The sequence below is a fragment of the Vicugna pacos genome, chromosome 4 (assembly GCF_048564905.1).
Source record: "Vicugna pacos chromosome 4, VicPac4, whole genome shotgun sequence".
NCBI classification, from domain to species: Eukaryota; Metazoa; Chordata; class Mammalia; order Artiodactyla; family Camelidae; genus Vicugna; species Vicugna pacos.
The window spans coordinates 49,177,109-49,240,989 of record NC_132990.1 but is presented as its reverse complement, the minus strand read 5'-3'; the positions used below and the strand labels follow the sequence as shown (position 1 = coordinate 49,240,989).

The following is a 63,881-nucleotide window of genomic DNA, read 5'->3' as shown; positions in this document are numbered from 1 at the left end:
CCTTCCTGATACAGGGACATATTGTATGGCCTTGCTACTCAAAGTTGTGTGATCCTTGGGCCAAGAGCATCAACATCACCTGGGAACTCGTTAACATGCAGAATCTCCAGCCCTGTTTAATCTTCTGAATCAGAATCTGCACTTTAACAAGATTCTTGGCTTTCCCTTTTTATTTTATTTTATTTTAATTTATTTTTTAACTTTTTTTTGAGTTATAGTCAGTTTACAATGTCAATTTCCAGTGTAGAGCACAATTTTTCATTTATACATGAACATACATACATTCATTGTCACATTCTTTTTGGCTGTGAGCTACCACAAGATCTTGTATATATTTCCCTCTGCTATCCAGTATAATCTTGTTTATCTATTCTATTGGCTTTCCCTTTTAATGTACATCTTTATCAAAGTCTGAAAACCCTCAGAGTTGGCCGCTTTATAGCTGGATGGAAGAGTAAAGGATATGACATGCGGGCTGAGAGCAAAACCTCCCAGAATTACCACAGGCAAGAATTCAAAGTGACAGAGATTCTATCAGGAGAAGGAAAGTATTAATGGCAAGGTGATTGGGGAGGGGGAATGTAGTATACCCTATAAATTATTTAATAATGATTCTAAGCACACAAACACCATATACATAGACACACATGTATGTATAACTGAAATGGAGTAAGATGGAGAGGGCCCTACCCAGGCTGTGACCGAAATGCCAAAAGCTATAGTGACCTCTTGTAAATTAGAGTCAGGGATAATCACAGGCAGGATTTACCATAAAATATTTGCTATAAATTTAGTTTGGAAATTCAGAGACTTCTGGAATTCTCTCTCAGCACTATTTTTCGGAGAAAGAAAACTTGATTTTTTTTAAAGTAAGGAATGGGAGGGTTGGGGGGGCGAGGGGGCAGACAGAGTCCTCCTTTCCTGGGGTAATATCTCCATCTGCTGGCGTTTCAGGATATCACTAGCAGAGATCTAAACGGCAGGGCAGATCCCAGCGTGTTTGCGTGTTTGTTGTACTCACATCGAGCTCTCAAAACTGTTTCTTCTGCCTGTCTTTCTTTTTTTATCCCTTTCTCTCTTTTCTGGTTTGTCTCACTCTCCTTCCCTTCCTCTTCCTTCATATCCCTGACGCAGACTTTGCTTGCTTACCTATAGACATGAATGACTCATTCTTTACAAGGCCGAATCTGCCTTTTTAGCTTCCCCTGCAGTTCCAGTTCTGCTGTCCAGGGCCACAGAGAGCAAGACCAACTCCTCTGCTGAGCCCTTCAAAAACCTGACTATTCTAATCATGCTTTCCTTTTATCTGAACCTATTCTTCTCAGCAACTCCTTCCAGCCCTTCAGCTATTTCCCACATCAAAATTTCTAGGTCTGTCCTTATCTTGGTCACCTCTGCCAGACGCACACCAATATATCTTTATGCTTCTCACACTGTGCGGCCCCACACAGATCAATACATTAGCTCTAGGCTGGGCAACACAGAAGAAAGAGGATCCATCACCTCCTTCGTGCTACTTGCCATACCTCTTCTAATGAAACCAATATGTGCTTTTATTCTAAGCATCTATACTGTTCAGTTACCTTATTTAGGATTAACAATAAATAAAAATGTTTAGTGGGGGACGGTGTAACTCAAGTGGTAGAGCACATACTTAGTATGCAGGAGGTCCTGGGTTCAATTCCCAGAAACTCCTCTAAAAATAAATAATAAACCTAATTACTACACCCCCAAAAATAAACAAAAATTTTTGACTTTGCTTCTGCTAAGTCACATCACCTCTGCAATTTTTTAAAAACAGATTCAGACCTTAAATGAAGGCCTGTTAAATTTAATTGCATTAAATTCAGACTTTTCAGGTACGTTAATTTTCCCTAATAACATTTCTTAGATTTTTAAAAAATATATCAAACCAAACATATTTGATGTCCAATATTGGGAAAAACAAAGAAAAATATAAAGAATGCAATTATAGTAACACATAATCCCTGCCCCACCGAAAAGCAAACATTGTTAACATTTTTATTTTTTCTATATTTTCTGTGTATATTTATATAACTGGTGTAATTAATATTGTATTCAATTTTGTATCCTCCTTTTAAAAAATTCAACATAATCTTGTAAGCATTTTCCCAAATCTCACATGACAGTACATTGAATGTTACCACAGAGTTTGTATATCCAATTCTCTCGCTGAATACTTAGGCTATTCCCAATGTTTTCACTGTTATGTGCAACATTTCAGCAAGCTTTTAAAGCATAAAACTGCTTTTTTGGATGGATTCCTTTGGATAGAGTCCTAGGACTTGAATAAATGAATCAAAGAGCATGAACGTTTAAAAAAAGATTAATACACGCTATAAAATTTTTCTCCAAAATATTTTCAGATCTTTTAAAAATCCTAGTTCTGTCTCCTAACACTATCCAAGGCACTTGGGAATATTTAAGAATGAAAATACATTATCCTTGCCCTCAGGAATTAACTTCCTAAGAGGCACACAAAAATGGAAAAAGGCACACTCAAGGGTGGATACTAATAAAGTCTCTAGAACTTCCCTTGTCAGCTCTGTCAGTTTTATTGCCTTTGTTCTGAAGCTTTGTTACTAGGATCATACTCATTCAGGCTTGTCACCTTTCCTTGATGAATTAACCCTTCTATCACTAGAATTGTCCTCTATCTCTCATAATATATACCTTGCCCTGAAGTCCACTTTAGCTGATATTAACATAGTCACTATGACTTTCTTCTGATTTGCATGATATATCTTTTTCTTTCATTTTATTCAACCTATTTATGTCTTCATATCTAAAACAGTTTTATTATGGACAGCCTGTTCCATGTTTTATTCTTCTTTTATAGTTTAGTTTTTGAAATATGTTAATATTTAATTCATTTAATAATACATTTGTGATAAGAAGTCAGGTAGGTATTCAATGTATTTTTTTCCCCCAAAGACTTCCCAGTTTCACCTCTTAAAAATGAAACTATGTTCCTTCCACGGATTTGAAATGCCAACTTTTTCATACTTTAAATTCTCTTATATATTTAGGTCTATTCTGGACCCTCTATTTTGAACCATTGATTTATCTATTCATGTTTCAGTAGCAAATAGTTTTTTTTATTGTAAAATACACATATAAAATTTACCATTTTAACTATTTTAAGTGTACAGTTTAGTGGTATTAAATACATTCAAAGCATTAAGCAACCCATCACCACCATCCATCTCCAAAGCTCTTTTCATCTTGTAAAACTGACAGTCTGTATCTATTAAACAATAACTCCACTCCCACCTCAGCAATCCCCAGCTATCGCCATTCTATTTTCTGTTTCTATGATTCTGACTACTCTAAGCACCTCAGATGAGCGGAATCATACAGTATTTGTCTTCTTGTGGCTGGCTTATTTCAACTGGCATGTCCTCAAGTTTCATCCGTGTTGTAGCATGTGTCAGAATTACCTTGCTTTTTAAGGCTGAATAAAATTTCATTGTATGTATACAACCACATTTTGCTTATCCATTTTTCCATTGATAGACACTTGGGTTGTTCCCATGTTTAGCTATTAAGAACAATGTCATGGGTGTACAAATATCTCTTTAAGACACTGCTTTCAATTATTGTGGGTATATATGCAGAAGTGGACTTGCTGGATCATATGGTAATTCCACTTTCAATTTTTTGAGAAAAATGCCTTACTGTTTTCCATAGAGGCTGTAGCATATTATATTCCTACCAACAGTGCACAAGGGTTCCAATTTCTCCACATTCTTGCCAACACTTTTAATTTTTAATTTTTTTGATAGTAGCCATCATAATAGGTGTGAGGTGGTATCTTATACTTTTAACTTGCATTTTCCTAATGATCAGAGATGTCGAACATCTTTTCATATGCTTATTGGCCATTAGTGTATCTTCTTTGGAGAAATGTCCATTCAAGTCCTTTGCCCATTTTTGAGGGTTTTTTTTCTTTTTGAGTTTTAGTTCTCTATATATTTTGGATATTAATCTTTTATATTAGGATTGCAATCCTTTATTCAGATATATGATTTGCAAATATTTCCTCCCATTCTGTGGGTTGCCTTTTCACTCTGTAGCTATTGTCTTTTGATGCACAATTATAATTTTCATAAAGTCTAATTTGTCTGTTTTTTCTTTTGTTGTCTGTGTCTTTTGTGTCATAGCCAAGAAATTATTGCCAAATCCAATGTCATGAAGCTTTTGTCTTATGTTTTATTCTAAGAGTTTTTATAGCTTTAGGTCTCACATTCAGGTCTTTGATCCATTTTGAGTTAATTTTTTGTATGTGGTGTTAAGGGTCCAATTTCATTATTTTGCTTGTGGATATCCAGTTTCCTCAGCACCATTTGAAAAGACTGTTCTTTCCCCATTGAATGGTCTTGGTATCCTTGTCAAAGATCATTTGACCATAATTAAATGCAAGAGTTTATTTCTGGGCTCTCTGTTTCATTCCACTGGTCTGCATGTTTGTCTTTGTGCAACTACCACAGTTTTAATTACTGTGGCTTTATAGAAAGTTTTGAAATCAGGAAATTTGAGTCCTCCAGCTTTGTTGTTCTTTTTCAGGGTAGTTTTGTCTATTTGGGATCCCTTGAGATTCCATATGAATTTTAGGATGGGTTTTTCTGTTTTGGCAAAACACCACTGGGATTCTTTACAGTGATTTCACTGAATCTGTAGTTTGCTTTGGGTAGTATTGATGTGTTAATAGTATTAACTTCAGTCTTCCAATCCATGAACATGGAATGTGTCTCCATTTATTCTTCTCTGATTTCTTTCAGTAATGTTTTGTAATTTTCTTTCTTTCTCTTTCCTCATTCTTAAAATGTTTCCTTAGCACCCTCTCCCAACTTCCCTTCATTGAAATAATTTTTGTGAACAGTTTGATAGTATTCTTTCAGACTTGGCCATACATTTACAAACTTTTATGTGTACATCCACATACAGATTTTTACTGGTTTTGTTTTGTATGTATATGGGACCATTAATGATAAAGGAGCAATAATACATATACACTGTATATCAATGTATTGTAATCCTCAATAGATGCACATTGTTTCTTTTTTCCTTCACTACTAAAGCTGTGATCAAGAGTCTCCTACTTATTTTTCCGCACTTCTTTATTTAAGTAGAATTTCTGTAAAGGAATTGCCAGCTGTAGGGGAATGAATGCATAATTTAAAATATGAAGATACGAAGTTACCTTCAGAGAGTGGCAATGATACTCCCAACAACAATATAGGATGGGGCTTTTTTCACACACTCTCTTAAGTCCTGCACATACAAATCTTTTTAATTTTTGCCTGTAAATCTGAGATAACATCGAGTTTACAGTATGTTTCTAAGAGTCACGTATGTTAAAGGACCCCTCACATTGCCTGGTTTATTGTCAGCATTACTTTTTTTTTTAATCGCCCAATCTAGCGGGCGTAATCTACATGTGTAAGGGCTATAAAATGTCAGGGAATCGTAACAGAATTTACCATCCGACTTAAAGAAAACCACCCCCAAAGGCAACATTTCCAACCTGGTCTGGAGGGATGGATCAGCTGTAATGATAACTGAGTGTTAAGTTCTGAAGTGGGGTGTTCCCTTCTTAAGATAGTCCCGCCCCCACTGCCACCCCCAAAAACCCGAGCGGCTTTTCCCAGCCTGCCTTTGTCTCCGGAGCCACGCCGAGCTCCCGGACAGCTCCCACCGGGCAAGGCCCCTTACGGGCTTCCTTCTCTCCTCTTCACCGGGGAAGGAGGGCTTCATCCCTGCCACAGGGCCCAGCGACCTCGGAGGCCCTCGGGCCGGTGTCCCTTGGGGCTTGGGCTCTCCATCGGAACTTGCACCTGGGAGTCCGGGAGCAGCCTGGAGCTGGCTCTTTTCTGACAGCGTCCCACCAAAGTCCGCGACTTTTCTTATTTCCAATTCTGTTCTGTGGAGGGTCAGTTCTGGAAACTACAGGCTTAGCTGACCTGCGGCACGGAATGCGGAGCAAAGTGCAAGCAGGGAGCCGGGAGCTGGAATGGGCAGCCGCTGGGCAGACTCCTCAGGCCCCAGCGTTTCGAGACGTCGCCACCGGGACTTGACGAGGGGCGGCGTCGGACCCAACCGCCGTCGGAGGGACAGCATTTTCGGCTCAGCGTCTTTAGCTTAGAATTTTGGCTTAATTCAATCTAAATGGCGTCTTGGAATTCATTTTATTTTTTCCAAAGCCTACGAGGTGGGAACTCAACCTCGAAATCAGAGTATGTGCGTGGGTCTCGCGAGGGGAATTCGCATCGAAGAGAGAACCCGGGGTTACCGACGGGCCGGGCGCCGCGAGTGTGGGCAATCCAGGTCCAGCCAGTGGGGAGACACACCACCTTGCGGGCTCACCTCGCAGTTCGCTCACACCTCAGGCAGTCGCGGTTGTGATTGGTGGCACTAGGCGGAAAAGCCGCTGGCCTCAATCACAACCCGTCTGGATTGGCTTCCGCGCACAGTCGCTTTTCTATAGTCCAAACCCAGTGCCGCTTAGTGATAAATCCCGCCTTAAAAGTCGTTTGATAACAGTTTTACGTGTTGTAAGGCAAACCATGATTGGTCGCAGCGCTCACGGATTCGGTCCGTAGTAAACACAGCGAAGCTCCCGGGCAGCGGATTGGTCGGTGTTCCGAGGGCCGAGTAAATGCTCCGGATTCCGCACGCCAGCTGGCTGCCCTTCTGCCCCGGCCCCGCCCCCTCCACTTCTAATTGGTTGCAGCTCGGCCGGAGGGGAGGAGGAAAGCTGCGGAGTAGGCGACCTCGCGTTGCGTCACTTCCGTTTACTGCCGGCCGCCGCCGCGGTGTTCTCAGAGAGAGGCGGCGAACGCGCTGAAGGAGCGGGGGGACGAGAGGCCGGGTGGGCGGGAGGAGGAGGAAATCCCATCCCGGGGGGGCCAGCCTGGACGTTCTCGCCTCCTCCGACGCTGTCGGGTCGAATAGGAGAAGGGTCACCGCCTCCTCCAGCGAGAAGGGGGGCGGAGCCCGGCTCAGGTGAGGCGACCCTGTCAACGCGAGTGGTGGTGGCGCGCGCGGGCGCGCTCACGTGGAGACGGTTGCGCTCTGGGGGAGCTGGGTGGGCGGCGCGAGCAGGGTTTCGTCCAGGCTCCGGGTCGCGCGCAGACGCGTACCCGTGCCCCACCTCGCCTACCCTGCCAGTCTTTCTGAGGGGGTATTGTTACCCTTGGAGCGGAGAGGCCAGGCGGGTGGGAGGCGTGTTCTTCTGCGCAGGCGTCTCCGGTGTCCCGACGACAGGCTCTCTGTCTGCCGGGTGGAGCGGGGGCTCTTGCCTCCTCGGATGTGCGGCGGGCGGCGTTGGTTACTGGGATCAGATGGTAAAGGCCTGGGACCACAGCCTGGCGGAGTGAATAGAGGGTCTTCGGGATGAAGTCGGGTGGCTCCCTTGCCCCCATCCTGGGTCTCTTTGAGCGACGAGGTTTCATTTCACCGGAGCAAGGCCAAGGAGGTCTGGAATCGGGAACCGATGGCTGACCCTGGAGGGGTGGAGCCAGTGTTTTGGAATGCCAACTTATCAGAGGACTAAAGTGTTTGCAGGCTTTCATTGAATACCCACTGCTTCCACGCTTGTGCTAGAAGCTGTGGGGGATGCTGTGGTAAGAACAGCCTTCCCCCCTCCCCTTGTTTGGAGGACATACAGATTTGTATGTAAATGTTAACATTAGGTAGTGAATTAAGGTGGGGGTCGACGGTTGGTTTTTTACCTTCCAAAAAAGGCCATTTGTTGTTAAAGTCAATCTGTATTTCTGGCATAGTGGAGGGTACTGTGGAAGCTAGTTTCTGAAGAGGACACAAATCCTCGGTGCTTAATGTGGAGAAAAATTTTTAGGTAAAACTGCAGTAAAGTCTTGATTACGAAGCAGTATGCTCAGGTTCTGGTTAATTTGAATGAATGGAAGTAAGAAACCATTCACCTTCAAGAATTGAAGCAAAAATATTTCCAAAATATGTTCATGTACTTTTCAATTGTAGTAGGTAGATGATATTACATACATTGGATCTTTCTTTAGAGATTGAAGAGAATGCTGTGCCTGAGTCATCATTGGTTATCCTTGTCTGGGCTAGTGTGCCTTAGACGATTAAAAGAAGGTGGGCTTGGTGCCTCATAATTTTCTGGAGAAACTGCATTCGGTAAAGTGTTACGATTGAGGTGGTGAGGGTGGTTAAGGTGGTGAGGATGGTAAGCTAAAAGAGCAGAAGTGGGAGAAAGAGACTAGGTGGGGAGACGAGAGAGAGAATTTTAGAGAAAAGCCTCCAAACGAAGGGAAGGCCTTCCATTATTGCTTTAGTCCTCTCTGGAAATCCTAGGAAACTTGGGAAGACCGGCCCCACCACCACTGTCAGCTTGGTGATCTGCCAGGTAAGACTGGTTGAGGACCTGTTCTGGGCCCTTGCGTTTTGCTAAAAAATGAGCCAGGACCTTTCAAATAAGAGTCCTGAAGTCAACTTGTGTTCTTATTTGGCTTTTCTCTCCTAAGAGTTGTGTCAAAACATGGTATAGTGAGCGGAGGATACTGGCAAGCTATATTCTAGCTATTTGAGTTGTCCAGCAAAATTCTGAAAGTAAGATTTGGAAGAAGAACATCTCAGAGTGGGTGTTTACCTAAACTTAGTGTCATTGCTCTCAAAAGAGACTGTCAAAAGACTATCACAAGATGTTAAAGTCATTTAAAAAATCACTTGGATATGAAATGCATGTAAATATTTAGTATTTAAAGTACTTAGCATGAATTCTATTGAATTGGAGTTCTTTTTTTATTGAAGTATTGTTGGTATACAGTGTTGTGTTAGTTTCTGGTGTACAACATGGTGATTCAGTTATACATACATATATTGATATTGAATATAGTTCCTATGCTATACAGTAGAACCTTGTTATTTATCTATTTTATATACAGTAGTTAGTATCTCCAAATCCCAAACTGCTAATTTATCCCTCCCTCCCTCCTTTCCCCCCTGGTAGCCATAAGTTTATTTTCTATGTCTGTGAGTCTCTTTCTGTTTTGTAAATAAGTTCATTTGTGTCATTTTTTTTTAGATTCCACATATAAGTGATGTCATATGTTATTTGTCTTTGACTTACTTCACTTAGTATGATAATCTCTAGGGCCATCCATGCTGCTGTAAATGGCTCTATTTCATTCTTTTTTATGGCTGAGTAGTATTCTGCTGTGTATATATATACCACAACTTCTTTATCCAGTCATCTATCAGTGGGCATTTAGGTTGCTTCCATGTCTTGGCTATTGTAAATAGTACTGCTATGAACATTAGGGTGCATGTATCTTTTCAAGTTAGAGTTTTCTTTCAATATATACACAGGAGTGGGATTGCTGAATCATATGGTAACTCTAGTTTTTTAACTAAACTTTCGTGTACACTGAGATATGACAAAGCTTGCTGTTGTGCTGACACAGAATCTTGAGTCTGCCTCAGTTTCTCCTTGGAAAGGAAAAAAAAAACCCAAGGTATTGATTTCATGTTAGTCTTGAAGTTTTTTTTTAATGTAAACTTGTTGTCAGCAAATACTTTTCCCCTGTCAGTTATAAGCATGTGCATCCTTTTATATTGTACTTAACAGTTCTCAAATAAGAATGTTGTCTAGGAGAGCCAGATTGTGTTGGTGTAGCAGGTGGGATGGAGTGTAACACTACACGTACCTTTTGTCTAAGTATGACGTGAACTTCTCATATGCTAAATATCAGCTGTTTCTGAGTGAATTATTGCTCTTACAGTTGTTTTCATCATTTTCATCACTGAATAGTGGCTTTTAATCTCCAGATTCTAATTTGGGGGGGGTACCTTTCATTTGATTAATTATACATCTATTTACTAAAAGCTTTGATTTATCTTTCTGACAGCTCAAACAGATTAGGAATTGTGCTGGTGTACTGACATTTTACTGAAATATAGGTAGATGACTGTCTTAGTATCTAAGATTATTTTATCTGTAGCTAATTTTCCATGTGATATTCTGACTTATTTGAGTGGTATGTTTAAGGTTCCAGTATTTCCCTAAACCACATTTTAATCTTGAAGACAGGATGCCATAAGTAAGCATTATGTGGAGCTTAATTGGCAGCTTTTTTCCCACTAATGTTAAATGAAATGTTGTATTTTATAATCACTGGCATCTTAAGATTTAATGCAACTTGGTACAGTTAAAAGAATTTTTTACCCAATCAATTCATTGTTAATTGTAACCAGTTAATTTTCCAAATCTGCCTTCGTACTCTGGAGAAAGTTTGTTATTGAAAGGAATCCTATTGGAAGTAATACTTTTTCCCATATATACATGGAAATTAATGTATTGTTTTGTTTCTTTGACAAATTTTAAAGGATGATTGTATATTGGATCTGCTCTGTGGAAACTATACTTGGTGTTATTTTGTGTACTTGATAGCAAGCTTACATATGCTCTATTTCCAACTTCTTAAGTTTCAAACGGTTAGGGTGAATTGCTCTCCCTTTTCTTGTGTGCTTGATAACAAGCTTACACATGCTTTATTTTCAACTTCTTAAGTTTCAAACGATTAGGGTGAATTGCTCCCCCTTTTCTTCTGTACATGATATTGTTAACTTGCTGTAATTATTTTTCAATACATCTTAATCAATGAATTATAATTTAAAATTTGCTTAGCTGTCTTCATCTAAAAATGCAAGACCTTAAATTTTATAGTCCTTCTGTTTTAAGAGTCTACTGCAGAGAGGGTTTGAGGAAGGAGGACAGGAAGAAGAAAACCCACTGTTTTGGGGTTCAGTTTTGAGAGGAATCCACAGATGGTACAAAAATCTAAGCACACTTAGTAATGTAAGTCATATTTTATTTTGAGTAGAACGTCAGTAGCGACTTAGCTGGTGAGGTATCAGTCACTTGCTGAACACTATTGATTTGATAAGTGATTCAGAAGTGAAGAAATTATACTGCTTTGAAAGTAAACTAGTTATAATAAATGATTAAATCCATTTTTCACCTTCTCTCCTGGAAAGTCACTATCATTAATAGTGTCTGCAGTGCTCTGGCATTGCTTTCTTCTTGATAAAAGTTTAGTTTTTTCCTTAGGAAATACCTATCTTGATCTGTCAGGGGTAAAAGGCAATAAAAGCTATTTTAAAAAATTGCTGAAAAGGTTGTGTGTGGTGGGGGCAATTGGGATGAGTGTCAGGCAACATTTTTTAAATATCAGAAGGAAAATATATTTAGACTTACTAAATAGATGTTAAGATAGATTTAGTCTGAAATTTATAAGCAGTGAAAAGATGCCATTGATAGACGGTTTCTATAGTTTTTGCATAACTTTGTGAAGTTTGTGTGATCTTTAAAGCGTTTACTGGCTACAGATGTTATTTTATCTAGATAATCAGCTAGCTGGCTATTTATTTTAAATTTCAGAAAAATATAGTACCCAAGAAAGGGAAATTTCTAGGACAGTTAAAGTGCAAGTGTAAAATTCTAAGCAGGATAAAGCAGTGAAGTTTGTCGTAAATTGTTTTGACGTTGAAGTGCAGTGCTGTCAGACTGTCTTGTAACTGACTGTCTTGGGCATGCCTGTCTCTCAGACAGCATTCTGCTGCTGGGCCTCCACCCTGACTGACGCAGGCTTGGGCAGCCTGACCTCCCTGACAGGCTTGGGCAGACCAGGATCTTCCCTCATAACAGGTGACCCTGCCAGCAGGAATGCGTTCTGTCTCCCAGCCCCTCTTCTACCCAAAGCTCTGCTCTCTCATTCTTGTTTGGCACCAGCCTCATGGAAGGCAGGGTTGGGAGGAGCCAGTGGCAAGGACCAGCAGGAGGAAAAGGCAAAGATTATCTCACACCCTCCTGACCTTCCAAACTGGGGTCTGTTGGCAGTGGTGAAGGCTTGGCAGTGTGGTCTATGGCGGTGGTGTGTGGCATCAGTGACAAGGAAGGATTTGAGGAAGAGAAGAGAAGCCCTTCCTGCCAGCTCTTTGAAAACCCTTGCTCTAATTGCATTCCCTTAGCTGTCATTTTACACACCTGTCTTTTCACTCTCACTTTCAGCCTTTGACCTGACCCTGCTTTTCAGCTTTATCTCTTTACTCCCTCCAGTCTCCTACTCCTTATTCCTCACCTGTGCTCACACTAGTATCTGCATACTGTCTCTCCTCTGAACATCCTGTCATCCGCCACTGGGCTCATGTCTCCCTAGGGGCTGCTCCCATACTGCAAAGTGAAGTTTTGTGGTTGGACCTAGGTTCACGTCTCTTCTCCTTCACTTACTGTACTAGTTGGGTGATGTTGGCCCCAGACACGGGGATGACAGTCACTGCTTGAGCATCATCTATAAGAGATACATGTCAAGTACCTACAGGACCTGGCTCTTAGGAGGCATTCAACCCTTTCATCAACTAACAGAAGTACAGTGGTGAGTGTGGTACAGTGCTACTGACAGTTTGCTACTGTAGTGACAAGTTAAAGGCATACTTTGTGAGTGATTTTGGAAGGTAATATTACTGAGAAAATGCTGAGGGATTTCTTTCACAAACTTGAGTAGCACAATATATGTATAAATCAAAGGCCGCCTTTACACTAAAGTCTCATTGATCCAGTATCTTTGAAGAATGAGATCCCACGTACATGCATTTTCCATATATGTGAAATTTACCTACTTCAGAGGTTTTCAGACTTTTTGACCTCAGAATTCCTGTACACATTTAACAATTATTGATGACTCCGAAGGGCTTTTGTGAGTTAGCACAATCAGTATCTAACATATTAGAAAATAAAATGGAGGGAGAAATTTAAGTATTTATTGAAAGTAATAACCCATTACATGTTAGCATAAATAACATATTTTTATGAAAATTAAGTATTTTCCAAAACAAATATTTAGTGAAAATCGTGGCATTTAAAAAAAATAAACTTTACTTTTTAGAACAGTTTTGACTTACAGAATGCGAAGATAGAGTTCTCATATGCCCACACCCAGGTTTCCCTATTATTAACATCTTGTGTTAGTACGATACATTTGTTATAATTAATTAATGATTATTGATACTTCATTATTAACTAAAGTCAATTCTTTATTCAGGTTTCCTCAGTTTTTTACCTCTTGCCATTTTTCTGTTCCAAGATCTCATCCAGGATACTACATTACATTTAGTCATTTTGTCCGCTTAGGCTCCTCTTGACTATGACAGTTTCTCATACTTTTCTGGTTTTCAGTGACTTTGATAGTTTTGAGGAGTACTTGTCAGGTATTTTGTAGAATGTCCCTCAATTAGGATTTGTCTGATTTCTTTTTCATGATTAGACTAAGGTTACGGTTTTTTTAGGGGAAGATACAGAGGTAAAGTACTATTCTCGCCATATCATCGTGTGATGCGGACCAAGGTGCACGCTGTCAGCATGACTTACTCCCGGCCATGTTGCCTTGGTCACCTGTCTGAGATAGTGTTGTCAGATTTTTCCATGGTGAAATTACTCCTCTCCCCTCCTTTTCATCCTGTGCTCCGGAAGGAAGTCCCTATGCACAGCTCACCCTAAGGAGTGGAGAGTTACACTCCTTCTCCTTAAGGGCAGAGTATCTACATAAATTATGTGGAATCTGTCTGCACAGGAGGTTTGTCTCTTCTCCCATTTATTTTTCTAATCATTTATATCAGTATGGACTTACGGATATTTATTGTATATTTTAGGTTATAATCCAGTACTATTTGTCTTTGCTCAATTGTCCCGCTTTGGCCTTTGGGAGCTCTGGCTCCTATTGGGTCCTGTGCCCCTTTCACATACTGCCATTATGACGTCTGTTTGTTGTTTTAAGCACTTTCTTACTGTCTGGCTCTATAAGATGCTGCAGGCTGATCTTGTGTATTTCCTGCCCCAGTTCTAGACTGGGTTCCTTTTTTTAGAGAATAGTATTTGAAATCAGGATCTGGGCACCAAGAATGCTCACAGTGGCATTGTTCTTAATATTTTTTGCAAATCTCTTTACTGTCTGGTTTAATAGAAGGTAGGTGGAGTCTCATACCTGCTTCTATATTCAGTGTGTTGTGATATACTTTTTTTGTTCTCTGGGTTTTGTTTGTTTGTTTTCTTTCTTTCCAGCTTTATTGAAGTATGATTGATAAAAATAAAATTTATATATTTAAGGTGTCCAGCATGAGGTTTTGATGTCTACATATATTGTGACATGATTACTGCAATCAAGCTAATTAACATATCTGTCACCTCACATAGTTATCTATTTTGTTTGTTTGCTTACTTTTTTAAACAGCTTTTTAATAGATTTTTAAATTTAATTTTATGTATTTTAGGGGGAGGATTAGGTTTATTTATTTATTTACTTACTTACATGTTTGAATGGAGGTACTGGGGATTGAACCCGGGACCTTGTACATGCTAAGCATGTGCTCTACCACTGAGCTATTACCTTCCCTGTTGAAAGCTCAAATTTTACCATAGACAACAAGTACTGTAAATTGTCTTCATTGAAATGACAAGCTCTTTTCATTCATTTTCAAAAAAATATCTGGCAAATAGTCAAGACTGAATAACCATAGTTTGTCATTTGTTCTTCCAAATAAAAATGGTGCTTGATTAAAACAATTAGTTCAGTTTACAACTGAAAAGTTACACAAGTATTTTCCCTCGAGACAACGTTGTATTTCAGTACGCAGCACAGTTACTTCAGGTGTACTTCACATTTCATCTCACATAATATTAAAAAAGATTTTCAAGAATCAAAACTAAGTAACAGTTGTGAAGGGAAGGGGGAGACTAGATCCCCTGTAGAGTCAGCGTTCTTGCCTTAGTAGCTGTGTCCAGCACGGACAGAGACAGCTTTCTGGCCGGATTATTCCTGTTGCCCAGTTCAAGCTCAGGTGCCCAATCTTCCCATCAGTTCTGGGAGCAAACCAGTGACCTTTCAGCAACTTATTTTTATCCTTAAGTTAGTTAGAATCAGTTTCTGTTGCTGCAACCCGAGACCATATTGTGACTGGTACTTTAAAAAATACAATTAAGATATATTTTACAAAAGTTATCTGAAAAGTGATGGTAGTCTTTAGTTCAGAATTATGTGCCTCATGGGTAACTTCTGCTGACTTGCGGTAATCATTAACATCAGTTATGAGCATTCACTGTCCAGTACCTCCTACTTCCAGCCGGAATGGATACATGCTTTCCCCACCTCAAACCTTCGCTGCCTTTACCTCTGTCTAGAATGTACCGTACATCTCAGTTTATCCAAATCCAAACCGGTATGTAGCTCTGTTGTCAGTGCCAACATGAAGCTCGAAATACCCTTTGCCTTCTCTGAGCCACTGGGTACCTTCATCTCCTATGTGGCACTTAACGCTTTCTACTTGGTAATACGGTTATCTGTGGATGACTTGTTTCCACTAAGCCCCTGTGACGGTTAGAACTGACTGCAATACAGATCTCTGTTCCACAGCACTTAATCTTGAACAAAGTAAGTGCTTCAAAACATTGGATGGATGAATTTGTATACCAGATACACGAACACCTTCCTAGGCATCTGAGATCTTGAGGGCTGATCGCCCCCCAGTACGTGCTGCTGGGCCCCTTTGGGCCCCTTTTCTCCCTTGGTGGGTCAGCTGTCTCTTTTTGCAGCTGTCAACATGCAGCCTCCTCTTGCCCTCATTCTAGAATTGCTGTTGCTCATCTTCAGCCATTTAGGAAACTAGAAAAACTTAGATTTTGTTTAAAACAAAAGATTGTGTAAGGCTCAAGGGACTTTCCTATGAGGAAATCTTGCATACATAGACTTTGATCTTTACTGTGGGTGTTCTAAGATTTTCTTTCTGGCTTTTGGCTGATTTCAGAGACAGTTGGGACTCTCAGAAAAATGAGTGTTGGGTAATATGGTGTCATATTTCATCTACATACAAAGTTCATTCAACAAATAATTTATTAAATTGTATATCAGGCACTTGGGGAGAGAGAGAGAAAACATAGTCCCTGGTCTCAGCAAGCAGTTTTTAGTAGGAACATTTTTACTTGACACTAGAATGTAAGTAGGGCATTAATAACTTTTCTTATTCAAACTGAATTATGAAGTTCTGGGTTAGCTAATCCCTAGGAATTCTGAACTGGAAAACAAGGTGAGAGTGGGGAAAGTTGGAGGGTAGGGTGAGATCATAAGGGCTTCTGGCATTAATAGCGTGACACTCCCAGTCATGCTCACCTTTAGTCATTGATGGATTCCCTTTTTAATAGGCTTAATCTGTCCAGTTTCTGAGCCAGCCCTGACACAGCAGAACCAGAGACTATGAAGTTGGTCACGCTGACAGATCTGGTACCTGGAGTTAACCTTGGGTACCTGTGTGCCCACCTAGTCCCACTTAGTTGGTCAGATCAGAAGATCGATGAATGTTCTAGGACTCCAGCACTTGGAACACTGTCAAAAATCCTAGCCTGCTTGACTGAGACCTTGCCTAGTTTTGTTCTCTTACATTTATTTTCACTTATATCATCTCTACAAGTGGGCAAAAAAGCTCTGTTTATTTTTCTGCTAGGGTTTTATCTAGATTAGGGATGTTGAATATTAAAATTCCTTAGAATGTTAAGATTCTTCTTACAGTGCAACTTTGAGGTCCTGTGTTGGCAGTCAGGCAACAAATCATTTGATACGGTGATAGATGATGTTGAGTATGGGTGTACTTTTCTTTATGAACTAATATGTCATTGAGAAACATGTGGGTCTGTCAGTTTATAAATCACGTAGTTTAAAACGGGCTATTAACTAACTGGCTTATTCTAGGAAACAAATGAACTTTTTTTTTTATTAGTCTAAGTAAAGCATTATTAGAAAGGTAAATCTATTGAGAAAACAGTCAGCTCTTGATTATTCATGTAAACGTAATGAGCAGTGGTATAAATGTATTTTCTTAACTATATTTAGTTTGGAAATTACTAAAACTCTGTTCCTGCAGATAATAAATACCTAGTGTACACTTGCTTTGAGTCAGACATTTACAAATTGGTAGATTGCTTGCTGTATCTCCTCCAGCCATATAGACTCATAGTCACATTTTGAAAGCTTTTAAAGAGATCTGAAGCTTTTTTCCTCAGTTAAGGAAGAAGGCTTCAGACAGGCAGCTTTTGGCAAAGCACTTATCTTCTCAGCATGAGCTCTTGTAGAGCTTTTAGACTGGATCTCTTGAGTTTGCTAGAGATGCTTGTGAGTTTTGTGATTCCTGATTCCTTTCCTTCCAGCACAGCAGAAAGTAATAAATTTCATATATTCCAAACTAACTTATTTTTAAAAAATACCCTTTTAGATCCAAAAGCGTTGGATAGCCATGTTACTTAGGTTTTTGTTTTTTTTTTTAAGATTTTGAGTTCAACTTCACACTGTGTTTATCCAGCATAAATCGGGTTAGGGTAAGAGCGATTCTTTGGCTCATGGAATAGAAAGTCCTAGGGTCATGCTAACTACGTCATGGCTGGATCCCAGGGTCTTGATGAGATCAGAACCCCGTTTTTAGATGGCTTGCTTATATGCCAGCTTCATTCTCAGGTAGGCAAAAATTGCCACCATCAGTACTAGACTTGCATCTCCCTCACAGCTCGCAGTCTGGGTGAAGAGGGTATCTCTGTCTTGATAGTACTAGCAAAAACCTCTAGGGCAGACTCTAACTGGCATGGCTTGGGTCACATACCCATCTCTGAAACAATGATTGAATGAAGGGGCGTGGTTACCAAAGTAGCCAGGCTTCCCTGGGTCATCTGGAGGAGCTAAAGATCATCTGGAACTCAGAGGTGTGGGGGCAGTCTGGTCTGTACCATGTGGATGGACTAAGAATGGGTGAACAGTGATTTCCCCCGAAGACATTAGTAGACAGACCCCCCAAAAAATGTCCTTTGGAGACAGTATTTGAATATTGATTTGTGGGGAGATGTTAACAAGTTTCAAATTCTAGTTATTACTGTGTAACAAAACACTTGAAAGCTTAATGGCTTAAAACAAAACAAAACAAAACAAAACAAAACAAAACACTTTATTATTATCTCTAACAGTGCCAAAGGTTGACTGGGCTCAGATGATTCTCTCTTGGGGTCTGTGATGTGGTTGTAGTCAGATCAAGACCTGGGCTGAAGTCACCTCGAAGTCATGGAGGCAGCTGTTGACTGTCAACTAGATTTCAGCTGGGCTTCCTTACAGAGTGGTGGCTGGGTTCTAAGAGCAAGCCAAAAAGACCAGGTGAAAGCTGTGTCACCTTTTATGACTTAGCTCACAAGTCACATAGTATAACGTTTGCCATAGTCATAGACTTGCCTGGCTTCAAGGGGAGTGAGCAGAGACCCCCGCCTCTTGATGAGAGTGTTAGTGTCATATTGTAAGAAAGCATGTGAGTTGGGAGATCTTAGTGTGGCCTGCCATCTTGGAAAATACAATCTGCTATACACACTACCTTATTTCAAATGACTAGTTTTTATAAAGAATAGGAAGTATAAATTAGGCTATGCCAGTTCTTGGTTGTCCTTATATTGACCAGATCACTTTGTTGCCTAGTGTATCACATAGTATCACTATAAAGCTCTCCAGCATTCTTTCTCCCTTCCTAATAACACTGATTTCCTAGTTGTGAATTATCTCTGTCCCCTTCATGTGTAATCTTTGTTGATAAATTGGCAGCTAGCCTTTTGCTACAGAAGTCAAAATAGAAAGATCCTTCCTCTTTGCTTCTCCAGCACAGTCATGAGAGGTGAGTGGGTCCCTAAGCTCCCCACGTAGAAGCCCTCCTTGGAACTTCGAATCTTGAGCATATGATGTCCATACTGAGGGAGCTGTTGGAGGCCATTTATTGCAGGAGCAGTAGTCCAAGGAGCTCTCAGATAGCTTTCACTCAGGTAAACCTGGTTTGGGTTCTGTTGGTTTTAAGTACAAAGCCTTAAGTGACAGACCATCATAACTACAGCTAGCTGTATTTTAATACCCAAATTAATAAGGTTTCTTTAATTATGCCAGAAAGCTCAACTGAGAAAGTATATTTACTCAAGGAAGTTGTTAAAACAGTGATTACTAACTTTTATTACAGTGGGGTCTCTTAATGCTAAGTGGCATCTTAGAATCGAAGAAAAGAATTGGGATTTCTAATTGACTTGATCATAGTTTTGGGACAGCAGTGGGAGATTGGGAATAAAACATATATTAAGTATACTTACAAAAATATCCTTTACTAACAGACAGTATCATCTGTTTTATCCATGTGGTTACACATCACTTTACTCTTCAGTGTCACCAAGTGTATGTAGCAGATACTGTCTGTGCTCTGACTAGGTCCCCTTGATTGCTTTTTCCAGTTCTGTGCACTAGTTATGCAGCTTTGAGTGAAGCTTTGCCTCTGATGGCTGGTGTCTGTGACTCTTGAGAATTGTCCTTGAGTAACTGGCATCACATTATGCCTGGACCCGGAGAGCCTAAGTGCCTGGCAGTTTCCGTCTCCCTGGAGAGGCTCTTAGCTGTTGACTGACTAATGCAGGGCTATGAAAGACCGGTTCCCTTGCCTTGAGGTGGCTCATACTCAGTTATTTATACTCCAGAGTTCCCCTACTAGACCAGGCTAAAGCTGGGGTTTTGCCCCAGATTGCGCCCTAGCTTGGCTGCTGCTGCTCCTTCTCTCTATTGCTTCCCATTCCTAGTTGTTTTATTGTTACTGCCACCACCACCTCTGCTACTGTCAGCACTGCAGGCACTGAAACGTTGGTTCCCGTCTCCATGGCAGGAGAAAGAGGCAAGCTCACTGTCTAGTGCACTTGTTTTAACTTAAGGGGGCCCCAGTTGACTTGGTCTCTTAGTTCTCAGAGTGACTCTGAGGTTGGTACAAATTCCTGAGACAACTCCCTGTTTAATTTCGTTTGCTTCTTGAACCAGAATGTTTCTTCCCTGTGACTGCTATAAAATAATCGCCTCCTTGGAACTTGACACTTACTAGGATATGCGTTTTTTTTTCCCAATTACTGTGAGCAGTAATTGCATTTTGTTTAATCTCCCCAAAGCCTTGAGCTCTGTGGTCCCTGATTGAGGCAGGTCGGGGTCAGGGGCGCATGTGCTGTGCTTGCCATGGGTGACCCTTTACTCCGAGTAAAGGGAAGGTTGAGAAAGCAAGGTGACAGTGGGAAAGTATGTGTTTCAGTGGTATATCTTGTTGTTGGAAACTCTTCAAAAGCAGAAGAAAAAATAGGAGGTAAAAGAATATGGCTAATGTGGCGCTGCTTTGAGGCATTTTACTCTGTTACTTTGCAGGTACAGCAAAGACCTATGAGTTGGCACCGTAGACCCTTGCTTTTTAATGGGTTTAGAGTTTGCTCTTTTAGTTACTTCCCAGGGATCCTAAGGTATGTGTTCTGTGGTCATTTGTCATTTCACTGAATCATAACTTGGCGGGGCCCCGAGAGCAAGTGGGTGAGCCTGGTGTGCTGCGTGGCGTCCACGTTGCCCTCTGCTTGCAGGAATCCTTGTGAAGTGCCACAGTGGTGTTCATGAATTTGGAGATGTGCAAAGATCTCAGAGTGTATGCCTTTAGAATGTCAAGGATCTACCATGTTTTTTAAAGTTTCATTTTATAAAAGTTAATGTGTATATATATTTATGTTTTAAGAGCCACATAGTTCCATAAGGCTTGCTTAGAGATAAAAAATAGCGGTTCTCTCTTCCATCCTTTTCCCCTCCAATTTCCCCCTCAGAGGCAACCACTTCCACTCGTTTCAGTTGTTTCTTCCACTGCTGACTTCTGTACTTCCAAGTAACATGCTTATATGACTGTTTCTTGAGGTAGTATTTCAGACAGTATTTCTTGACTACTAGGGAAGGTGAGAATTTAACTTTCTTAACACCACTTCTCCTCCAGTTCCCTCCAACTCCACCCCACGCCACCCTTGCCCATGCAAACTGGCCTTCCCCTACCCTTCCAATATCTCAAATTTGGCTCCGTGTTCACATTATTGCGATTCTGTAAACATTGTCTACAAACAAACCACATAGAACACTGCAACTAAACAACCATTTTTCCTGGAGTTAATTTAAAATTTTTCTTGTTTTAATACCTATCTTCACATTTTTATAGAACTGTTAACTTCTTAGAACTCTCAGCCATACCATGTGATCTATCCATTCCATTTTTTCCCTTTGAGGAGCTCCTTCTTGGAGTCCTGCTTCAGTCTGAACTGGCTGCTCCCCAGCCCCGCTGTCTAGCAGTCATCTTGAGCTTCATCACCATCTTTAAAATTCTCTTTGCCTGTTTTCTAGGCTAAGTCTCTACTTCCTATGATCTTTGTCTTTCTTTTGTTGGTTTATTCCCAGCTTCATTAAGCACAACCTTTAGTAGCTGCCTGAGAAAGGATATGTGGGAGGTAAACTTTTGGGTTCTTGTTTGTCTGAAAATGCCTTGGTCTCCCCTCACAATTGATTACTAGTTTGGCTGGATATGATCTAAGTTGGAAATAATTTTCTTGGAGAACTTTAAAGGAATGTCACTTTTTACCTTTCGATACTGCTTTTGAAAAGTCTAATGCCAGTTCTATCCCCGATTCATTGTCTGCCTGCCCCTGGCCCCCAACACACTTTCAGGAGTTTATCCAGGTGTTTCAAAATGTCACTGTAATGAGCCAGGTGTGGGGGTTTGTTCATTCATATTGCTGAGCACTTGGTGGACCTTTTTAGTCTGAATAAGTTAACTTCTTCAGTTCTTGGAATTTTTCTTATGTTGTTTATCACTTTCCCCATTTTCTTTTCTTTTTCTATAATCAGACCCTGGATTTCATTAATTAATCTTTTTTTTCTTATTCATTCACATTTATTTCTCCTTTGCCTTGTGTGTGAAAATTTCCTCAACCATATTATCTTCCAGCCCTTCTAGTAACTTACAAAAATTTTGCAATTTTAAATTTTTAATAATTTCCTTATTTCCTGAATATTCCATTTTTTAAAAATGTTAAAAACATACTCTCTTCTTGTTTTGTGGATATGGTATCCTATTTCTCTGAGGATGTTTAATTATAGGTATTTTTCCCCCTTAGTTCCCCCCTGCCCCTTGCCCCACTGTTTCTGTTTCTTCCAGATGCCTGTTTGTTTAGGGCCTTGACTTTATGATGATGGAGGTGTTTCCCCCTCCAGTTTGTGGTGCTCCTGACTGCTCAGACTTAGGAGTGAAGCAGTACGTGATTGGAAACTGAGTGAATGGGCCCTGAGGACTGTGGGCTTCACTACAGGCAAATTTGATGGGGACCCAGGTGTTCCATTGGAGGGGCTCCCCAGACCTAGAGCCTGGCTGCCAGCCTTCTGCTGGTGGGCGGGGTGAGGGGAAGCAGCTCACCTTCTGGTGCAGACTTCTAACTTCATGCTCCAGTTGTCGATGTAGCAGCTCATCCCAGCCTCAGGTGCTCACATGGTGTCCCGAGTACAGTTTTGCCTTTTCAGCCACCCAAACCCAGCCAGAGACCTCTGCCCGCAGAAGGCCTTCCACACTCCCTCTCCCACCCCTGGCAGAGGCAGGTGCCCCTTCCTTGTCCCCTGTAGCACCTTATACTTCCTATCATAGCATTATAATACCTTCTTGTATTTGAATGTTCATTAGTCTCTTCCCCCTGAGGGCAGGCACTGGATCATTTTATCTCTAGTGCCAGGCACACTAGATCTTCCATCTGCATGCATTTGTATTCTGGGGTTTAACCATTAGATTCTGCCTCACCCCCTCCCAGAACACCAGAGGTTCCTTCTCTGGAGAAGGTGGAACAGGGTTTTAAACTCTGTGGCTCTTTCAGCTTCTGCAGAGTCGGTGGGTGGAGGGCACAGAGGAGCACCTCTTTGGGGCTACTGACCCTGTTTTCCAACCACATAATGAGAATCTGTCATGAGCACAAGTCAAGGATACAGAGACTTTGAGTCAGCAGGCACGTAGTTCTTAGGAAGTGTAGCAGTTTTTTCGAAGAGTAAGCAATTCTTGTTTCTGACTAGTCCAGAGGATGAAAATGTGCAGATGATTAATGGTTACAAACTCCACTTTGGAAAGTGATCCACCCATAGGCCATGTGGACTCTTCTTTTTGCCCCTTTTTAAATTTTAACATTTATGAAAAATTTCAAATGTATAAAAAATAAACTTTTGAAGCAAATGCCAGACCTCATGTCATTTCATCTGTAAGCATTTCAGTATATTCTCTCTTTAAAAAATACTCTTTTGAAAAAAAAGAAAATCAGAATGCCATTATCACACCTAAGGGGAAAAACACCCAGTGACTCCTTACCGTCATCAGAGAGATGTGCGCTATCCCCAGCAGTCAGTCTCGTTGGCTTCATAGAAGTCCTGCCGTTCAGAATGGACTCTGAGGAGGTGGTTCTGAAATTTGTTCATCTTGTTTCTCTTTCTCTATTATTTTTTTTGAAGTTTAAATTATTGAGTTTTGTTGAGGTATAATGTACATACTACAAAAGGACCTTGTTTTAAGTGTACAATTCAAATATTTTCAGAAAATTTGATGTATAATCATCATAATCTAATTTTAGAACATTGCCATCATGCCCCCTAAAGTCCCTCTTCCCATTTGCAGTCCCTCCCTGGGCTCACCCTCAGCCCCAGGTAACCACTATCTACTCTTTCTCTCTAAATTTAATCTTTTCTGTGCCACCGGTGTGGAACTTCCATTAGATTATTTTTTTTACTGACTAGACTTCCAGCCAGTCCTCTTGTCTTGGCATCATCTTCACTCCACTTCCCCTGGCACCTTGGCAAGCAGTTCCTGAGCCTTTGAGGGGGTGTTGTATATAAGTCAGCGTTTTATTCACTGCCAGTTTAGGATTCCGCTTTCTGGCTGTGCTCATTTGTTCACCTGCTCACCAGCTTCCAAAATGCTGTGGATATTTCTTTCCCATTCTTTTTTTTCCTTGTGAGTTTTTACCTTTAAAACAACGACAAAACCCCCCCCCAATAAATTTTACTGTCTTGTTAATGGGGTTTCAGGAGCGAGTTGGAGCAGGGTCTGGGGTAAATGTTGTGTGTGCAGTCTGCTACCATCTCTAACTGGAAATTGTCCCCACTAATATTGATTTGCCCTTTTCATTTATTTATTTTAGGTTTCTAAAAGACTCTGGAATTTCCTGGAGTTTCTTTGTTGTCCTGAGGGAATGCAGGACTCTGACTTCTCTGGGGTAGATACTGTTTCACCCCACTTTGGTCTTCTAACACGGGCCCTGGGTGATAAGAGTGGGTCTCTAAGAGAACAGCCAGTAGCTGATCCTCCTGTGTGCGTGCTTCCGGGGCTGTCGGCTGAACCAGCATTTGCTCCTCATTTGACAGGTTTGTAGCCTGTGTGCCCACCATCAGAAACATCACAAGCTTTAAAAGGTTCGGGCCTGGCCATTCACGCCGTTCTTTTCATCACACTTTCTGTGCTCTGACTCTGACTTAAGCTTTTCTAAGTCTTGACACTTTCTTTTTTGCTCCTAGGATCATGGATTTTCCTGGCCACTTTGAACAGATCTTCCAGCAGCTGAACTACCAGAGGCTTCACGGCCAGCTCTGTGACTGTGTCATTGTAGTGGGGAACAGACATTTCAAAGCCCACCGCTCTGTCCTGGCAGCGTGCAGCACGCACTTCCGAGCCCTGTTCTCAGTGGCAGAGGGAGATCAGACCATGAACATGATCCAGCTGGACAGCGAGGTAGTGACAGCGGAGGCCTTTGCCGCACTGATTGACATGATGTATACCTCCACCCTCATGCTGGGGGAGAGCAACGTTATGGATGTCTTATTGGCAGCCTCTCACCTGCACCTGAACTCTGTCGTTAAGGCATGTAAACATTACTTAACGACAAGGACGCTGCCCATGTCTCCCCCTAGCGAGCGCATTCAGGAGCAGAGCGCCCGCATGCAGCGCTCCTTTATGCTGCAGCAGCTGGGACTGAGCATCGTCAGCTCGGCCCTCAGCTCCAGCCAGGGTGGCGAGGAGCAGCCAGCCCCCATCAGCTCCTCAATGCGCAGTAACCTGGACCCGCGGACACCCTTCCCCATGAGACGCCTGCATAAGCGCAAGCAGTCTGCGGAGGAGCGGGCCAGACAGCGCCTCCGGCCCGCCCTGGATGAGTCGGCCATCTCTGACGTGGCGCCAGAGAATGGGCCACCAGGGGTTCATTCTCGGGAGGAGTTCTTTTCACCAGATTCTCTGAAAATTGTGGATAACCCTAAGGCTGACGGGATGACCGACAACCAGGAAGATGGCGCCATCATGTTCGACCAGTCCTTCGGTGCTCAAGAAGATGCCCAGGTGCCCAGCCAGTCCGACAACAGTGCTGGCAACATGGCCCAGCTGTCCATGGCCTCCCGCGCCACCCAGGTCGAGACTACTTTTGAGCAGGAAGCTGCAGCTGAGAAAAGTAGTTTTCAGTGTGAAAACCCTGAGGATGGCCTTGGTGAGAAGGAGCACATGAGAGTGGTGGTTAAATCCGAGCCCCTGAGCTCTCCTGAGCCTCAGGATGAAGTGAGCGACGTGACCTCCCAAGCAGAAGGCAGCGAGTCGGTGGAAGTGGAGGGAGTGGTGGTCAGTGCGGAGAAGATAGACCTCAGCCCCGAGAGCAGCGACCGGAGTTTCTCGGATCCCCAGTCTAGCACTGACCGGGTAGGGGACATCCATATTTTGGAAGTTACAAACAACCTAGAACATAAATCTACTTTTAGCATTTCAAATTTTCTTAACAAGAGCAGAGGAAGTAACTTTAGTGCAAATCAGAGTAACGATGATAATATCCCAAACACCACTAGTGACTGCAGGCTGGAGGGGGAGGCCCCTTATTTGTTGAGTCCAGAGGCTGGGCCTGCAGGCGGGCCCCCCTCGGCCCCTGGCTCTCATGTGGAGAACCCGTTCAGCGAGCCCGCGGACTCGCACTTTGTCAGGCCCATGCAGGAGGTGATGGGCCTGCCGTGTGTGCAGACCTCGGGCTACCAAGGAGGAGAACAGTTTGGGATGGATTTTTCCAGGTCTGGTTTGGGGCTGCATTCCTCCTTCTCCAGGGTAATGATGGGCTCCCCAAGGGGAGGAGCCAGTAACTTTCCATACTATCGCCGCATAGCTCCCAAAATGCCAGTGGTCACCTCTGTCAGGAGCTCCCAGATCCCAGAGAACTCTGCCAGCTCCCAGCTAATGATGAACACAGCCACATCCTCCTTTGAAAGTGGCCATCCTTCGCAGCCCGGCCCCCCACAGCTGACGAGGGCATCTGCAGACGTCCTGTCGAAGTGCAAGAAGGCCTTATCAGAGCACAATGTCTTGGTTGTAGAGGGAGCTCGCAAGTATGCCTGTAAAATCTGCTGCAAGACTTTCCTGACCTTGACAGACTGCAAGAAGCACATCCGTGTTCACACAGGTGAAAAGCCCTACGCCTGCCTGAAGTGTGGCAAGAGGTTCAGTCAGTCCAGCCACCTGTACAAACACTCGAAGACCACCTGCCTGCGCTGGCAGAGCAGCAACCTTCCCAGCACTCTGCTCTGACCCGAGCCCCGCGAGAATGCCGATGCCAGCCATAGGACCGAAACTAGTCTCTTGGTTCGTGGCCAACGCCATTGGGTTTGAGGCTTCACACCGGGAATGGCTCTTGCAAATTCCAATGACGAAGAATGGAGAATTAGTAGGTGTTGTGCTTGTGCGGGGGCGTTTCCAAGTGAAATGTGCGCTTTCAGAGAAGGGATACAATCCCTGAAGCTAAGTTCTTCCTTAGGGCTGAGTAATGCAGTCAGAAAGTAGTTTGTAATTGATGTTAAAAGTGGCACATTTAAAAATTAAAACTGAAGTGCAAAAAAATTTTTTTAGCAATTTTTGTAAAACTCTGAAGCATTTAAACTTCCTATATACCTTCTGATGGGAATATTATATACCTGTTCAGTGATGCAAAATGCACTTATGTGTAACCAGTGGCAACTCTGTGCCTGTCTTAAAGGAAGGCCCTTGAGGACACGCCTGTCTGCCACAGATGCTTTAAAATGTATCACGAGCTAGTCCCTAGGCCTCAGAAAGTACTGTATTTTTAAATTTTTGCCTAATTTGCAGTCACAGACACTGCACTTTGATGGTGCTGACACTGGGTTCAGAGTGAGCATTCTCTGGACTACTAGGTGTATATAATTTTGAAAACATCACTGTTGCATAGATGTTTTAACAGTTTTTCCTGGTTTTAAAAACAAGGTTGGTAAAAGGAGTATGTACTTATAGGGAGTGATGAGTAAGGTATTGTTTCCATATGTGCTGTTTAGCAGTGTTTTAACCAACTTGTATTTGCGTGACAGTTCCATGTTTGGAAGTCAGGAAGGAGCTGGTGTCTGTCTTTGTTCTGATGAAGTGAGTCCTGTTTTGTGGGATCTTTCATGGCACGTTTACCCCTTGCTCCATCCCGACTTCAGGGCTGGTCCATCCGGATACGTCTCACCCGGTGACAAGCCCCTGCTCTGCTTCGCTTCTTCACACTCTCATTCCGCATATGGCATCCTTCCTGGGCCTGGATCACTGTCTTCAATTCAAAACTAACTAAAAATGAAGTCAGTCCTCCTCCTAGCATTGGGACAATCTGAGGAGACATCAGGGCCACTGCCCTGGGCCTCTTGGGGCCCCATCCTATGGTCTTCTGACCCTATGCCATCAGGGCTTTTGGCAGCACCCGTCAGGCTGAGCCCTGGCTGCCCTGATTCCAGGGGAACAGCACAGGTTAACCTGTCTCTGTAGAGCTCACGAAGTCAGTTTAATTCACGCAAGAACATGAGTTCATCTTTTTTTTGTATAGCTTTTTTAGAGACACCAAACAACTGTCCTTCAGTTCTTGTGCTTAGAAAGCTAATCAGCATGTGTTTTCTCTTAATCTAGTGTGTGCAGTTACACATCTGTCTGTGAATAAACTCATGATGTTCATTGTCGGTTTAGCATCTCCTATGAACCGATTCCTGGGGAGGAAAGCCAGAAGGGAAACCTCTGATTCCTCTCCTTTCAACAGATGTGGGACAGAGAAGGTTGGAGGCTGGGGAATCACCTGTGAAGTTGTGTGTGGGTAATTATTAGCAGTTGAGTTCTGACTTGATGTGAGGAGGCTCTCCATCCACCCCTCCGTGGGGACCAGTGTCTGGTGAGATTAAGCTGGGAGGCAGGTGGGTCAGCATGGAAAACGAGAGAGGCCCTGCCTGGCCTGAGAAGAGGAACCGGTGGCACCAGGAGGGGCAGCGGCAGCCCTCCTTCCCTTCCACCAGGAAGCTGTCCCCTCTCCGGAGCTCTGGCATAAGTGGCCTTTGCTTCGGGGCCCATCTCTGCTACAGCAGCTGGAACCCTGCCTCTCCACTGCTAGGTGGAATCTGGAATTGCTCATCTACCTCTTAGTCAATCAGTTTCTATGTGTGAGAAGCAAGCTTGTGGGCCAGTGTCCTTGTACACACTGTAGCACTTACAACATAATTCAGAGGTTCCCTGGAAAACCCAGTCCCAGGGTTCCTATGACCGGTAGTTTCTATCTGAATTATAACTAGTATTGGGTACCTGGATTTTGATTGGTTAGCCTTAATTATAGCTTGGCATAATTGTTTCTGGTGACCAAATCATAAAGTTCTGTCAGGGCACCCATGTCAGTGGTGCTATGCTGGTCAAAGTTTGAGACTTTGAAATAAAAAATTTGTCATATTCATGCCTCTAACTAATTGTGTTCTTTTCTTTGCCTTAGGTTATTAAAGTTGAAACCAAAAAGTGAAGTGGTATTGCGTTCTCTGCTAACCCTGCTTCGACTAGTTATTTTTTAAACCAAGCTTCCTAGAAAATACTGTCATGCTGTCAGTAACAATTATCGGTCGTTCCCCTCCGTTCGTCCCTTCTGCTGTCCCTGCGCTGTCTGTCTCTGAGCTGCAGACAAGTGTGAGGTGGTGCTCCCAGTCCACCTGGTTTTACTCCCTGAGGGCCTGTTGAATTCGTATGTTTTCTGGTGCTCCCTTACCTGCCTCCCAGGTTGAAAACTCCACTCTCCAGTTTGGTCTGGCCGTGGGGAAGAGCTGGACCCCGAGTCCTTCGGCAGAGCTGGTGGCCTGGCCTTGGGAGAAGTGAGGGGATTAGAAAAGGGTGTCCACCTGGGGGGTGGGGGTGGAGGAGGGGAGGGACACAGGGAGCCAAGTGTAAAGGTTCTGAAACTAATTTTAAAACAAAAATTAAGAGAGATGCACCTACCTTGATTATTCTTGACCAAAATATGAGTACCATGACCTTACCTAGTTCACTTCGCCATGCGTATTTAATTTGCCCAACAGTTTAGGAAGCAGATCCAACTGCTCTGGGCTATGGTTGTTCCATCTTCAGTGAGGGACACTTGAAGGCATTTTAGCAGAGGACGAGGGTCAGGTGGTTCGGACAGGTTCTAATAATTAAAACGCTGGGGGTGAGGACAGGGGTGGGAAGCAGAACCCGCAGGTCACCAGAGGCCCTGATCTGGAAAGGGAAGCGGATGCTGGTTGTTAGCGTCTCACAGTCACACGCCCAGACAGTCTCAGAGAATTCTTTAATAGAATTACACACTTTGGGCTCAGATGTTTCCAACCACAAAAGTGGCAAGCACGTCTATCAGCACCAGTCTCCCCTCCGTGGAATCAGTACAGATCAGACTTTTTTCTTTGGCTCCCATCTTGTAGGTCCAAATCAAGCCTGGCTGCGTCTGACACAATCCCGGGCCATTGGCCTCCTGGCCCTTGGTGTCTCCCGTGTGGCTACAGCTTGAGTTCACTGGGCATCGGCGCCCCCCTCAAGCCAGCCAGCAGGTTGTTAGCTGCCAACAAGGACATGGTGTTTCGGGTTCTGTGGGTGGCACTGCCGATGTGGGGCAGGATCACTGGAAGGGAGAGAGAGGGAGAGAAGGGTGGTTCAAGAGCGTTAACGCAGGCCCTGTTTTCATGGTGAGGGTTTGCCAATGAGAATAATAAAAAGGACCTGCCTCACTAGTCCTTGGTTTGCCCTCCCTCCTGTCACTAACCACTCCACTGCCCTGGGGCTGAGGGTCAGAGAGACACCCAGACACAAGGGTGACAAGAAGTATGTATCCTGAACTCAAGAATATTGGGGCTAGAGGGGTGTTGGAGCTGATCTAGACTCAGTCCTTCAGATAAACTAGGTGTCAATTTAACTGCTCACCCACACCGTGTGCCCTGGAAAGTAACATGCCAGGGCTTCTAATCTACAGAATAACAAGAGGAAAGGCTGGACAGCACAGCTCCTTCTGGCCCCAATGCAGAGGAAATCAGGTCACTCTCGTCCCCAAAGAGCACCTTCCTAAAGCCGTACCCAGGGAGCAGAGCTGGACTCCCAGGCCTGGGGGGATGGGATGGCCTTCCCAGCTGCGGGCAGCGGCCAGGCCATCACAGCCGATGTTCCTTTCAGACTGGCATGGGGGTAGGGATGCCCGAGTTTCCAGGGCTGCAATAATGGAAGCATTCACTGTGGGGAAGGCAGCTGAGGACCCACTCTGTGGGTTTCCATTCCAGAATGTAAAGGTGGGGGCCTGGCCCACACAACCTAAGGCTGAATTACACTGAACCACTGAGTTACAGATCAGTCTGGAGACAGAAACCACACCAGCTACCAGAACAGAGAAGGTAACAGAGAGAATTGTTAAGTAGGCACAAAGTTGTTAATGGTAACCGAGGAGGTTAAAGAGGAACGCTAAGCAGGCAGCCTGGGCCCATCGGGAGCTCATTCTCAGGCCCCACCCTAGAGCCGAGGCAGAAGCCCATGGGGGCCTGGCACCCCATGTTTGATCAGTCCCTGCAGGTGACCAGTGAACATAAAAGTTTGAGAACCGCTACAGAGGTAAAGACACCAGAAGCATCTACCCCACCCGCCATGGGCTTAGGGGCAAAAGGATGGATTGTTAAAACTTTGAAGGCTGAGGAGGGCCCCTTTGGTCTGTGGGCTGTGGCTTGGGTCTCTGAGGGGCACAACGCTTAACCAGAGTGTCAGGAGAACTGCAATCTGCCTTCACCAGCCGCTGCAGGAAGTGCTGCTGGCAAAGTGCGGTTCTTACCACAGTTCTTCAGGGTCAGGAGAGGGTGGTTTGTAGGCAGTGGTTCTGGGGTCGTCACATCCAGTCCAGCAGCTGCAACCTGACCGCTGGCCAGGGCCTGGTACAGGTCGTCCTGGTTCACCACTTCTCCCCTGGGAAGACAGCGTGACCCAGGCTGCCTTTAGGGCAGAACCACCCACAGAATGAATTGTCCATTGCCCTGGTACTTGGCACTGACTTTCAAAGCAGTCCCACAGTATACTTATTTACAGTTTGTGCAGATCAAAGAACCCCAGCCCTGTCACGTTCAAGCTGTGCAACCTTGGGCAAGTGCTCCTCTGTAAGATAGGGAGACTACCACCTAACTCCCAGGAGTGCCTCCTTACACCACTGCTGCACGAACAGGGCCCACGGGCTGCATTTGTGTTGGGCCCTAGACCACCCACTGACAAGCACCGCAGCAGGCCCACAGGCACCTGCCTAACTAGGGCAGAGACCCAAAGACACACCCCACTATGTCCCTCCGAGCGAGCAGCCATTCTTCCCGTGACTGAACCACTGGAGTAGAGAACTGATTTGCATGAGACTTCATACTGTGCACTAAACAACGCCTGTGCAATAATCAGTAACGCAGGGCCCTGCAGTAGGGGGTATGTGATGGAAGCAACAACACTGTTGGCCTCAGTGTGAGCCAACACTGTTCTTGTACGTCTCCCTCTACGCCAAGGGCACTCACTGCCTTTGCAGCTAAACGTTAGTAATTATAGGCACCTCTGGGGTGGACAAGCCCTTGGGGCGACCTCATCCCTTCCCATTGCGCATCTTTGCCCCCAAACTGATTAAAGCAGGTTCCAAAGGCACCAGCTAGGAAGCGGTTGGAGTGGCAGAGAAGGAAGGTTCCCTCCATAGCCTAAAGGAACTCTGGGAACATTTTGAGGAACCAAGACAACCAGGGTTTTGGGTCTATCTCCCCAGGAACAAGAGGGTTCAAGCTGTCACTGCCTCACAGACAGACCCAGCCTCAGCGCCATGAAGGTCGGCCTCCAAAGGGCTGTACCCTTTGTGGTTAGAGGAACATGGGCCTCCCCAAGGTTACCTGGTAACTCGCTGCCATCTTGTCTTCACTCCCTAAGCAAGACCAGGGGTCCGGCTGGGAACCAGCCTGGCCGGGCCCTGCTCTAAGCACATGGGACATGCTCTGGGATTTTTACTGTATTTCTGAGTTGGCTGGTTCACTGGTTTATGGAGAGCAGTAAGCTCAGCCTGAGTCTCACCAACAACCCACAGGGAGAAAAAACCTCAGATCACAACAGCAGGGAGAGCCCCTCTCCAGTCTCACCCAGTGACCCAGGGGTGCCAGGTGGCCCCAGGATACCTGCTGACATTGACAAACACGGCCGTTTTCTTCATCTGCTGGAAGAAGTCCTTGTTGCAGAGCCCCTTGGTTGCAGGTGTTAAGGAGCAGGTCACGATAATGAAATCAGATTCAGCAGCCAGCTGGAGGGTGGACACTGGGGGAGGGTAGGGCTCCATCAGGTATCGAGTTTCAGGTTAGGGGAAGCAAGAGGTGGGAAACCTGACCGTTCCTCCCTCCTCTCATAACAGAAACTCCCGAGATGCTTCCTAAGGCCTCGTCTCTACCTGGACAACTATGGTAATGGTACAAAGTAGACAGCCACTTGTGGGACCCTGGTGTATTATTACATCATTCAGCCAGCCCCCTGGTCTAAAGGTGGGGAAACTGAGACCAGAGAGGGGCAGGAGCTTGTCCAAGGTCACACAACAGGATCTAGGCCACTCTGGCTTTCACCACCTCCAAGGCCCAACATGCCGAGGGGGTGAGAAGTGACTGAAATCCAGCCTGCCCTCTGCTCCCCAAGCTGTGCACCTGCCAGGCGGCTGGATCCACCCGGACACAAGGCTGGCAGTGGCACTCACTAGTTCACTGAGGAACCTGTGAAAGTTTCCTTACGTGTGTCACCATCCCTGCTGCTCTACCCACACACAGGCACTGGTGATAAGGGGCTCTGAAAGACAGGAGACCTGGATGAGTCCCCGTGCTCCCTGCATGTGCCTCTGTGTGCAGGGGCAGGAAGGTCAGGGAACCCCAAGGGCCATACGGAGCTGCCACATTCTGCCTGAAAGCACCGCTCTTACAGACAACACGGAGCCCTCCAGCTGAGCACCGGTGCAGCTCCTGCAAAGCTAGAGGTTTTACTTACCAAACTCTGCCTGGAATTCCTCTGCTTCCTGAGGCCTGGGCTGGCGCCCTGCATATAGAAATCTCTGGACGCCGAATGGTTTCAGACGCCGAGCAACAGCCTTGCCTGCAGGCAAGGAGTCAGAGTCAGTGTTTGTTCCCAACCCCTCAGAACACAGGGCAGCTACCAGCAGCTTCAGGGAAGGGGAGCCCTGGGAAGAGGTGAGGGAGGTGGCAGCAAGGTCCTTCCATCCGCACAGTTCTGACATTAAGTGGTCCTGCTGCAGTGTACTCAGCCCCGCCAGCCCAGACTGCCCTTAAGGGCCCATGTGACAGCCCTTCAGGGATCTGGAGGCAATGCCACAGCTTCTCTGTGGCTATGACTGGCTTATGCTGTCCTTGCTTACATGGTTCTGGCCATCTTAAAGGCCATTTGCTAACCTTCCCTGAGCACTGGACCTCACATCCCAGGAGAGGTCTGACTACACGGTCCAATTCCTCCTTCTGGACCCTCTGCTTCTGTTAATGCCCTTGACTGTTTGGTGACACTCCCAACCTGCCACCTCGCCCTGACTTAAGACCTTTCCACATGTGCTGCTGCTGAGACAGGCTTGGACAGCTGGATTTTCAGACCACATGCCCCAAAGCCAGTGGGTTCCTCCAAGCACCTCTCTAATGTGAGGGGCAGGGCTGCTAGCAAGCCAAATTATCCGTACTTTCCCGTCTCACCCCCACCTCTGCACCAGGCAAGATACCTGAGGACTGACCACCAGCAGCTGCCTGGTGGAGCTCAAGCCTTTATGTCAGACTTCTCCAAACAGGAGCCACTGGAAGAAAACTAGCTCTGCCCTGTCTCAGGATTACAGGCAAGCTCAGCCCACTGGACCCTCTGGTTCCTGAATTAAGGCTTTATGAGTCAAGGCCTAGGGGGGCACAGGCTCTCCCACAGTAAACCTCTCCTAAAGATCCCCACCCAGCAGCCACCATGGAGCTGTGATCATGAAGAACCCTGGCTCTTACAACTTGCTTTTACCACCTAGTGAGTTCTTAAGGAACTCCTTGTTTTATTTCATTATATTTTATTTTTTGGCCTGTGTTTTATGAAGCCATGTCTTCTCACTAGAGATACCCCTACTGCACCCTTTTCCGAAAAAGGACTGTCAGCATCCAGACACAAGATGCTGGAGACTCAAACCAAGCCATGAGAGCCTGGGCACTGAAGAGCCTCACCTATGCGCCCCAGCCCGATGATGCCGACGGTGCTCTGCGTGAGGCCGTAGCCACACATCCACAGGGGCTTCCAGGTGGTCCAGCCGCCGCTGCGGGGAGGGAGAGGGGCAGGTAAGAGGCCCAGGCCTCAGGCAGAGCTGAGGGCCCCCTGAACAGACCCCGTACCCAACAGACACAGAGGAGCTGGAGTCCAAGGGACAGGCCCCGTCCTTCAGTCAAGGATTAAGAGGAGTGTCCGTTATACCTATAGCCACGCAGCGCTGCAGATAAGCAGCAGGAATGACTCTTCCTTCAAAGCCATTAGGGACACAGAACCCAAGGGCTGGGAGGGGCCTTAGAGGTTCCCCTCCCACTTTGCAGATGGGGAAACAGACAGTGACCTGTCTGAGCTCACACAGCCAGGGCAGAGCTGGGAGTAGCAGGTTGCAAACCCAGGGTGTGGGATTCCAAAACTAGTATTCTCAGGGCTCCAGGGAAGCCACAGGCCCAGCCCTGTTGCTCTGGGTGGACAGGGGAATGGAGCTTGTCTTGAGTCACCTCCAGTGAAGGTGCCAACTCCCTAGACAGGAGGGTAAAAGGCACAAACAGCCCCATGCAGCCTCCCTGCTACATTCCCCACCTCCAAACCCCTGCTCCAGGCCTACGTTCTCTGAGGGCCTGCATTTATACGCTATCTTGCCTTTGCTCAAGCCAGTCCCTGCACCTTCCTTGACTCTGGATATACAGACCCAAATCTCTGCTCTGAAACCCTCAGGCCAGATTTTCAAAGTTTTCAGATTTAGTAAGGTGGTAAGGTGCATATGCTATGTTCTACGTAACACCCTCAGCAGCATCTGGGTGGCACCTGCATCAAGCACGTCGGTCTATCTCCAGCAAAATTAAACCACCTTCAGTTTTCAGAGCCTTTGGGTTTCCACATGGTGAGTGAGGGATAATGGATCATCCCCCTAAGCGCTAGAGAGGATGCCACCAGCTACTTCTTCCTCAAAGCCTTCCCTGATCCACTCTCCTCCCCCACCTCCTCACCACCCCTGTCCTCTTCTCCCATGATTTCCCTTCATGCCCGGTTCATTCCAGCTTTGCTGTGTACTTTAGTATCTTGGCTGAGTCCGTCTCCCCCACTGACTGGGGCACACCCAGGGACAGGAACATGTCTGGGCCAGGAAGGCACTGGGTGCTCAGCTACCAGCTGCTGAGCAAAGCTGACTTCCCGGCCAGGCGTTAACTCACTTCTTCACCTCCTCAATGGCCTCCGGCAAGCGGCGACAAGTGGTGAGCAGTAGGGAGACGGCGAGTTCAGCCGTGGTGTCTGTCAGGACATCTGGGGTGTAGCCCACACGGATCCCACTACGAATCAAAGATCTGGTGGTAACACTAGCCTCAAGCACCATCACCGATTTCTACTGCTGGGACATTCCCATGATGCGGCCTTCCTCCCTCTTTGTGCTGCCTGCCAGGAAGCTCAGAGCTGTAAGTGAGCAGTCAGGAATGGTCAGCCCTCTTCCCATTTCAATTATCTTCCATTTCGGGAAGGACATAAGATGCAAGATCAGGGGGAGGTATTTACAGCTCAGCAGTAGAGTGCGCACCTAGCATTCATGAGGTCCTAGGTTCAATTCCCAGTACCTCCATTAAAATAAACAAGCATACAAACAAACAAACCTATTACCTCCCCCAACCAAAAAGAAAATTATAAAAAGATGGAAGATCAGTGTCTAAAGTCTGGGGCCAGAACTACTTAACCTGTTTGAATTTCCTCATCTAAAAAAAGGAAATAATACTTGCCTTTTCTACTTGAAAGAGTTGTTGTAGGGGTCAAAAAAGTGAATGAATGTGAAAGGCTGCTACCTGGACAGATGTTACCCAGAGTTTCTAACTACTTGCACTTATCTTAACTGACCTGTGCACACGTGGTCAGGTTTCATCATCAGCCACATTTTCACTGGTCAAGGGGTATGAAGTAAAAAAAAATACTCAGTTCCACCTCCTCCCTCTCTGATAGTCACCTCTCACTTCAGGACCCCTTCCAGAGCCCAAGCTGCATTTACCGCTTCTTGATTTCATCCAAAGCCAAGTGGTCGACACCCGCGGACAGCGTGCTAATGACTTTAAGATTGGCTCCTGTTGTGCAGAAAAAGCATTATTTGTATCTTTCCTCATTGGATTCAAAGCCCTCCCACATTGCTACAAACGGTCTAGAAAAGGCAGGGCCCTACTAAAGGTCATAAAACAAGGCTGTGCAGAGCTAGATGAGGGCCCAGGGCCCTGGCTCCCCTCCAGGCTATGGCCTTTGCCCTCCTGAGGCCTCCCTCTGGGGACTCACAGCCGAGAGAGCGGCAATGTGTGCGCCAGATGGAGCTGCACACAATGTTCCCCTTTGGCCCAGGACCACAGTGAATGCCCTCAGAGCTCAGAGAGGTGACTGAAGACCTGCTCAGGCACCAGCAGCAGGCTTATGTGCCCAACAGGGCCAAGACACCCTTGGAATCCTCCCCAGGCCTGCAGAGCACACATACCTGCAGCATCCAGAAGCTTCTTGTCTATGCGGTCAGAGAGGAGGCAGAGCAGGCCATGGGCCCCAGCCACGCCCTGTTCCAGGTCCTTACTGGGGATGGGCTCATCGGAATCCCACTGCTCCACCTCACAGCTGAAGGAAAAGGAAAGACCACTCAGAAGTGGGGGAGCCCCACAAATGCCCCCAGGCTCCATCAGAAGACCCTTCTCAGAGTAGGAAACACTGTCTTCTGCTTGCTCTGGCCTTAGGCTCTGGCATTGGTTTCTGAGGCTGGGTTCCACCTTCTCCCTGCCTGACACAGGCAGGGCAAACCTGCATTATGTCCTGCTCAGACTGCAGCTGGACAGAGCTGAATTCAAACCCCAGCTCTGCCACATACAGAGCTGTGTGACTTTGGAGGAGGTACTTAACTTCTCCCAGTTTTCTCACCTGTAAAGTGGGAATTATAGTACCGACTTCACAGTGTGGAAGTATTAAGAGTCCACATAATAAGATGCACCTGGCGAGACTGGCACGCAGGGTTCAATTTAACAAGTGTTACCAGAAGACCCTGCCAACGGTGCAAAGGGACCAGGCCAGTGACTGTCAAATCTCTGACCCGGCCAAGCTACCGCCAAGGGTAAAGAATTAACAGCCTGGACCTTGCGTCATGGGCCGTCTCCCCTCTCCCCAGGCCCATGACTGAGGAGGGCTCTAGCTCTTTCCCAGACCTCCACTGCAAGTACCAGGGGCGTTGCGGGTCCCAGCGTCACTGCAACGGGTCTGGAGAAAGCTAGGCCCCAGAGAACTTTCTATAAGCTTCCCCAGAATCTAAGACCGTTCCGGCCGGGCACAGGTTGGAAAGTACAGCCAAGGCCCAAGCACAGGATCCCGGATCTCTCTGACCCAAAGGATTGCCCCGTCCACACCACCAAAAATAACTGGGACTCGAGAGGCTGCCCCCAGCCCTCCCTGAGACGCTGAGTCACGCCGCGTGCGGGGCGCCCAAGGCCCCGGAGCCGTGCCCGCGGCTTCGCAGCCCCTTCCCGCGACACCACCCGCAGCCCGCGCTCCCGGCGAGAAGGAACTCGGCGCGCGGAGCGGTGCAGGGGCCCCGGGCTCTTACTCTGAGGCCTGGGCGAGCGCGACGCTACCCTCGGCGGGGATTCTGCGCGTGACGAACACCTTCATGAGTCTCACCAGCCTCATCCACCATCCAGCCGCCGGATACTAGGCCGGGACCCCGCGGGCCGGAAGCAGCACGGGAGGGGGCGGGGCCGCGGGCGGGGCGGGGCCGGGACTGGAGCGGACGGGGCGGGAGGCCGAGCGGGGGCTGTGGGATTGCAGCTGTGCGGTGGCTACTCGGGGGTGGCAGTGACAGTGTGTCGGGGGGGGGGTGACCGTGGGGACCCAAATGTGTGCCTTGTGCATCTGTGTGTGTGTGTGATCAAGCCTTAATCAAACTGAGACTGGTTCTGAGACTGATGCCAGACTCTTTGGTGCTCTTGGCCCCCAGGGCCTCCCTCTGAGTACCCACTGCCCCAGAGGCTCCAGACTGACAGGCATGTCATGGGGTTGGGGTAGATAAAGGGGCATCCAGGGGGGACTCCTGTGTAAATGTGTATGGATACTCGTAAGGGTGCCTGCAACTGTCAGAGTATGCCTGTGTTGGGCAAGGAGGATGCAGTCAGGGACAATCCCCATTCCCAGGGCCTGAGTGCCCTAACCATCCTCTCTAGGTCTGTTCCATGATGATCACACTGTTCCAGGCAGGGGTCTTTGGTCGCACAGACTGGGCTCTGAGCCTAGCCTATTGCGCATACACAGGAGCCTGGACCAGGTATGTCTGAATCCAGGAATGGCCTCTTTAATACTTGGTTCATTTCCCCATAGGAAGCTCACAGTTGTGAGAGGGACTTTAATTGGTTGTGGGTGACCCAGTCTGCTGGACACCTGCTGATTGGCTGGAGGCAGGTCATGCATAGGACGAGGGCCAAGGTGCTGGAGACACGTGGGGTCATGCACAGACCAGAGTTTGCAGGCAGATGGACTGGGTCTGAATCCCAGCTCTGTCACTTACAAACTGTGTGGTCTAGGTCAGTTCACATTCTCTTCCTAGACCTCAGTTTCTTCAGCCACAAAATGGGGTTATCAGCACTTACCTTTGAGGGTTATTGTGATTATTAAGCAAGCAAAGTTTGCATGGGCCCTAGGCCCATTCATCAAGCACCCAGGCCAGGAAGGAGAGAGGTGAGGAGTTCAGGCTCTGGAGCCAGACTGCCTGGGTTTAAATCCCAGCTCTTCCACCCACCAAGGACAAGTTGTTAAATTTCTGCATGTCTCAGTATCCTCATCTGTAAAATGGGGATAATAGTAGACCCTCCCTCATGGCTTGCTGAGAGGATGACTACATATAGTGCTTACAACAGCAGGTAACATATGTCATGGGTGCTTGATAAATAGCAACACATCCAAGGAAACCTGTACCCCAGGGACAGCAGTTGGTCTGCGACATAGATGCTGAAGCCAGACGCAGGACAAGTGGGAGGGGCCCAGACCTGTCCCTCAACTCTGCTGGCTTCATCTCTGCCAATGACTGTTCAGGTACTTGCTCCCAGCCTTGGGAGCACCCAGAAGGCACTCAAAGGCCCTACCTAGTGGTCTCTTCTCTGCTGATTTTATCAGAATCCATTCTGCCCCCTCAGGGCTCAGGTAGGAAACAGAGACAGGCACAGAGAAATGACATCTGCAGCCTGGGGTCACACAGCAAGTCGCTGGAGGGGCCGGAGCTGGCCCCTTTGGCCACCTGGATCCCTGACCGCTGCCCTGCCCTGCCATCTCCCTCCTGTAAATAATACATTAATACATGTCTTATCCACAGACCGTTTATCTGCTAGGCCACCTCAGGAACAATTTCTGAAATACCTCAAACATTGACACAAGGTATTTTTCTGTCCCTGAGGTCAGGGCTTCTGGGGATAGCAAAGCCCTGTGGCTCCATCCTCTGTTAATCAGTGGTGATACCTGAGCCCACTCCTCCCCCACATCAGGAAGGGCCAGGACACTAGGCAAGCCTGTCCACTGGGGGCAGGAGGGGACATGACATGTCAATAAGCCCCTCCCCCAAGGCAAAGCACCCAGCTGGTGCTCATTAAGTGCTACCAGGTGCTGGCCTTGGAGCTGGGGCATGAAGCCAGCCGAGTGCCCCTGAGGAGGATCAGGGGAAGTGGTAGAGAGAGGGAGGGTCTGAACTAGAGAGGGGTCGGAGGCCTGACCTGGCTTCACTGGGTCAAATTACATAATAAGCAGCTCAGATGTATGGAGCTTTTAGTCAGTTCCAGGCAACGGCAGCCTGGGAGACACCGGGGCAACTGACTGAGGGTCAGGGCCACAGCTCCAGCCGGGGGATGGAAGTTTGGAACATGCAAAACTTCAAAATGACAGTAAGAAAAGAAGTTTTTGTAGAGCTTTTATAAATTCATGTTTGCATTTAAATCTTGAATCTATTTGGAACATTGTGTGTGTATGGTTTGAAGTGGGGTTCTCCTTAATATTTTCCAAATGGCTAACCAGTTATTTGAGTACTATTTTTAAATGAGCGTTTTTCTGTAGTTTTGGAATAGATAATAAATGCACAAGATACACATTCCCAAAGGTACACAGGGTATAATGTGAAAATTGCTTCTCCTACCCTGCCACCCCCCCACTCTCCTATCCTTTCCCCAGAGGTAGTCACATCTGTCCAGAAATGTTTAATACATATAATAATATGCATAGAGTTTTCACATAAATAGTAGCATATACACTCTGCATCACCTCGTTTTTTTCACTGAACAGTGTATCCTGGAGATCATTCCACATCTGTACACTTAGAGGTGCCTCATTCTTTTTATGGATGCAGAGTATTTCGCTGTAGGCATGAACCTCAAGTAATGAACAGTCCTCTACTAATGGACACTTAGAATGTTTCCCATCTTGACTACTACAATGCTGCGACAAGAGCCTTTCACAAATGTTATTTTGCTCGTGGGTAAATGCATCTGTAAGATAAATTCCTAGAAGCAGAGTTACTGGGTCCAAAAAATGTGTGCTGTAAATTTTGATAGATATTGATAAAATGCTTTCCAGAGAAGTTATTCAATTTATACGATTAGTAATGTATGAAAGCACCTGTTTCTCCAGTGTATTATTTTTCAATGGTGTCTTATTGTAATTTTAATTTACAGTTCTCTTTTGAGCCAAGTTGAGCACTTTCCAAACATTAAGAGCCATTTCCTTTTCTATAAACCATCTGTAGATAGCCTTTGCCTATTCAGACGAACTGGGCATCTTCGTCTTAGTGATTTGTAGGCATTATTTGTACAATAAGGAAATTAGCCCTTTGTAACATGAGTCGCAAATATGGTCTTTCCCCATTTTTTTGTTGTAGGATTTTGTTAATTATTTTTAATGCAGAAATTTTGTATTCACATGGCTTCTAGGCTTTGTCACACAGGGTGTAGCATAGTGTATATATTACTGCATAATGAATATTATAATGAAGCCAAAACATAGTGGCTTAAAGCAACAACAATCATTCCACTGTTATCTCTGATGTTTCTAGAAGTTGGCTGGCTTGGCTCAGTGAAACCTCTCACTGAAGCTCTTTCTTGGCTGTGTAACCGAGCACGACCCTATGGGACCTTCCCAGAACAGACCTTCCCCTGCCCACATCATGTCTTCTGCCTGCCTCTTGTCTGTAGGAAAACTTTAGTCTCAAAGGCTTCCCCGAGTTCCAAAGAGCTCATTTAATCAGAGAAGTGAGAAAATGCAGAAAGAAAGGAAAACAGTCAAGCAAGACAAAACAATAACAGTTTAGCCATTAAACAAAGTCAAGAACATTTAGTTCCCCCTCCAGGGCTATAGATAATACTCTGAGCCATGTCCCTTGAGCTTTTCGGTAGATACTGAACCCCCCACCAGGTGGAAGAAGGTAACTGTGTGCTGCCCACACGCACGTAGCCCCAAGACGAGCTGGAACCAGAAGGCTGATGATACTGACTCCCGATCACCTCACCACTAACCAATCAGAAGAATGTCCATGAGCTGGTCACACACTCCACAACTCCCCTCCTTCACCATGTCTTTAAAAACCTTTCCCCCAAAGCCACTGGGGACTTCTGGTCTTTTAAGCACTAACTGCCTGGAAGAAACATTGCACTTTCCAACGTGGTGTCAGTAGATTAGCTCTACTGCATGCAGGCAAGCAGACCCAAGTTTGGTTTGGTAACAGTTGGGCTGGAGTCAGCTGAAAGCTTCCTCACCCGTGTGTCTGGTTGTGGAGGCTGGCTGTCAGCAGGGCCCTCTGCTGGGCTGCTGGCCTGAACATCTACCCAGGACCCCTGCATGTGGCCTGGACTTCCTCACAGCCTGCAGCCTGGGCCATTCCAAGAGACAGACAGGGAAGCTGCCAGACTCTCAGGGCCTGAGCCTGGAAACGGTGCTGCGTGACTTCACCATATTCCACTGGTCACACAGTCACCGAGCCCTCATTCTAGGAGGGGACAGAGACCCTACCTCTTCATGAGAAGAGTATGGAAGAATTTGGGGGCCATGTTTTAAAATTGCTTTTTTACATAAAAAAACTTTTTCACATTGGTTTAGTTTTTTAAGACATATATCTCATGCTTTCTAAGCCTGGTACATTTATGGTTTAGTTTTTTTACTGAAATTTTGATCAGTTTCCTTTTTTTTCATATAGCTAGGGAGTTATTCAACAACTTTTTGAATATCACTATTACACTATTACACTATCACCTCACTATTACACTAAATGTGGGTCTTTTAGGGTCTGTTTCTAAACTCGATACCCTGCTCTGTGCTGTTGAGCTTTCTTTCTAGTTGTATGTGACTGGTCATTTGTGAGACAGTAAGGGGGTGTTGTTGGAAGCCACAAGGTTTGTGGTCATTTGATATGCGCCCAGTACACGAGTAGAGGTGAGGACATGCCTGGGGGCCCCTTTAGAAGCAGAAAGTTAGGTACTTGTGCCTGTGTCATTTCCAAGGCCCTGTGAGAACAAGGCTCATTCAGGTCTGCCTCTGCTGCAAACTGGCCGGGGCATCAGGCAAAGCACTTCTGTCTGATCCTTGGTTTCCAAACCACACAATGAGGACAATCATTTGATGTCATGGGGGCTGGTGAGCACTGAGCCCAGGGCTGGGGCCTCGGGGATGCACCGGAAATGTTGACAGAATGAGATTGGCTTTCACGCTCACCTTTTGGCCAGTGGGAGAAAATGGGCCCCCAGCCATGTCCATGCAGCTGCATGCCTCCCTGTCCCCCACTGGCTTCACTCCCCAAAGCTGTGGCATTTGCCCCCTGAAGCCCCCTCCCCTGCTCCAGGCCCAGGACCCCTCCTGCCCTTTGGTCAGGGGTGCAAAGAGCTCAAGGGTCTTGGATTAGGTCAGCCTGGGTGAGGGGTCTGCTCAGCCCTTGGGCATCTGTTATGGGCATCTGGCTTCTGCCTGAACTCTGAGACTTGTCCCCATCTTGACTTTTGGAATCTGGAAACTTACGGGCCTGAGCCAACCCAACAACCCCCCTGAGCCTTGACCAGCCAACCTGGGCACCCAGCCTTACTCTTTTCTCCACTGTTGCCCTTGGCCCTGGTCAGAGACCAGCCTTGGTCCTCTGGGCTGGGGTCCCACTGCAGCACCCTGGGACTGACCTTGTAACCTAGACCCCTCCCCACACCCACTCAGGCACAGAGTGATCAGCCTGGCATGCACCCCAGAGACACCTGAAGATCAGACAGCTCGGGGGCAGCTGCAGGCTGGGAGGCAGGGAGAGCACAGCTGCCTCCTGGGACAGAGTAAAGGGCTGGAAAAGGCAGCATGTAGAAAAGTGCCCACCAGTACCGGGCACAGTGTGACTGTCCAGAAATGCTGCTCAAGTCTCTGATTCAGAATTATGTACTGCTCAGCTCTCTATTCAGCACATGACTGGTAATAAGATTATTCTGACATGCTATGAGAGCTAACATTTACCGAGCGCCAGCTGTGTGTCCGTGGCTGTCCTTTACATGTGTTATCTCATTTAATTTTCACAGCAACCCTTTGTGGTGGGTGCTATTATTATTCCCATTTTGCAGATGAGAAACTGAGGCTCAGAAAGTTTAAGAAACTTGCCGAAGGTCTCCCAGCTAAGTGGCTGAGGTGATATTTAAATCTAAATATGAATGAGTGTGGGCTGTGCTCTTATCTCCTCTGTTCCCCAACCAGCCAGTGAGAAAAGAAGGGGAAATGGTGTTCTTGATCTTGAGAAAGGTTCAAGGTGCTGCAAGGAGGCAGATGGATGCCAGAGAAGGCTTCTTTTAGGAGCAGACTTTGAGCTGGGCCCTGAATCTTGGGGAGGTTTTGGAGAGGCAGTCAGGAGACAGACCAAGGGCACTGCAGTCATTGGCTGGCTATAGCAGGAGCAAAGGTCCTGAGGTGAAAGCACAGGACCAGATGGGGAGCTGGCATGTGTGGGGAGCTGGCATGTGTAGGGAGCGGCTGAGACAGGCTAAGCTTTACCCTCAAGCATGAGGATGTGGGAATCATGGATGAGGTTGAACAGGGGAGAGCTGCTCTGAGCCGCATCCCCAGCCAGAGTCCCTGCCTTGACCACTGTCCTCTCTGCTGCCCCTTCCTGTTCGCCATATCCCTGCCAGTACCAAGACCCCTAAACTCCTGGAGACATGGCAGGGAAATACTTGGCAACTTGAGATAGGTCTTAACTGCTGGCCTAGCCCAAAGCCTCAGAGCACCCCACAGGGTCAGGACCCCTCACTCTGTGGATGGGCTAGGGGCAGGAAAGACTCCTTAATGTGCACCCTGCACTGACCCCCCTGAAACCCTCCCCTTTCTTCAGGAGCCCAAGGTCACCTCCCTTGTCAGGAAAATGCTTAATATCAGTCATGCACACTCTTGTAAAAGGAGCTCGGTTTCTGTGGATACCCTTATCTCATTCTGGGCTCCAAACTAGCTTTATATGAAATGGGAATTTCACTGAAATGTCTTGATCACATCAGAAATCTTAGGCATGAACCTTTTTCAATGAGGCTATCACTCCAAACACAGAAAAGGCAAAGGCAATTCAACTGCCCAAACCAGAGTCTGTGCAAACAGGACCTTGAGTGGAATATGGAAATACCAGCAGGGTTCCTACGAGGCCTTGACAAGATACCTCCCTTCTCTGGGCCCTGATTCCTCATTTAAGGAAGATGAATTAGAGCAGGGATTGGCAAACTTTTCTTGCGAAGGGCCTAGTAGTAAATACTTTCAGTTTTGTGGGCCATATGGTCTGTTACTCAGCTCTGCCATCCTAGCCCGAGAGCAGCCACAGACAATTCATAAGTGAATGGGTGCGGCTGTGTTCCAATACAACTTTATGTATGGACATTGGAGTTTGAAGTACATGGAATTTTCATGTGTCATAAAATATTATTCTTTAGATTTCTTTTTTTGAGCAAGACCCATTCTTGCATGGGCATCAGACAAAAATAGGTGCCCCGATTTGGCCTATGGCTGTGGGTAACCCCCATACCTCTGGCTGGAGCAGAGCTTCTCACTTTAATGTGCACATGAATTACCTGGGCCTCTTGTTAGAGTGCAGATTCTGATTCAGTAGACGCGGGATAGACCTGAGAATCTGCATTTCTGGTAAGCGCCCAAGTGCGGCTGCTGCTGCTGCCGGCCCACGGAGCGCACTGTGAATAGCAAGGGGTTGGGGACTCTGCCAGCTCAGCCACTCTGGGGCCCTAAGTTTCCGATTCCTCTGTCCACTGGAGAAATGCTCACTCAGAGGTCTGGACGCAAGGGGGTCCCGGCATTTTCTGCAGTCTTCACCTCTGCTTTTCTTGCTTTATTTCCTTACTTTTCATGTTTCTTCTCTCTCACCTCCTGCCAGTAGAACATAAGCTCCTTGAGAGCAGGGACTTTGTTGCTTTCTTTGCCACTGTCGTCTTACAGTCTTGCACATAGCAGGTGCTCAGAAAATATTTGTTGAAGAAATGAATGAATGACACCTATGGTGCCTGGTCCTGCCTCCATTACTAATATCCCCACTGGGACTTTGTCATTCTATCACCACCTAGTGGGCACTCTTGTGTACTGCAGGGCAGGGGAGAAAAATGCTCTACATGTTCAAGTCTGACCCACGCACAGGATAGAGGAAGACATTATGGGCAGAAAACTACCAGTTCTAGTGCCCCAGTTATTTGTATTCTTGTCTGCTGGCACAGAGCTCCTTAGAGGAGAGCCTTCCTGGAGGCGGTGGCATTTGAGCTGAACAATGAAGCAGTAAAATTTGAAATGGTGGGAATGAGAGGGAGAAAAGGCATCCCTGGTAGAAAGAACAGCATGAGCAAAGGCCTGGAGGCTGGAAAGCATGGGCGTGTCCAAAAGGGAAGAGAAGCAGAAGCAGCTGAGATGGGCAGTGGAAGGTGAGGCAGCATAATCACATAGAAGGAGGCAAGGAGGCCCCAAGGAAAGGCAACTTCCACTTAGTGAGTGTTTGATCCGTGCCAGGCACTTCGCACACACGAGTTCATTAAATCCCTGCAAAGGCCAGTGAGGTAGATTTTAGGACCCCCATTTTACAGATAAGGAAACTGAGGCACAGATTGGTGAAGTGACTTGCCCAAGGTCACACAGCTGGTAAGGGGCAGAACTGGATTTGAATTGAGATGATCTGATTCTCTCCTCCCTGATGGGAGTTCCTAACCCTGATTTGTGCTTGGAGGGGGCGCATGTTGGTAGGGCACATGTAGGAAGGTAGGAGCTAAGGTCCAAGACACACAGAGCCCAGAATGCTTAGTTCCTCTGTACTATCTCAGGGCCTGAAAGTGACCTGGGAGCCTCCCTCGGCTCACCCTCATGGTCCTAGAGCCCTGGCCTGGGCAGCAGGATGCCTAAGTTCCAATCTAGGCTCTCTTCACCTCTTACAATGCCCATTATACAGATATGAAAACTGAGGCCCAGAGAGGGAAAAGAACTTCCTTGATGATGCACACCAAGCTGGCTCAGTGTGGCTTTCATGCTGGCCCCTGCCTGGGCTCCCATCTGATGGCTGGAAGCTGATGCTGCCATTCAAAGGGCCTAACCCCTGGACACAGAGGGTAGCAGAGGGCCCAGTTGGGTCCCTTGCCCAGCCCAGGCCCTTGGGAAATGTGTTTGAGTTTCAGTTCCCAGTGAAGTGTGTCCCCAGGGATGTGGTGAGTGTGTGGAGCTGCAGGCTGAGGGGGGACTCCCAAAAAGGAAGGAGGGGAGACTTAGCAGGACCCGCCCCACAGGCTTCCCGGAGACTGGACTCACCAGGGCAGAGGGAGGGCTGGGGGCCACCCAGCTCTCCAGCAGACCTGGATTGCCCCTGGACTTTCAGCCCTGCTGCAACTCTGCATCCAACAAATGGAAGCCTCCTGCCCCTTTCTCAGCCCCTTGGCTGGCTCTCCTGGGGAGCAGAGGGCCCCACCCTGGGGGACTTGCACATGGGGGAGCCACCTCCACCCAGACTGAACCCAGCTCTGTGTCAGGCTTCAAATTATGTGCTCTCCATCACACAGGCCTGACAGTGGGAACTGTTACGATTCCTCAAGAAAAAGGAGGCTCAGAGAGGCAGAAGGACTTGCCCAAGGTCACCAGATTGGAGCTGGGCCTCAAATGCAGGTTAGAGTGACAGCATAGCATTTGACCACAGTACCATGTCTTCTCTGACCCAAGCCACCAGCCAGCTCCAGTGGCTCCTTCCGGCCACACCCCTGGCTGTTGATGGCCTCAGGCATGTCTCAGCTGTGCTAACATGGGCCTGACCAACACACTCCATCTCTCCCTCTAACGCTCACCGTTCTCCTCACCTGCCCATCTTCGCCGCCAATCAGGAGCAGCCACAGGGCAGAGACAGGGTAGGATCCAAGCCTTTGTGAGGCCCCCAGGCCCAGCCAGCATGGACACTGAGCGAACATGTTCTCTGTGAGTGAGGGAACCCCTGCAATGGCGGACACCATCCCTGTTTTTCAAATGGGAGAACTGAGGGTTATTAGGGGACTGTGACCTGCTGGGTCACCAGCAGGCTCCAGGCAGAGCAGTGACCTGCCTGGGCTCTTGAGATTCAGTTTCCCTCCAGGGCACGATTTAGCCTCGAACTTCCCCCAGCAGCTGTGCGAAGTCCTCCATATGGCACCTGGGCCGCTTCCCTGCCTGCCAGGCAGAGGCCCATCGCCCCAATGCTGTGACCCCACTGATAAGCAAACCCCTGAATGTGCTTGGGTGGAGACAGCAGGGGAAGATCACCGAGGGCTCCCTGCGGCAGGAGCACGTTACTTCTGCTGGGGATTTCTACCAGAACCGTTTCCATAATCCTTCTCAGAGTGTGGCTGGGGTTTAATAATGAGTGTAATAGCCTGAGGATCTCTTCTGTGAGCTGGGAACAATGGTGCATTCTTAAACGAGTCCTGCTCCTCTTTTCTCGGTGTCTGAGTTCAGCTGTGGCAAAGTGAGGTGGGGAGCAGGGATCCAGGACCCTCCAGCAGCAGTGCTCACACAGGGCCAGAGCCCAGCACCTCCATGATATAGATGGAGCCGCGGAGGCCCACGGTGTCTGGGAGGTTGGGGGTAGCACGACTCCTTAGGAAGACTTGACTGTGGGTGCAGAAGTGTGGAGCAAGGGGTTCCCCAGAAGCAGGCTCTTAGCCGAGGATTCCCATGCAAGTGGTTTATCCAGGAAATGCTCCCAGAATGAGCCCAGAAAGAAGTGGGACCCAGGAGTTGGGAGTGCGGGGAAGGGAGAAAGACGGTGTTGTTTCTGGCCTCGTCCTGCAGAGGGTGGCTTCAGCCTGAACCCAGGGGGAGGCTCTGGAGTGTAAGTTACATCTCAGGGTTGTTGAAACCCCCAGGAAAGGGAGCTGGGCTTTCATACTCCCCGCACTCCATCAGTCAGCGCCATCTGAGGAAATCTGGGCTGAATACAGCTTCCTGGAAAAGGAGGCATGGCCTTGCCGTGTGATGTGGGAGCAGGACATGCAGGCTGTGCTGAGGAAAAAGGTTTGAGCAGGACCCGAGGGAGGAGCTCAGGCACACTGCTGGAAGGCAAGGTGGCATGTTGACCTGAGGGAGACCAAGGCCCAGTTCTGACTTAGGACAGGCCAAGGAGGTACATGGACCTTGGAGGGGTGGCTCAGTTCCCTGCAAACTGCAGGGGAAGTGCACTCAACCATTTCAGCAAAAGTCCCATAAACCACCTCCGGAAATCCCTCTCTTATTTGCCGCTGTTTGGGGCCAAAACCCTGAACTGTGACGAGGAGGGACAGATAGCGTAGGTGAGACGTAGAACTGTCTTATTCAGTCAAAACCGTTCAGAAATGAGTCACTGGCCTGACCTGGGTCCCAAGAGGCTGCACCAACAAGAGCCTAGGGCCCCAGGTGAGGTGGGCATCAGGACTGGGCCGAAAAGGCGGGGCCACAGTTGACGAGGGGCTACTCAGGGAGGTGGATCTGTATTAGTGGGAACATTTGTCCCTTTGCTTGACTCCACTTCCCTTCTCTCCTTCCCTCCTGAGAGGCCCCACCTGGACCTCCTGGCTTCCAGTCTCATCTCCAATCCAGTCTCCTGGAGTTGCCAGAAGGTCCCCCCTAAAAAAAGCAAATCTTTCCTGCCCCTTCTCTGCCTACCACCCTCCATGGCTCTCCATTGCCCTCAGGAGAAGGACCGAAGCCCCAGCGTTCTCCCACGTCCTCTCCCCGTGATGAAGATGCTTAGCCCGAAGGGCTGAGAGCAGCAAACCTCAGGCAGAAACCGGGAGTCGCAGTGGCTTCCCAGAGCCCCAGACCAGGCAGTGCGGGCAGCAGCCCAGCTGTCCAGAAGGAGGGAAGAGCAGCCCCGGACCCGCCCCCAGGCCTCCCTCTCTGCCTTTGCCTCTGTCACTAATTTATGGAAAGCGTCTAAATTGAGAGTGAACACAGTCCTGCAAATCTTATCTAATCCCTGCCTCCACTGGAGAGAGTAGCACTCCAGGAGTGGAGTTTTTATTATAGTGATTACATTTGGTTTTATTTCTGGAAAACAAACTGAAAATGAAGCACTTAAGGTCTAATTTCCCCAATCACCTGTGGAATGAGGAGGCTTCCAGGTGGTGCTTGGTGAGGCCATAGGGAGCCTTGCAGTCCTGTAGCCCAAGGAGGGCCTTGGGGGCCAGAGTCTAGCTCATTAAAAATTCCTCTTAGCTCTACCTTTAAGCACAGCTAGAATCCAGCCTCTTCTCTCCCTCTGCTGCCTCCGCCCAGGTCTAAGCCATGGCCACCTCTGCAGTGGCCCCATGGCCATCTCCCTGTTTCTGCTTTTCGTTGCTCCAGTCTCTGCTCACAGTCAGCCAGAGCCAAGCCTGTTGCTCTTCGGAGAAGCTCTCCAAGGGTCCCTCCTCCCTGCGGGTAACTCTGGAGTCCTATCAGGCCCATCAGAGCCACAAGATGCCCTCTGATCTCACTCCCCACTTTCTCCTGCCTCCCTGGGATCCTGCACTTGCTGTTCCCTTGCCTGGATCATTTTCTCCGATATCCACAGTCTGTACCCTCACTTCCTGCAGATCTCACTCAGAAGTCCGCCCACCGCAGCCTTCTCTGATTGCACCCAGGCCCCATTCATCCTCTGCTCTCCTCACTCTGCTTTATTTATCCCCTTACCACTCACCACCAACCCGAAATATCCTTCTTTTTTGGCATATCATCTAGTTTCCCTGTATTCTCCACTGGAAGGTCAGCGCTAAGAGCAAGGGATTTGTTTGTTCACTGACATATCTCCAGTACTGGGAGAGATGCCTGATACACAGCAGATGCTCAATAAATATTTATCAAGTGAATGAATGAAGTGCACTGGTCATTTGACAGAGGGGGGTGGGCAGAGTTCCCCAAGATGTTCTGGGGGTGTCCTCTCTGGGTGGGTGGAGTCAGCCTGATGGTACTCCCTGCAGGCAGTCTTCTGTCCAGGTTCTAAATGGAAGTTCTGGCTGCAGGTGGCAGCTCTGGTCTCTCAAGAAGACTGATTTTCCTTTGGTGCAAACACCACCTCTTCCAGGTAGCCCTCCCAGAACACTTCCCAACCCTCAGGGAAAGTTTGCCCTAGCCCCTCCTGGCCTGACACTTTCTCTTTTGTGGTCTGTTTTGGGTGTCGGTGTCAGGCCAAGCTCCTGGGGGACCCTGAGTCAGATCTGGAGAACACCTGGATGGCCCGCTCCAGCTCACGCCATGCGGGGCCTCTCAGTCATGCCTCTCCTCACTCGAGCCTCACAACAACCCTCTGAGGTAGTCATTATTATCCCCATTTTACAGATGAGGAAACTGTGGTCAGAGGCCGCAGAAGTGACTTACCCATGTCCCACAGCTGGTGTCACAAGGTGGAGTGTAGCTGGGCTCCTGTGCTCCAAAGGCGGCCCCACTGCGTGCAGTGCAGTGCTCAAAAAGCGTTTGGGGAAGGAAGGGAAGGGCAAGCCTGAGTCCTGGGGCTCCTGAGTGAGCAACGAAGATGCTGCCAACACAGCATGTGCCAGTCTGCTGCTGGGCTGGCTCATGTGGCCCATCCTTGCTCGGCCAAGCCCTGAGCTGGAGACTCTCCTGGAGTTCTGTGCAGGGAAAGAAAAGGCAGTAACTCTCTCTTCCAGAAGGTCGGGGAGCCCCACCAGGGAGATGTAAAGAACACACATTGTATAACCATGCCCATCCCTGGTCCTCAGTCTCTCACTGGGTCAAAGACAAGGCCCAAAAGGGTTGACTGATGAGCCAGAAATTAGGGACGGATCCAGGACTGGTGACTCGACATCACTGCCATCTTTGTTCTCTGATTCGACCTGCTATGCCTGTGATGCCTGTGCACCTGGGACTGTCAAAAGTTGTACCTGTCTAACAGGATCAAAGAGCAAAGGAGATAACACAGGACAGTGCCTGGCAGAAAATAAATTCTGAATAATTGGACCATATAATTATTAGCTGGTTCCAAGACAGGCACCTATATTGCACTGCCTCCTTCTTCCCTGTCTTGCAAATGGCTGTCACAGGCCTGGAGCTGCAAACTTGGTGGTTAAAAGAAGACCTCTCTGTTTAGGGGGAAGAAAACAGTTAAGATAAGAGTGCCCCATGGTCGTGGTGGAGATGGTGTGGCAAAACTAACATGGCGTGGCAGCATTTTTGTGAGCATTTTAAACAGGCAAGGTAAATATTTTATGAATGCTGAATATTAATAAAGTCTCATTTTGTCTGAATTTCCCCACCTTTTAAAATGTATGTCAAGAAACAAATAACGTAAGAGCTGTCCAGTTAAGTGAGCTGTCAACTGGGTTTACAATATTGCCAAGTAGGGCATTTTTTAAACTGGTAAGGAAGTATGAATATCTCCTCTTTTCTTTTGGTCAGGATTAGTCTCAAATTCAGAGAATTTTGAATTACATCCTGTCAGGGCTAGCCCCTTCCTGGAACAGGACGTGGTGGTCCTACGCACACCCACATGCCACCAGGGCCAACCATCTGGAAATGGCCCTTAGACAGAACCTATTGAGAACTGTAAGAACCATGTATATACTTTGGTTATATACTCTGGCATTTATCCTGATGAAATAATTCCAAAAAAGCAAAGCAAAAATGTAAGCATATAAAGACGTTAATTACGGTGTTGTTTATAGTTGGGGGAAATGGTAAACACGCTCAGTCTACAACAAGAGGGGAATAACTTAGTGAATTATGCTTAGGCCCTTGATGGTGCTCTGACCAATAAAAGTGGTCATTTTGAAGACTATGTAACGACATGGATGATGTTCATGTTCAAAGGTTTCATATCAAAGGAGAAAATGCAAAACTGCATTGAGACTCTGGTCTCTACTGTTGGGGCGATTTTCTTTCCTTGTCTGGTCCTCACAACAGCCCTCTGTGGTAGATAAAACAAGGTTGTTAGCTATTCCCCATTCTCCAGGAGAGGAAAGAGAGATCACAGGGACTCAGATTCTGAACTGGGACAGCTCCTAATGCAGAACCCAGCGCTGCCTTGGAAGAGCGTTTCCCTGCAGCTCCCAGGTGAGGACAGTGCCAGACAAAGCTCAGTTCCCACACCCCCTCCCCGTCTCATCCAGGAGGGGCAGCCCCTGGGCTGCCTGTTCTTCCTCCTCACGCTGGGATTTCCCATCTCGGGCAGTTTGGAAGAACCCCAGTCCCCAGCCCCACTGTACTCTGAGCTGGGCTGATAGGAAGCCCCTTCTGCACAGTTGACCCATGAGATCATGTGGGAAAACCCTTAGAAACTCTGATACGCGCTGCAGGTGCTGCTGTTCCTATTATTTAAAAAAAAAAAAAGTTGTGATGTGAAATCTTCCCATCATGCAAACTTTGTTGGTAATCATATAACAAACACTCCCCTCTCCGTTGCCACCTTAGGAAATAAAACCTTACAGGGACACTTGCAGTCTCCTCCGTGTCCCTTCCTGAGCCTCCACCTCTGTCACAAAGGTAACCCAAACCAGAAAGGGGTGTTTATCTATAAATCTTAAGTAGTATTGTTTTGCATTCTTTTGAACTTTCAATATGTGCTTTCATATTGTCTTGAATTCATTCAACAAATTAACTTGGCAAATATTTATTGAGAACCTACTGTATGAGATACCCTTTTAAACCCCGGGAACATCAGTGAACAAAACAGACACGATCACTACTCTTGTGGTGCGTATATTCCCATGGGGTGAGCCAAACAATAAGCAAAATTTATGAATTATAGATAGGTTATATAACATGTTAGAATGTGATAGGTGCTAAGGGGAAAAATAAAGTCAGAGAGGCGAGGGTGGAATGTTACAGTTTTAAGGAATATCATATCCTTCTATAACTTGCTTGTTTACACAATAGTATCTTTTCTTTTTTATGAATGTACCATCTTTATTCATTTTCTTGTCAATGAACATTTAAGATTTTTTTTTTAGTCACTATAAACAATATTGCCATAAGCGTCCTTGTAAACGTGTCTTTGTGCACACCTGGAAGAGATTTTCCGGAGAATGTACTCTAGTATTGCTGGGTCTGGGGCATCTTTGACTTAACTTAGTTAGATGGTACCAATGGCTCCCAAGGGGGTTGTACCAATGGTTCCCACAGCAGCATATGAAGCTTCTAGTTACTCTACCTCTTCTCTAACACTTGGTAGTGTCAGATTTTTAAAAATACCTGCTGATCTGATAAGAATAAAATATTACATCTTTGTTTAAATCTGAATTTCCCAGATAACTAAACGGTTGAGTACATTTTTGTAAGTTTATTAATCATCTGTGTTTCTTTTTTAATGACTGGGAATTTCATTGATTTTTGCCTGTTAATTTTATACCAAGTAATCTTGCTAACTAATAATTGGTCTGTAGATTCCTCTAGGTTTTCTAAATAGACAATTATATCATCTGTAAATGACAGTTTATCTCTTTCTTTTGAAATGTATGACATTGATTTATTTTATTTTGTAATTAATTTATTAAAAAATTTCTGCCGCTAAATGTATTAATTTATTTTAGCAAAAAATTCAGAAGTGCAATGTTGAACAAAAAATGCTATAGTGGGCATCCTTATCTTTTCCTGATTTTAAAGGAAATGTTTCTACTGTTTACACAAGTAATATTTCCTTTTGATGTTTTTATAGATATCTTTTATCAGTTTAAGGAAACTCCCTTTTATTTCTAACCTGCTTAGAGGTTTATCATCAATCAGTATATACTTTTATCAAATACCTTTTCTGCGTCTACTTTTGTGATCATATTTTTTTTACTTCTTTAAACTATTGATGTGGTAAATTACCTTTACAGATTTTCTAATACTAAGCCATCTTTGTATTCTTGGGGTAAACTCAACTTGGTTATGGTACATTATCTTTTTTATATACAGTTGAACTTTTTAATAATATATTACTTAGGATTACTACATCTAAATTTATGAATGAAATGGGCCTGTAATTTTCCTTTCTCATGCTATACTTCTTTAACTTTTTAAAATTGAAGGTTAGTTCGTTTACAATATTGTGTTAGTTTCTGAGTACTATACTTGTTTTGGTATAATTTTGGTATTAAAATTACATTGGCCTCAAAAAATGAATTTTGGAGTATTCCTTCTTTTTCTATTCCCTGGAAAAACTCATATAATATTGAGATTATCTATTATTGAACTGTTGGTAGAATTCACCTATAAAACCATCTGGGCCTTGAGTTTTCTTTGTGGGAATGTTTTCAATTATTGCTTCAATTTCTTAAATAGTTATAGGACTATTCAGAATATCTATTTTTCTTTCAGTTTTGGTAGGAATGTCCTATTTCTACTACAACTTCAAATTTGTTGGCATAAAGTTGTTGACAGCATTCTCTTACTATATTTTTTTCTCAGTAATCTTTTATTTGCAAATACAGCCACATGAAAAGATAAAATCTCCAGATATTTGGCTGTCTTTATCTTACTATCTTTTAAACCTCTGTTTTAACTATAGTTATGTTACTCTATCATGTATGATGTCATTTATTTGTGTATTTTCTTTTTTTCCCCTTGATCAATCTTCCCACAGATTTGTCTGACTTTTTAAAGAATTAACTCTTAGTTTTTATTGGTCTTCATCATTGCATTTTTGTTTTCTATTTCATTGATCTTCATTTTGTTTTTATCATCTCTTTCCTTCTATTGTTTTGGGATTCACTGTATTTTTTTTTTAAACTTCTTAGATTGGACACTAAGGTCATTAATTTGCCCTGAGGTTGTGTGCCCCTAATTGAACTAAGCTAAACAACAGTTGTTTTGTGAGAACTGTGGAACAAGGGGGACAGATATGGAGGCCCAGGACCCAATGGAGGGAGGAGTAATCTAATCGAGACCCTCCACAGTGAAGCAGGACTCCAAACCTAACCTTGATGCAATGTTGCTTTCTCTCCAAACTATAGTAAACTGATTAAAAAATAAAAAACCCACAAGAGGGAGAATAATAGCAGAGTTGTCAGCGACAGCATTTTCGTAGTTGGGAAGTAGATAGACTGCAGAACCATGAAGAGGTCTTGACCCAGGCACACTGCATATCTCAGGACTGGGGTTAATATGGGGTGGTGTGGACAGAGAAAAGACCCTACAAATTTGCAGAAAAAAAGTAGGCTTATACAAAGGATTATGACTCAGAAAGGCATTGGATTTTTAAAATAGCACCAGCGGAAGCCAGAATGCAATGGAGGAACATGTTCAAAATTCTGAAAGAGAGTTTATGGTTAAATTGATGATAAAAATGAGCAAAATAAGCCAACGATTAAAATAAGTCAGTTATTCACTCCAGGGAAAACAAAGTTTTGTTCAGGAAAAGAAAATGATAATAGCCTACACAGCTCATTTGACAATAGATTTAGAGCCAAAATAAGGCAAATAATGAATATGAATCTAATCAGAATGACAACTATATTGAGAGGCTGATGATGAGGGACATGTGTGGGAGTGGGTGTGTGGGGTAGAATATGTGTGTGTGTTTTGAAGGGGTTGTGTTTAGGGGGAGGGGGTTGGTCAGAGAGTTAAATCTTCTCTTTACATGATGAGAAACCATCCTGAAAAATTCAAGAAGCAGCAATATAAGCATGTTATTTGGAGAAAATAATAGCAGATATCAGAAAGACTGAAGGTTGTATTTCTAAGACTGAGAATGAGGAGTAGGGTGGTGATGGAGGGCGGTGATGGGGAGGGGCTTCAGGGAATTGCTGATTTTCATAAGAAACCATGTAGAGTTTTTCAACTTTTAAGATTATGTGCATGTTTAACTTTGATAAAAATTTTAAAAATTCCAGAAGTGGGATTGCTGGGTCAATGGGCATGCATGTTTTAAAAATCTTTACCACAGCACTAAACAGTGCACCCATTTCACCCTCTTCCAGAAGTGAAATAGTGTCTAATTTCCAGTCCTTGCAAACACCATTATCAATTTTCACATCTCTGCCAGTTTGATTATTTTTTAAAAAACGTATCCTATTGTGGTTTTAATTTGCATTTCTTTGATTACTAAGTAGTTTTACATAGTTAACATATTTAACCATTTTTAGTTCTTTTTTTATTCATTTCCTGTGGCAGTTCTTGGTCCATTTTTATCTTGGAGTCTTCATCTTTTTTCACTGTTGATTTGTAAGGGTTTTTAAAATAGTAAGCCTACTAATTCTTGATCTATCACATATTACAAATATTTCCAGCCCACCTTGGGTCCTTCTGCTTTTAATTTTCTTTTTTGATGTGAAAGATTTTTCATTTTTATGTGGCTAAGTCTATCTTTTACGCTTTTTGCCTTGGGATCATGCCTGGAAAGCCCTTGCTCATACATGGGCTTTTACACATAAAGCATTTCTTGTTTTGTCTAGCATTCACATGCAGTGTCTCACTGAGTCTAAGTGTTTCATATTCTAAATCTCTGAAACTGGGATGTGTTTATAATCACTGGTGCTCAAGTGGCATCATTGCCTGCTTGCCTGCCCCACATCAAAATGTGCAGAAAGTGAGATATTAGTGGAGCGCTCTTTAAAGGGCATGATCACCTCCTTTCCCTCCGGGCACAGAGCTGGACTGCTCTCCCCAACCCCCTTGCAGTTCTGTGTGGCCCTGTGACAGGGTTCTAGCCTTTGGATGGCAGGTAGAAATGATATAAGTGACTTTCCTGCTTGGCCCATAAAACCTCCAATACCACCATCTCCTCTTTGTCTCTGTCTGCTGTCAGAGGATCTCAGAGGTTCTAGGTGATGGCAGAACCAGAAGGCAGAGGAGTTTAGGTACATGAAAGGCCAAATGGGAGGTACTTGCTAACCAGGGATCCTCATTGTTCTCTGTGTGAATAAGGAATAGACTCATCGTGTTAAGTTATTGAGATTTGGGATTTTGTTTATTATAGCAGCTAGCATTGCTGCTACCTAACTGACACTCTTGTCTTAATTCTGACTCACATCTGAATCCCTCTAGACTAGAGTTGAATGTTTTATCATTAAGTATGATGTTGGTACCTGACTTTAGATACATGTACTTTCTCTGGTGCTTTAAAAAAAAATGAAGTCTTGGCATTGGAGTTATTCTAAGTATGTAAAATTAATTGGAAAATTTTAACCTTTTTTTTAAGCTCTGGAAAAGGTTAACTAGCATAGGAATTAATTGTTATGTGAAACCTTGACAAGATTCATCCTGAAAACTGCCTGTATCCTTTTGCAAGAATAGTGCTTAAACAAGCTTTAAGTTTCTTTTTCTTTTTAACTTTTTAATGTCTTAATTTTTTTTTTAGAGCAGTTTTAGGTTCACAGCAAAATTGAGAGGAAGGTACAGAGATTTCCCATATACCCTCTGCCCCAACACATGCATAGCCTCCCCCATCTTCACCATCCCCACCAGTTTTGGGGTGCATTTTTAACCAAAGATGAACCTACAGTGACATATCATTATCACTCAAAGTCCATAGACGACCTTAGGGTTCTTCTTGGTGTTATATATTCTATGGGTTTGGACAAATGTACAATGACACTTATCTGTCTTTATAATATTATACAAAGTATTTTCACTGCTCTAAAAATCTTTTGTGCTCCACTTATCTTTCTACCACCTCTGACCCCTGTCAACCACTGATCTTTTTATTGTCTCCATAGTTTTGCCTTTTCCAGAATATCTTATAGTTGGAATCAAACAGTATGTAACATTTTCAGATTGGCTTCTTTCCTTTAGTAATGTGCATTCAAGATTCCTTCATGTCTTTTCATGGCTTGACAGCTCTTTTTTTTCTTTTTTAAGTGCTGAATGATATTCCATTGTCTGGATGTCTCATAATTTATTTATTCATTCATCTATTGAAGACATCTTGGTTGCTTCCAAGTTTTGCAATTATGAACAATGCTGTTATAAACATCTGGGTGCAGGTTTTTTTATGGACTAAGTTTTCAAGTCTTTTGGGTAAATACTAAGGTGCACAATTACTAGATCCTATTGTAAGAATATGTGTAGTTTTCTAAGAAACCTCCAAACTGGTGAAACATCCAATGTGTCAGTACAATCTTGCATTCCTGCCAGCAACGTATGAGAGTCCTATTGTTTCACATCCTCCCAGCATTCAGTGTTGTCAGTGTTCTGGATTTTGGCCATTCTAGTACGTGTGTAGTGGTGTATCACTGTTGCTTTAATTTGCATTTTCCCTGATGACATATGATGTGGAGCATCTTTTCATATGTTTATTTGCCATCTGTTTATCTTCTTTGGTGAAGTGTCTTTTAAGATCTTTGGCCCATTTTTTAACCAGGGAGTTTGTTTCCTTATTGTTGAGTTTTAAGGGTTCTTTGTACATTTTGGATACAGGTCCTTTATCAGGTATTGTCTCCCAGTCGGTGACTTGTCTTCTGATTCTTTGACTTTTTTTTTTTTTGCAGAGCTGAAGTTTTAAATTTTTATGAAGTCCAGCTTATCAATTATTTCTTGCCTGGATTGTGTCTTTGGTGTTGCATCTGAAAAGCCATCACCATACCAGAGATCATCTAAGTTTCTCTTCAAATTAATTTTTTTCCTTAGTAGTAAAATATAAATAATAGAAAAAGAAAGTCACTCATAATTCTACTTTCCAGGGATAAACATTGATAGAACTTTCATGTATATCCTTTCAAATATACACTCACATTACACATCATTTACTTACATAAATAGGGTCATTTTCTACACATTCCAATTTGCAATTTTTACACTTGACAATATATCATATATTTTTTCCACAATAATATATCTACTTAATTTTTATATGTCTGTTTTTCAGATCCCCAAAGCAGCATATGTTCATTTATAGTTCAAATATTACAGAAATATGTAATGCAGAGAGTGAAAATTTCCCCATTTCTTATATGGCCTCTTATTGGGTTGACCTTGTAAATGTTTATTTTCATATAACATTATCCATTTTGTAAACCTTTCAAATTTATTAATCTAGAGCTATAGTCTGAAAAAAAAATCTCTACTTCATTTAAGATCTATCATCTTTCTTTGTCTCCATCCAGAACCATTCAAGGAGTTTTTCACACAGTTCCCTCCATCTTCTCCACTTTCCAACATCTACTTGTTCTTTAAGGAAGCTTCCAGCTTCCTAGGACAGAATCAGTCCTCCCCTTGTCCCTGCCCCTGCACAATTCTTCCTGCAGCACAGTCTGTACCTCTCCACCCTGCCCTTCAACACCGCTAAGGCAGCCTGAGGAGTGGAAAGATCGTGGACAGCTGGGCTTGAGTCTGAGCCTTACCACTTCCTAGCTGGGACCTTTGGCCCCTCAATTAACCTCTCTGCTCATTAGTACTCTCATCTGTCAAATGGAACAATGGTCGTCCCTACCTCACAGGTCGCTGGCGCTTGATATTCTATTTGATGTGTGAGTGCGTCCCCTGCCGGCTCCCAAGGGCAGGGTCCAGACCCAGGGTCTTGGAAATCCCAGGAAACACTGACTTGCAGTCCCCAGAGGAAGCCCTGAGAGGCCAAGCACAGAACATGGCAGGTGGGTGCAAGTCACCCATGGTTGGTTGTCCCTTCCACTGGAGAAGCCCAAAGGAGCCTAGCGGGCCCAGAAACCTCTAGGGAGGGCTGTTTTCTCACACTCTCCTGTGCTGCCTGGCTAGTCTCCAGCCTGGGTGTAGGGTGGAAGAAGGCCAGAGTGATGGTAAGTAAAAGCTGTTTCTGCTCAAAAAATTAAAAATAGGATTACCATCTGATCCAGCATTCCCATTTCTTGAGTATGTACCCAAAAGAGTTGAAAGCAGGGACTTGAAGAGATATTTCTGTTCATAGCAGCATTATTCACAATAGCCAAAATATGGAAGCAAAACAAGTATCTTTCATTAGATGAATGGATAAACAAAATGTGGTATACACCTACAGTAGATTATTATTCAGCCTTAAAAAGGAAAGAAATCCTGTCACGTGCTATAACACAGATTAACTTTGAGGACATTATGCCAAGTGAAATAAGCCAGTCACAAAAAGGCAAATTCTGTATGATTTCACTTATACAAATTACCTAGAGTAGTCAGAGTCCTAGAGACAGAAAGTAGAATGGTGGTTGCCAGGGTCTGGGGAGAGCGGGGAATAGGGAGTTACTGTTAACTGTGTATGGAGTTTCAGTTTTGCAAGATGAAGAGTTCTGGAGACTGGATGGTGGTGATGGTTGCATAACAATGTGAATGTGTTTAATGCCACTGAACTGCACAGTTAAAAATGGTCAAGATGGTAAATTTTCTGTTACGTGTCTTTTACCACAATTAAAAAAATGCTTCAGGGGCTTTGTAGTTGCCCAGGCTGGGGATTTCCAAGCCACTACCCAGAGAACGTGCCCGTGGGCGCCGAGGGCACTGAGCCTCGACCTCTGAATCCTGAGCAGACTTTGCCCACTGCCTTGTCCCCGTGGCGGATGTCAAGCAGGAGATGGGAGCACATGCTGTCCCTCTCAGCCTTGATGAGCTAAGATGAGAATTAGAGAGAATGGAAACGTGTGCTTTTAAAAAGTAGATAGAGAATTAAAAATACAATTGAAAATCACACTCACTATTCCAAGATTAAAAGCATTCTTTAGAAACTGGGTTTTATTAGAGGACATGCTTCCTGCCTCATGTAGGAGGGAGGGTGCCGGGTCACCGGTGCTCTCTGTAGGGGGCAAGCAGGTGAAGTGATTATGAAATATGTCAAATAAATGGTCCTTTTTTCTCCCCAGGAGATAAGGAAAGGTAATTTGGTCTGTCAGTTGTGCACACAGAAGACGTCATGGTCAACTGCATTAATACTGAATACTTTGTCCAGAGTCACAGAGCTAAAAGAAATTACAGAATCTTTCTCCTGTGAATTCTGGCATGACTCTCAGCAGACCTTTCCCCACCTGAATTCACAAGAGAGATGAATAATAAAAGGCAGGGTCTATAGTGGGACCCAGAGCCTGCAGGGCTGTCCCAGGCATGGTGGTGAGAGCCAGCCTTTTCCTCGCATACCTGTTATGCCCTGTCCCAGCCCTTCCTGGGTCCTGTTTCAGCCAGACAGGATCCTAGCTGTTTCCTGTGCATCCTCGTGCCTCCCTGCCTGGAGCTGTTGCTCCTGCTCCTCTCTCATCTGCACTGTCAGAGCCACCCATCCCAACAGGTCCCAGGTCCCCTCTCCTTCTCCGACTGCATCCTCACCCCACCCAGCCCGCACCCTCACTTCTTTCTGCAGTTGTTATGGGAATTTTGCATCCATATCTTCTTTCCCTAATACCCCAGCCTTCCTGGAAGAGAGACAACCAGGCAGTCTCCCCTTCTGTGTCCACTCTGGGGACGGGCATTTATCAGTGGAAGGGATGAGTTCATGAGGTCTCTGCAAGTTTTCTCTTTTACAATCTAATAAAAGCATACAAATAGTAGATTTTTTTCTTTTCTTTCTTTCATTTTTGGAATTGGTAGTGGTGAAGGGGTGCTGTCAGGGCTGGGGTGGGCATTGGGATTCTCGCTAAAACTGCTGTCAAATTGTTCAGTTGCAAGAGACATTCTTTACCTCTACCTCCTCCAGCAGTGGGGTCAGGCAACCCTGCACTCAGAGCCCTCACCCAGGGGCTGGACAAAGCCTCTTCCCTTCTCTGCTTTTGGGGACTGTTTTGGTCTCTGGAATAACTAAACCTCTCTCAGTGCAGTTATATTCCCTCATGTAGTAAGTGCTACATTATTTTTAGGCTGTTTTACCCAATTAATTTTATTAGCAGTTAATTATGTATTAACAGTTTAAGAAAATGAATATTTGCTCAGTTCCTTAAACTAAATCATTAAATATGTATTTATTCCTTTTTTTAAATGCACGACTGTTGTCTCCTACAGATGGAAAAGACACGTTTGAAGCCATCTGGGCCTCTGAAATAGACCTTTATACAAAGGTGCCTTCTTGGCTGTATGGGCCGGGCTCACAGGGGCCTGGGAGGGACCTGGCACGTGAAGCCCACAGCATGTTGCAGAGACCTGGGCCTCACAGGTGAGGGGGAGGCCCACTGTCGGACTGTCACAGCTTGGCAGTATTTGGGGTGAGGGGAGGAGGGTGCGGTGGGGAGGTGGGTGCAGCTGAGAGTCAGGTGCACGAGGGTGTGTGAAGGTGAAACCAGCACCTGGAGGATTGTGGCTGAAGGAATAAACCTCCTCTTGCCACCTCTAGGTGGTTTGGTGAAAGCCTCCCGGATGACAGAACACCTAGTCCCCTGGGACCCAGACTCTCCCAGGTGTGTGGCCTTGGGCCAGTCGACAGACTAAAGCAGCGTCGACTCCCTGGGTCTATAATAAGTACAGCTGTGCTGAGCCCTTCTCACTCTGACATGCTGCGAGCCTGTGGATCACTCAAGGTTGCCCCAAATCTCTGATGCACATAGTGAGGGCAGGCAAAGGCCAAGGCTGCTGTAACAGGTGGCTGCCGTTCGAGCTCCCAGACCCACAGTTAAGGGAGAGATGCAACTTTCTCCCAGCATTCCCTGTGGGTGGAGGCGCCCAGTGACTGTCTACACCAGGAGTCAGCACACTGAGGCCTGAGGGCCGGACCCTGCCAGGTGCCTATTTTCGTATGACTTGAGAGCTAAGAATGATTTGTACATTTTGAAACGGTTGGAAAAAATCAAAAGAAGAAGAATATTTTGTGACACATGGACAGTCTATGAAATTACAGTGTCTATAAATAAAGTTTTATTGGAACGCAGCCAGGTTCATTTGTTGACACCTCGTGGTCCTTTTGTGCTACAATGGCAGAAATGAAAGTCATGACAGGTGATGTGGCCTGATAAGCCTAAAATATTTGCTATCTGGCTCTTTTACAGAAAAAAGTGTTGAGTCCTGATCTATGGTACTTTTCTGTGGCAATTACAAGGAGGATTTTCTTTACAACAAACTAGATGGGA

The 63,881-nt window shown here is 45.6% G+C and overlaps 2 protein-coding genes across 7 annotated transcripts; one reads left to right on the top strand and one right to left on the bottom strand.

Annotated features, from left to right (window-relative positions):
- Positions 1-6,800: 6,800 nt before the first annotated feature.
- ZBTB5 (zinc finger and BTB domain containing 5) lies at positions 6,801-28,696 on the top strand. 5 transcript variants are annotated; one of them, XM_072959745.1, is made up of 3 exons: positions 7,379-8,410; positions 24,110-24,332; positions 24,483-28,696. In XM_072959745.1, the coding sequence occupies exon 3, from the start codon at positions 24,487-24,489 to the stop codon at positions 26,518-26,520; it is 2,034 nt and encodes a 677-aa protein (XP_072815846.1). In that variant the 5' UTR covers positions 7,379-8,410; positions 24,110-24,332; positions 24,483-24,486; the 3' UTR covers positions 26,521-28,696. The 5 variants fall into 5 exon arrangements, with proteins under 5 accessions (XP_006204149.1, XP_072815848.1, XP_072815846.1 ...); XM_006204087.2 differs by lacking the exons at positions 7,379-8,410; positions 24,110-24,332 and adding an exon at positions 6,801-7,026; XM_072959747.1 differs by lacking the exons at positions 7,379-8,410; positions 24,110-24,332 and adding an exon at positions 7,089-7,367.
- Positions 18,018-38,230, bottom strand: GRHPR (glyoxylate and hydroxypyruvate reductase). Of its 2 annotated transcripts, XR_012072088.1 has the most exons (12): positions 38,090-38,230; positions 36,986-37,116; positions 36,518-36,590; positions 35,700-35,816; positions 34,470-34,558; positions 33,262-33,366; positions 32,415-32,550; positions 31,061-31,191; positions 29,563-29,872; positions 29,259-29,475; positions 28,991-29,083; positions 18,018-18,215 (listed from the first exon to the last, which is right to left on the bottom strand). XR_012072088.1 is itself a non-coding variant. In XM_072959748.1 (9 exons), the coding sequence occupies exons 1-9, from the start codon at positions 38,170-38,172 to the stop codon at positions 29,751-29,753; spliced, it is 987 nt and encodes a 328-aa protein (XP_072815849.1). In that variant the 5' UTR covers positions 38,173-38,230; the 3' UTR covers positions 29,527-29,750. The 2 variants fall into 2 exon arrangements, 1 of the variants encoding a protein (XP_072815849.1); XM_072959748.1 differs by lacking the exons at positions 18,018-18,215; positions 28,991-29,083; positions 29,259-29,475 and having other exon boundaries at positions 29,527-29,872.
- Positions 38,231-63,881: the final 25,651 nt, after the last annotated feature.

What these genes read in the sequence shown, in the direction of transcription:
- ZBTB5 (XM_006204087.2), top strand. Translation starts at nt 24,487, where the DNA reads ATGGATTTTCCTGGCCACTTTGAACAGATCTTCCAGCAGCTGAACTAC.
- GRHPR (XM_072959748.1), bottom strand. Translation starts at nt 38,172, where the DNA reads ATGAGGCTGGTGAGACTCATGAAGGTGTTCGTCACGCGCAGAATCCCC. An exon ending in GCCATTGAGGAGGTGAAGAA is followed by an intron (nt 34,559 to 35,699) that starts GTGAGTTAACGC and finishes CCCTCCCCGCAG; the next exon opens with CGGCGGCTGGACCACCTGGA. An exon ending in CCTGACCCTGAAGAACTGTG is followed by an intron (nt 29,873 to 31,060) that starts GTAAGAACCGCA and finishes TCTCCCTTCCAG; the next exon opens with TGATCCTGCCCCACATCGGC.